Source organism: Scyliorhinus canicula, chromosome 21 (genome assembly GCF_902713615.1).
Source record: "Scyliorhinus canicula chromosome 21, sScyCan1.1, whole genome shotgun sequence".
Lineage (NCBI taxonomy): Eukaryota > Metazoa > Chordata > Chondrichthyes > Carcharhiniformes > Scyliorhinidae > Scyliorhinus > Scyliorhinus canicula.
In genome coordinates this window covers 11,466,118-11,538,206 of record NC_052166.1, presented here as the reverse complement: position 1 = coordinate 11,538,206, position 72,089 = coordinate 11,466,118, and the positions used below count along the sequence as shown (strand labels likewise).

The 72,089-nt window shown below is 44.8% G+C and overlaps 3 protein-coding genes and 1 pseudogene across 3 annotated transcripts; all 4 read right to left on the bottom strand.

Annotated features, from left to right (window-relative positions):
- Positions 1-8,853: 8,853 nt before the first annotated feature.
- LOC119955674 (tubulin alpha chain-like) lies at positions 8,854-13,157 on the bottom strand. Its single transcript, XM_038782114.1, has 5 exons — positions 13,070-13,157; positions 12,253-12,475; positions 11,992-12,140; positions 9,774-10,454; positions 8,854-9,240 (listed from the first exon to the last, which is right to left on the bottom strand). Exons 1-5 carry the CDS (start codon positions 13,070-13,072, stop codon positions 8,944-8,946), a joined length of 1,353 nt encoding a protein of 450 aa, XP_038638042.1. The 5' UTR covers positions 13,073-13,157; the 3' UTR covers positions 8,854-8,943.
- A 7,742-nt stretch (positions 13,158-20,899) lies between these two features.
- On the bottom strand, positions 20,900-25,141 carry LOC119955673 (annotated as a pseudogene).
- An 8,319-nt stretch (positions 25,142-33,460) lies between these two features.
- LOC119955681 (tubulin alpha chain-like) lies at positions 33,461-37,756 on the bottom strand. Its single transcript, XM_038782121.1, has 5 exons — positions 37,669-37,756; positions 36,852-37,074; positions 36,591-36,739; positions 34,380-35,060; positions 33,461-33,847 (listed from the first exon to the last, which is right to left on the bottom strand). The coding sequence occupies exons 1-5, from the start codon at positions 37,669-37,671 to the stop codon at positions 33,551-33,553; spliced, it is 1,353 nt and encodes a 450-aa protein (XP_038638049.1). The 5' UTR covers positions 37,672-37,756; the 3' UTR covers positions 33,461-33,550.
- Positions 37,757-45,300: 7,544 nt separating this feature from the next.
- LOC119955679 (tubulin alpha chain-like) lies at positions 45,301-49,557 on the bottom strand. Its single transcript, XM_038782119.1, has 5 exons — positions 49,484-49,557; positions 48,350-48,572; positions 48,089-48,237; positions 46,221-46,901; positions 45,301-45,687 (listed from the first exon to the last, which is right to left on the bottom strand). Exons 1-5 carry the CDS (start codon positions 49,484-49,486, stop codon positions 45,391-45,393), a joined length of 1,353 nt encoding a protein of 450 aa, XP_038638047.1. The 5' UTR covers positions 49,487-49,557; the 3' UTR covers positions 45,301-45,390.
- Positions 49,558-72,089: the final 22,532 nt, after the last annotated feature.

Sequence of the window (72,089 nt, the reverse complement as noted above, 5' to 3'; positions counted from 1 at the left end):
AGGCGCTGTTGTGCTTTCTTGGTGGTAGCATCGGCGTGGGTGGACCAGGACAGATCTTTGGAGATGTTTGCCCCTAGGAATTTGAAACTGCAAACCACCTCCACCTCGGTCCCGTTAATGCTGACGGGGGTGTGTACAGCACTTTGCTTCCTGAAGTCAATGACCAGCTCTTTAATTTTGCTGGCATTGAGGGAGAGATTGTTGTCCACTAGGTTCTCTATCTCCCTCCTGTATTCTGACTCTGTCGTTATTCGAGATCCGGGGACTATGGTCGTATCGTCAGCAAACTTGTAGATGGAGTTGGAACCAAATTTTGCCGTGCAGTCGTGTGTGTACAGGAAGTAGAGTAGGGGGCTAAGTACGCACCCTTGCGGGGCCCCGGTATTGAGGACTATTGTGGAGGAGGTGTTGTTGTTCATTCTTACTGATAGTGGTCTGCTGGTCAGAAAATCGAGGATCAGTTGCAGAGTGGGGAGCCAAGTCCTAGGTTTGTGAACTTTGATATGAGCTTGGCTGGGATTATGGTCGTGAAGGCGGAGCTGTAGTCAATAAATAGGAGTCTGATGTAGGAGTCCTTGTTGTCGAGATGCTCCAGGGATGAGCGTAGGGCCAGGGAAATGACGTCTGCTGTGGACCAGTTGCGACAGTATGCGAATTGCAGTGGTCAAGGTGTTCTGGGAGTATGGAGGTGATGCGATTCATGATCAACCTCTCGAAGCACTTCATTTTGACTGAAGCCAGGGCCACCGGATGGTAGTCATTGAGGCACGCTGCCTGGTTCCTCTTTGGCAATCCTATGATGGTGTCTTCTTGAAGCAGGTGGGAGTAGGGACAGGTTAAAGATGTCCACGAACACCTCTGCCAGCTGGTCTGTGCAGGTTCTGAGTGCACGACCAGGGATCCCGTCCGGGTCCATGGCCTTCCGAGGGACGCCGATCTGGGTGAGTTATGGACTGCTGGGGAGCTCGACAGTGGATTGTTGGTTACCTACTCGAACCGAGCATAGAAAGCGTTGAGTTCATTGGGGAGGGGTGCGCTGCTGCTGGATATACTGCTCGTCTTTGCTTTGTAGCCCGTTATGTTGCCTAGTTCTTGCCACAATCGCCGAGAGTCTAGCATGGTTTGATATTCTCTCCTGGCATCTAGGATAGCTTTGTGGAGGTCGTAACTGTATAGGTCAGGGTCGTCTGACTTGAATGCCTCACATCGGTCCTTCAGTAGGGAGTCAATCTCGCGATTGAGCTATAATTTCCGGATGGGGTACGTACGTACTGCTTTCTTTGGCACGCAGTCTTCCACACATTTGCTGATGAAGTCTGTGACGGTGGTGGCATATTCATTTAAGTTGGTCGCTGAGTTCTTAAATATGGAAAAGTCTGCTGTCTCTAAGCAGTCACATAAGAGCTCTTCAGTTTCCTTGGACCAGCACTTCACAACCTTCTTTGCTGGATTCTCCCACTCGAGTTTCTGCTTGTATGCCGGGAGAAGGGGCACTGTCTTATGGTCTGATTTCCAAAAGTGCAGTCGGGGGATGGAACGGTAGGCACCCTTGATGTTTGAGTAGCAGTGGCCAAGAGTGTTGTTGCCCTGGTGGGACAGGAGATGTGCTGGTGGAATTTTGGCAGTGCGCTCTTGAGCTTGGCCTTGCTGAGGTCTCCAGCCACGATGAACAAGGCCTCCAGGTATTCTGGTTCGTAGTTGTTTATAACTGTACAGTTCGTCCAGCGCTTTCCTCACTTCTGCCTGGGGAGGGATGTAGACCACTGTGATAATGGCTGAAGTGAACTCACGTGGAAGATAGTGTGGGAGGCACTTCACAGTCAGGTATTGCAGGTCCGGGGAGCAGTAGGTCGTCAGGGTCGCCACATTCAAGCACCAGGAGGATTTGATGAGGAGGCAAAGCCCTCCATTCTTTGCTATGCCTGATGATGCGGTGCGGTCCGCCCGGTGAATTAAGAAGCCTTCAGGTTGTATGGCACAGTCGAGTGAGGCCGGGGTGAGCCATGTCTCTGTGAAACAGAGCACACAGCAATATCTTACTTCCAGCTGAGAGCTAAGTCTGGCGTTAAGTTCATCCAACTTGTTTTCAATTTCTTGGATGCTTGCCAGGAGTATGCTGGGGAGAGGGGACTTGAAACCGCGGTGCTTCAGTCTAAACTGGAGACCGCCACGTTTCCCTCACTTCCTCGGTCGGCGGTTGCGGCTGGGTGATCCTGAGATCCGATGAGAGAAGTCTGATCTTGTGGAAGGTAGGTGGTTGCGTCTGGCGGGGTCCAGGGCACTGATGGCGACCAGGGCGCTGTTTACATTTCCGGGTCGCATCTGGCAGGGCCCCGGGTGCTGTTTGAGGTAGAGGGGTTGCTCGGGGTGCATGTTTGCGATCCGGATGGGTCCCGGCATTCTGCGGGCACGTGAATACCTTGCAGCACATTCGGGTCCACGTGTGGGGTCTCCGTTATTCGGGGCTCCAGGATCGTGGGCAGGAGCTTCCTGAGGCAGGTTGGGCTGATTCCCGTGGTCTGTTCCCTCCCTGGGCCCTCCTGGCATATAAGCAGAAACTCAAGCGGGAGAATCCAGCTAAGAAGGTCATTCAGTGCTGTTCCGAGGAAACAGAAGAGCTCTTACGTGACTGCTTAGAGACAGTGGACTAGTCCATATTTAAGAACTCAGCGACCAACTTAAGTGAGTATGCCACCACCGTCACAGACTTCATCAGCAAAGGTGTGGACGACTGCATGCCAAAGAAAGCAGTAGGTACGTTCCGCAACCGGAAACCGGGGCTCAATCTCGAGATTGACAAAAAAGTGAATTCTGGTATATACGTTGTGTACTGGGGAGAAGGATATCTCCTTTTCTCCTGGGTGGGTGAACCTCCAAGGGTCCATCGTCCCCTTCTGTTCCGTAAAAGACAGAGTTTCTTTGCCATGTTTGAGTTCTTCACTGTTTTGGGGATTGATCTGTCAGTCATTGGAGCCTGCCCCCTTAATGATTAGTAAGTACGTTGCTATGTCGGGGACTTCTGTCATGACCTTTTTAATTAATTTTGTGTCATCCCAGTTGGGAGCGTACACTTTAACTGGAAGTACCTGTGCCCCGCCCAGTGCTCCACTGGCCAAGATGTACCATCCTCCTGGGTTCGTAACCATCTTCGTCACCCTAAACATTGTCCTCCCACTGATAACAGTGCCACCCCCTGGCTCTCGTCCCATAACAGGAATGGTAGGTCTGTCCCACCCAGCCCTTCCTTATCCACAGTCGGTCCTTCTCTCTCGGGTGCATCTCTTGGAGGAAGACTATGTCGGTTTTCATGTTTCTTAGGTGGGTGAGGGCTCTGGATCTTTTCACTGGGCTGTTGAGTCCGCTTACTTTCCATGTCACTATCCTGGTGGGGGGCTTCTGTCCCCCGTTCCTCTGGGATTAACCTTACTTACCTGTTGGATGCACTCCGGGGTTTCCCTTTGTTAGGCCCTCTTCTGTTGCATATACCATCCCCTGAATAACAGACGTGTTCGGCCTGGACAGGAAAAGCTTTATATGGACAACACCTAACACCTGGTGACGAATCCGGGACAACAGATGCACAATAGAGACAGACCCAGAAATGGTCAACAAAACCTTCGAGGCCTTCTACCAAGGGCTGTTCACCTCACACACCCCCAGCAGGGATGAAACGGTTCCTCGATGGACATGCCAGTCATCGGGGAGGACAGGAAACAGGGCTTGGACGCACCACTAGCACTGGGTGAGATCATGGAAAGTATTAACTCCATGAGGCAGACCGACCAGAAGAGTTCCCGGCCAACTTCCGTTAAAAATTTGCGACTGCACTGGCCTTGAAGATCTGACGCCTGCTGAACGTGATAATGGCCCCATCATGGGACAGAACGCAGAGTTGATTATCTCCCTGGACGCAGAAAAGGCCTTCGACAGAGTCAAGTGGAAGTACCTCATAGAGGTCTCGCTCTGTGCAGTAGACCTGCTCCTCTACATTTCAGACCCAGAAAGCAGCATGGAAGGAACCATCATATATACCTTCCCAGTCCCCTCCCCCACCCACTACATGTTTGTCTTTACTTGTGAGTCACGTGATTTCGCTAACTATTTAGCGTTGTTGTTTTTATCTTGTGTAAAATGTCTTCTCAGTTTTTCCCTTTTTTCTTTTTTGTGTACACCTGTAAATATACAATGCTTGAAAACCCAATAAAAACATTTATTAAAAAAATCGAGATAATAGTTCTCATATTTTAACAACCTTTTCATATCGATTATCCTCGTGGTTACACGCCTGATTCTGTAGCGCTTGAACCTGACCCTGACATGCTTGTGCCTGTTTAGTTAGCCACCTTACTATAAGCCATATCCTCCCCCCCCCCCCCCCCCCCCCCCCCCCCCCCCCCATCCCACTATCTCCAGTTCCTGAAGCCACTACAAATCTTGTTCCACGTGCAGTTATTTGTAAAGTAAAACACAAAAGACCCATTCTGCTTGGGACAGAGTGGGTTAACTAATCTGAATATATCTGACAATTCTAAACTTAAGGTTTCTAATTCCCAAATAAAAATGCATCTTCAGCTTTTTTTTATTACTTTATCGGAGTTCCAAAGGCAGAGCTCAGAGTGTGGACAGGGGAAAACCCCTAATTCAGCTCCTTGCCTGCTCCAAAAACCGATTCAAATTGAATTCAATTCATGGTCCCCACAAGAGAGACATACCAGATCCATTAACAAGCAAGGGCCAATTCTCTGCTGGTTTGAAAAGGGAAGAGTTCTCCACCAGACGTAATTTTGTCACCACCGTTCTTTTGATTAAAACAGAAACATGATCGTGAACCTATTTTATTTACCCATCTGTCTTTTACTCTTCGTTCTACAATCTCAGAATTATTCCATCTGCGTTGTGTCAGGGAAGTTTTAACCCTTGACTAATCCAACACCGGGTTGGACATATGCATTTCAACTATCCCAGCTTCCAATGAACCGTATCAAGCTAATATTTTCTTATTCTTGCATACGTGAATTTTTATCCTGATTTACATTCTTCATGCACCAAAAATACCCTGGAATCATCAGTACAACAGAGAACAAAGAAAATTACAGCACAGGAACAGGCACTTCGGCGCTCCCAGCCTGCGCCGATCCAGATCCTTTAACTAAACCTGTTGCCTATTTTCCAAGGTCTACTTCTCTCTGTTCCACACCCATTCATATATCTGTCCAGATGCATCTTAAATGATGCTATCGTACCCGCCTCGACCACCTGCGCTGGCAAAGCATTCCAGCACCCACCACCCTCTGCGTAAAAATCTTTCCACGCACATCTCCCTTAAACTTTTCCCCTGTCACCTTGAAATCGTGACCCCTTTTAATTGACAGCCCCACTCTTGGAAAAAGCTTGTTGCTATCCTCCCTGTCCCTACCTCTCATACTTTTGTGGATCTCAATCAGGTCTCCCCTCAACCTCCGTCTTTCCAATGAAAACAATCCTAATCTACTCAACCTTTCTTCATAACTAGCACCCTCCATACCAGGCAACATCCTGGTGAACCTGCTCTGCACCCTCTCTAAAGCATCCACATCCTTCTGGTAATGTGGCGACCAGAACTGCACGCAGTATTCTAAATGTGGCCTAACCAAAGTCCCATACAACTGTATCATGACCTGCCGACTCTTGTACTCAATACCCCGTCTGATGAAGGCAGGCATGCTGTATGCCTTCTTGACCACTCTATCGACCTGTGTTTCCACCTTCAGGGTATAATGGACCTGAACTCCCAGATCTCTCTGTACACCAATTTTCCCTAGGACTCTTCCATTGACCATCTCGTCCGCTCTTGAATTTGATCTTCAAAAATGCATAAGTAAACATGGATCTTGGGTCCTAACGGTCGAAGTGAAAGATTTGTTAATTACATTTCAGTTTGTTATCGGTTTGACTTAAACTACTCAAACTATGATCTCGAAATCACAATATCAGACGACACACAAATATCACCACACTCACAAAGGAACCTGCTTCAGTGCTTTGACCAAAATTAATTAGGTACACGTCCTTGTAAACTCAAGGTAACTTCTCAGAAGATAAATGTTACAGAGATATATGAACAGCCACAAACCAAACACACACACATTCTCACAGCTCGCAAATATCATAGTTAACTGTTCGCTTTCTCTCATGGCTACAGATTGTCAAAGAGACAGCAATTTCACAATCGCTTAATTCAAATAATGAACAAGATCTTCCATTGGCCTTCCTCGTAAAAAAATATTTATTGTATTCCATTGATGTCAATTTCCAATGATTGATTTTATAGGCATTCGCTAGTCTCAGAGACGTATATTTTTTGGGGACAATTTAGAACAGATCAACTGTCTGCTGAAATGGTTAATTTCTCTCCAAAACCGAAAGGGTTGGACAGTAGACGGAGAACTTGGAACGCAATTGCGTCCCTTCACATAATCTAAAACTTATTTTGTTATTTTCTTTAATTTTACGCAAGTTTTTTTCTTGTTCTTTGAACTGAAATCAATTTCCAATGTTCTCTACTTACACAGTATTTGAAAGATACCTTATTGTTTTTTCTCTCAAATGAATTGGATTCCTGCCCAGTTTATCTTGGAGGCACTGGCCAGGACGGCTTGAATGGCTTAATCTGAAACTCAAATCTGATCTTAAAAATTTGAAACAATCTGAATTTCTTTTAGACAGAACCCCAGTTGTGGCGATTCTAACTTTAATCTTCTATTTACTTTACTCATTTTTCTTGTAGAGCGGGGTGGGGGGGGGGGGGGGGGGGGGGTCATCTTCGGTGTACAGCACGCGGCTCGGTGGATCTGTCATCCCCGGATATTTCTGAATAAAAAAGCTTATTGAGCGTTCCAGCCCTTTTTACTGTGAAGCAGTGTGTCTATTGAAATCCACCTGTCTTCCACATTTGATCAATTGGTTTACAATACTTCAGGGGGAGGAAAAGGGACGTTGTACCTTCCCCTCCTCATTTCTCAATGAACCCGAGGTCTGTATTTTGGATTTAGTTTTATTTGATTTTATTCCTTTTCTTTTTATTTGAGATGTATTTTTAATCTAAATAGTGATTGAAGATCTAAACTTTGTGTGAATTCGGGGCGTCACCCTTGCATGAAACCTCACCATTCAATAAAGTTCAAATTGGATTTAATCATCTTATCGATAAACTTTTGTTCTGGTTTCCAGATGACACACAGGGGACCACTGTTGTACCCACTCGAGCTCTATCGTTTTACTTGTCATGATTTCCTGGGACTAGACCCATCAGGAAATTACTCTCAGAGGTCGGCTTTTGCTGGAGTGTAACTTGTAGTCGACACATCTCTTGGCTTTTTATCGGATCACAAGTCAGTCACTTACATTTTCCACACCTCTAAGCACTTTCAGACAATACCAGATAACGCCTACCTTAGCTACCCACAGCCGTTTGACTGCTGGTCAGACCCTGTTCACAGGTTCGGAATTCGTTAGCCGCCAAATTCTGTCCAGTCCCCGGGATAAGTTTATATTTATAATGAGTAAATTTACTCACCCGGGTCTCTGACGATATCGGTCGACGGAAGAATCCGAATCACTGCACCAAACTGTTAGCGGGAGAGGATCTCAAAGAAATCACCCAGCGCCCAGGGCTGCTGGTCCTCGCATCAAATGGTTTATTTCGCCGGCGGGGACATGGCGTCTGGTAAAGTCTCAGACCATCTCTCCACCGAACAAAGGAAAACATCCATTCTTGTACATTTTTCTAAACAGCTACACAGCCCATTTCAGCTGAACCTTGTCCAATGTTATTGATTATAGATTAGATACATTAGTTATATATCCAATTAAAGTTGACATTATGCAATGTGGGTTGGTACCTTAACCAGCTGCTGACTGAATGAAGAAGTCACTCATACTAACTGTAAAGTTATCCCTCCTGACTGCGTCGGCGACCTTGGGCTGGCGAGAATGAATAATGCTCCTTGTATTTCTCTGTGCATGTCTCCCTTGCCTCCCTAGAATCTCCCATGTCTGTTTCCCATTCAATGGTTTAATATCAATCTTCGTTTTCAAACTGACTATCTCTGCTGTCTGTAATTAAATGCTGTCATTTATACCAGTTTACTACTTGACCCGGCTAATAGTTACTCAGGAATGTGGCTAATTCAGCTAAAGGCCATTTTGTGTCTTTAGAATTGCTAACTCAGCTGACAGTCATTTTGTGCAACTTACTTTAATTGTGTATCTGCCCTTTCTAATATTAGTAATTCTTAGGTTATAAAATCACATGCATTGTTTATACACTATCTATTCATACAAGATGCCTCTTATACAGGCATCGAAGTCAGGGTACCTTTATCCAAAATCTTCTTCCTAAATCTGACTCCAACACCAGCCTCCCAGGATTCAGTATCATATTTGGTCGACATATGCGAACATTTGACTAGTGCGATAGCGCAACTACAAAGTAATTGCAAACGATTGTAAACGTTAAACTTTCCAGCAAGTTCCAAATGCGAATACAATCTCACTGGCCAAAAAAATACAAATCACGAATAACCAGCTTGTTCAGAACTCAGTCGCATTCCTGCTCGTAACCCGAAACCAACAGAGGCCACTAACTCAGGCACAAATCAATGAAACCCTTTATACTTTCGATCCACCTATTCCAGAGGACAGTGTTTCGATAATTGAATTGCTCTGTGACTCTCGGCCTGCGCCCTGTGGAGCTTGTTGCACTTGACCTACTTTCTGTGTCCATTGAAACTGTTGTACCTTCAAATATTTCTCTTCAGATCCCGATTTGCAAGCCCGGCCGGTTACGGAGACAAATAATGAGAGTATTCCAAAGAAAATTTAAATACTTTATTGTCTTAAATAAACTTTATAATACCAATGTGAATTTAAGTTAAACCATTACGATTTCTAAATGAATGGATCTTATTCTTCCTCTTCGCCCTTTCTGTCCAGTGAGGAAGAATCAACTCCCACATCTTCATAATCCTTCTCGAGTGAAGCCATGTCCTCTCGTGCATCCTGGAACTCCCCTTCCTCCAGCCCCTCCCCCACATACCAATGGACAAAGGCCCGCTTGGCGTACATCTTATCGAATTTGAGATTCAGTCGGGTCCAAGCCAAGGAAATTGCGGTGGTGTTGCTCAGCATACAGAGGGCCCGTTGTACCTTTGCCAGATCACCCCCTGGCACCACCGTCGGGGGCTGGTAGTTGATGCCAACCTATTGGAGAGAAGAAAATAGGTTCGATTTTAATTGCTTACCATGCGGTTCAACACCAGATTGCACAACCTCCCATCACTTTTCAGAAAGTTGCATTGAGTATTAATGCTTTTTTCCGTATTTAAACATTGAGGTCTGGCCATTCCCTGGGTTATTCCCCTACATCAAGGCTCCAGTGTAAATGGAGAATCGATGCGCAAATTAGATTACATTCAAAAGCAAATTAACTCCTTAAAAGTCTAATTGCCGAACGGTCTTGAGTGTCAGCAAGATTTTTCCCTCCTCAAGGAAGGACTCCTGCTGGAGCATTCCGGTTTGAATTCAAGGATTAAACTCCGGACAATTGCAAATCCAGCTCCCCTTTGACAGTTTCCCATTGTTGCAGGAATGGGGACGGTCTGTTCGGGAGTTCTGCCTGCGTAGAAAGACACATTTGAACCGAAATGAAGTGAACAGTGTTGATATGTGTTATCGGAGTTTCACATTCTTAGCTTCAGTGTACCAAGTGGACAAGACGCAAACGCCACACTTACCTTGAAGCCAGTGGGACACCAATCAACAAAGGCGATCGAGCGCTTGGTCTTGATGGTGGCGATGGCGGCGTTGACATCCTTTGGCACAACGTCTCCTCGGTACAGCATGCAGCAGGCCATGTACTTGCCTTGGCGGGGGTCACACTTCACCATCTGGTTGGCTGGTTCAAAACATGAATTGGTGAGCTCCGACACCGAGAGTTGCTCGTGATAAGCTTTCTCAGCCGATATAAGAGGGGCAAAGGTCGCCAGAGGGAAGTGAATGCGGGGATAGGGGACCAGGTTGGTTTGAAACTCAGTCAGGTCCACGTTGAGGGCACCATCGAACCGGAGTGAGGCCGTGATGGACGACACTACCTGTCCAATGAGACGGTTGAGGTTTGTGTAAGTCGGTCTCTCAATGTCAAGGTTCCGCCGACAGACATCGTAAATGGCCTCATTGTCCACCATGAAGGCACAGTCAGAGTGCTCGAGGGTGCAGTGGGTGACCAGCACAGAGTTATACGGCTCAACCACCGCGGTGGAAATCTGGGGAGCGGGGTAAACGGAAAATTCCAGCTTGGCTTTCTTGCCGTAGTCGACGGAGAGTCTCTCCATCAGGAGGGAAGTAAAACCCGAGCCAGTGCCACCCCCAAAACTGTGGAAGATGAGGAAACCCTGTAACCCTGTGCAGAGATCAGCCTGTGGGTAAAAACAGAGAAAACATATTAAAGATGAAACAGAGAATGGAATCTCTCCTGAAAAGGACAGAGGAACCTAACATTAGGAAATGTACTCAGAGTCCCTCCCGTGATGGCGCCCTGGGAGCTGCTCAGATTGAGCTGTATGAGCTTGGGGGAATGATCAATGGACATTGCAAAGGAGACAGAGTGGCGCCGTGTTGAAGCAGCTGGGAGAGGATCGATGGAAGAGAGGCTGCGGTAATGTTGGTGGTGACAAATTCATCAGTAGTAATCTCACTGTTGGCATGAATGTAGGAAATGTATAGATTGTATTGCATGTATATATATATATATATATATAGTGCAGTAATGCTATTAAATGTCCGCGTTTGTTATACATATATTTTTGTCGTAATGTATTTTTAATAAAACCTGCTTGGACACCCAGACAGAAAGCGTGTCTGCCAAAGGTGCAAGTAAGAAGGAGTAAAAGAGGAGAACCATTCATTCCAACAATGTTTTCAAAGAGGCGCCTCTTGGAACTTTGTTCTGATTGCACAAGATACCCTGGTGAGTAGACAACGTGACACATTGTGTTCAGTGCACTTCAGCCGGTTATGAATCTCTGAGTATGATAAGAAAGGAAGGAGCGACGTCTCTCTGCTGTTTCGTAGTTTGGTAATCTGCAAGGAGTTTTCAAGCATTGCTTAAAGGTTATATAACGCGAGTCAATATCTGAAATCCAACGGGCTAACTCTGATTTAATTGTCAACAAGTTCAAAGCATTTTCCAAAATTGTCCGAACTTGGCTTTCGACATTTCTAGTGAATAATTAAAGGTGGATTTTGATGGAGTGAGATGCTGGAGACATGTTGAATGGACGATTAGGTAAAGAGAGGTGGAGGCAGAGAGATGTTTACATGAACCTATGGAGAGCTGATGGTTTTACATGTTATCCACCCATTCAGCGCCGTCACTTGGCGACGTTGTCTGAGAAGGGTGATGAGAATTGCGTTGAATTGTTAAAATTAAACGTCTTCTCCTGACGGATCATTACTGTTAATTACTCTAAATTGTCACTTTTCTTTCTATCTTTCATACTTTTTGCCTTTATAATGGTTGAAATCTAGAGGGTTCTAGAAACAACGGGAATCAGAGCACCGCCAATTCAACGAACTGTTACCCCCATAGTTTTGACCCCTTTACGAACATAGAACACAGTGCAAAGGAGGCCACTCGGCCCATCAAGACTGCACTTGAAACCCACACAGACACGGGGAGAACGTACAGACTCCACACAGACAGTGACCCAGCGGGGAATCGAACCTGGGTCCCAGGCGCTCTGAAGCCACAGTGCTATCCACTGTGCTACCGTGCTGCCCAACGGGACCGCGTTTGGCAGGAAACAATCCGCAGAGTTTTGCTGGGGAATCCGAGGAGGAAAAACTTCGCGCACTGGTGAAATTGATGGTGCTGCAATCACTGACACCTCGTTTCTCAGCAAATGTGAACGGATATGAGGCAGAAATTCAGAACATCAAAGTGAGTCAACCTACCACCTTCCGGACACGATCCAGGACCAGGTCCACAATCTCCTTGCCCACCGAGCAATGGCCCCGGGCATAGTTATTCGCCGCATCCTCCTTACCGGTGATGAGCTGCTCCGGGTGAAAGAGCTGTCGGTAGGTGCCGGTCCGGACCTCATCTGGGGACAGGGAACAGAGACTTGAGACCAGGAACACAGAGGCTGAAGGAAATATTGCAATGAGTTTACTGAAGCACTGACTGACCAACCCAGCAACAATCTCCCCTCTTACCAATCACGGTGGGCTCCAGATCTACGAACACGGCCCGGGGAATGTGTTTCCCCGCCCCTGTCTCACTGAAGAAGGTGTTGAAGGAATCGTCACCACCTCCGATGGTCTTGTCACTGGGCATCTGCCCATCCGGCTGGATGCCATGCTCCAGACAATACAGCTCCCAGCAAGCATTCCCGATCTGTACACCAGCCTGGCCAATGTGGAGTGAAAGGCACTCACGCTGAAGAGAGAAGAAAAGGTGGTTAGTTAAGAATAACATTTTACAGATTCAATATGATGATGGATGGAGAACGGGCTGAGGGACAGCAAACATTCCGTCCCTGTCCATCCCCGATTCCGCCAAAACCTAATGGTTTTCTATCCCTGTTCTCTAACGAGGCGATTTAAACAGATCCTGGATCACTGTGAGCCCACTCTGCGACTTCCCCGAGTCACTGCAGCACCAGAAGGATATACACAACCATCCCTGTTCCAATGACCATGAATCATGTAGACCCTGAGCAACTCCCGTTTCCCTGTGGACTTCAGTCCCTGAGGGATTCCCGCTCCATGCGAACGTTTTGTTCCCTGTAAGTTCATGTTCTCCCTGATCTTGTTCCCCTTGCATACCGCCCATCCATATGGATTTGCGGATCTCTCTCTTTCCTTGGGATTTGCGGCTATCCCTGTGCATGCCTTTCTAGATCATTCTGACTCCCCATTGGATCCTACAATGTGTCACAGATCCTCTACTCTCCCTATGGATCCTCTTCCCGAGTGAACATGTGATACAGCGGTACATATCCCATTCGCTCTTGATTTAACGCTAACCTACCATAATTTCCTGTTATATTCACAGCTCCTCTCAATGTGTTGCGTGTCTTCCCGCTCGCGCTATTTATACCGAATTCTGTGAAGCAAACACGAGTTCCGATTGGACAGCGAGAACAATGCGACGTGGTTGCTCGGGGAAACGGTAACATAAAATGGAATGCCGGTTCGCGCCGCTGATTGGTTGGAATCTATGATGTGGAGATGCCGGCGTTGGACTGGGGTGAGCACAGTAAGAAGTCTTACAACACCAGGTTAAAGTCCAACATGTTTGTTTCAAACACGAGCTTTCGGAGCACGGCTCCTTCTTCAGGTGATCACCTGAAGAAGGAGCCGTGCTCCGAAAGCTGTTGTTTGAAACAAACCTGTTGGACTTTAACCTGGTGTTGTAAGACTTCTTACTGGTTGGAATCTGTACAAGGAGGAACCATGTGGTGGTCACAGTCGACCATGAGAGGAGCTTCGGACAGCAAGCGAGACTGGCCTCTTCTGTCAGTCGCCAAAACATCGCACTGAGTCCAGATAATGAAACCCCATCCACCAGAGACTCGACATTTAGTCCCGAACAGTTAAACCCAGTTCAAACCTTCCCGCTGAACAGACGTCGCCTGTCAGACCCGATATATCAGGCCAGCCCAGATCAATCAGACACTTATCTATTTGACTAGCTGTCACCTGAATTCCATTTCTAAAATTAATAAATTAATAACTATCGGAGTGCATTCATCATACACCATCCGATAAACCAGTAAATATCAGAGCCCATCCAACAGACACAATCTATTAAACCGGAACCTATCAGACCCCATCAATTAGGCATCATCAATTATATCAGATTCTGCAATACTCCATCCTTCGGGTATCAGTATGCATTCGATTCCATGTATCACTCACCATCCATTAAATCAGAAATCTATCAGAGCTCTTTGTAACCACAGTGTGTGTGTGTACCCCGTGTATCGGAAGGTGATCACACACGTATTCAGTTCAATCACAATCTATTTATTGGTCACAATGTTAGTATATACTTAAGAAATCACCCGCTCATATACTCTAAGACTATGACTGTCAATTTGAACGACCTTGACTTAACCAATTTTTTTACCAATTTGAATTTACAGTGCAGAAACGGCCCATCGAGTCTGCACGGCTCTTTGAAAGAGCACCCTATCCAAGCCCACGCCTCCACCCTATCCCCATAACCCAGTAACCCCATCCAACACTAAGGGCAATTTTGGACACTAAGGGCAATTTACAATGACCAATCCACCTAACCTGCACATCCTTGGACTGTGGGAGGAAACCGGAGCACCCGGAGGAAACCCACGCACACACGGGGAGAACGTGCAGACTCCGCACAGACAGTGACCCAGCCGGGAATCGAACCTGGGACCCTGGAGCTGTGAAGCAGTTGTGCTAACCACCATGCTACCGTGCTCCCCAGAAGGACGTGGATGCCTTGGAGAGGGTGCAGAGGAGGTTCACCAGGATGTTGCCTGGTATGGAGGGTGCTAGCTATGAAGAAAGGTTGAGTAGATTAGGATTGTTTTTGTTGGAAAGACGGAGGTTGAGGGGGGACCTGATTGAGGTCTACAAAATTATGAGACGTATGGACAGGGTGGATAGCAACAAGCTTGTCCCAAGAGTGGGGGTGTCAGTTACAAGGGGTCACGATTTCAAGGTGAGAGGGGGAAAGTTTAAGGGAGATGTGCGTGGAAAGTTTTTTACGCAGAGGGTGGTGGGTGCTGGAACGCTTTACCAGCGGAGGTGGTAGAGGCAGGCACGATAGCATCATTTAAGAAGCATCTAGACAGGTATATGAATGGGCGGGAACAGAGGGAAGGAGACCTTGGAAAATAGGAGACAGGTTTAGATAAAGGATCTGGATCGGCGCAGGCTGGGAGGGCCGAAGGGCCTGTTCCTGTGCTGTACTTTTCTTTGTTCTTTGTTCTTATCCATTTCCTCACGTGTGCTGCTAGAGGTCGAGTGGGTTGACTGTGTTGGATGGTCGTCTTTCGGTAGTTGTCGCGGGTCCTTAAACGTGGCTGATGTCCGGAGCTGTGCTGCATTTGGTGGTCTAGAGCCGGTCCAAAAGAGACAGAAATCAGTCTTTTAACTGGCTTGAGTTTTCCCTGCCCCTTTTGAGGGCGTTTTCTGGGTCCCTGTCAATGAATTCTCAGGGCGCCATCCTCTGATTGGTCACATCCAGTCAGTGGCTGCCACATCATTTTTGGGGTGGGTACTCAATGGTCAATCCTGGGCGGCTCCAACCAGGAGCTTGGTGCCGTCTCATCTGGAAGGTAATGTGACGGTCCCATTGTTTCTTTAATCGCCTTGAATGGCCATTTGCAGGTGTCAGTTCCTGCATATGTCTGAGTGGTTGTTTGAAGATCCATAAGCTGCAGCTTGTCTGTGTCCCAAAGCTGACCACATTTTCCATCATCCACTACAGTCGGCCATTTTAGATGGCCACATATCCAACCTCTTGATCCTGAACGCACAGCGTGGTGAATCACAGACTCGAACCAATACCTGCCTGGCATCTCCAGTCACCTGTCGGTCAATCAAGGTCCGACTCTAATCAAAATACATGACTCAATATTACCAAATTCATTATTAAATACAGTTCAATTGAAAAGTTAATTCATTATTAACTACAATTCATTTTCAAATTACATTCATTTCCAATGACAGTTCATTACCAAATTTAATTAATCTCATGGTGATTGCTTATATTGAAACTATCATCGGGGAGGACAGGAAACAGGGCTTGGACGCACCACTAGCACTGGGTGAGATCATGGAAAGTATTAACTCCATGGGGCAGACCGACCAGAAGAGTTCCGGCCAACTTCCGTTAAAAATTTGCGACTGCACTGGCCTTGAAAATCTGACGCCTGCTGAACGTGATAATGGCCCCATCATGGGACAGAATGCAGAGTTGATTCTCTCCCTGGACGCAGAAAAGGCCTTCGACAGAGTCAAGTGGAAGTACCTCATAGAGGTCTCGTTCAGACCCAGAAAGCAGCATGGAAGGAACCATTATACCTTCCCAGTCCCCTCCCCCACCCGCTACATGTTTTTCTTTACTTGTGAGTCACGTGATTTCGCTAACTATTTAGCGTTGTTGTTTTTATCTTGTGTAAAATGTTTTCTCAGTTTTTCCCCTTTTCTTTTTTGTGTACACCTGTAAATATACAATGCTTGAAAACCCAATAAAAACATTTATTAAAAAATCGAGATAATAGTTCTCATATTTTAACAACCTTTTCATATCGATTTTCCTCGTGGTTACACGCCTGATTCTGTAGCGCTTGAACCTGACCCTGACATGCTTGTGCCTGTTTAGTTAGCCACCTTACTATAAGCCATATCCTCCCCCTCCCCCCCCCCCCCCACCCCACCCCCCATCCCACTATCTCCAGTTCCTGAAGCCACTACAAATCTTGTTCCACGTGCAGTTATTTGTAAAGTAAAACACAAAAGACCCATTCTGCTTGGGACAGAGTGGGTTAACTAATCTGAATATATCTGACAATTCTAAACTTAAGGTTTCTAATTCCCAAATAAAAATGCATCTTCAGCTTTTTTTAATTACTTTATCGGAGTTCCAAAGTGTGGACAGGAGAAAACCCGTAATTCAGCTCCTTGCCTGCTCCAAAAACCGATTCAAATTGAATTCAATTCATGGTCCCCACAAGAGAGACATACCAGATCCATTAACAAGCAAGGGCCAATTCTCTGCTGGTTTGAAAAGGGAAGAGTTCTCCACCAGACGTCATTTTGTCACCACCGTTCTTTTGTTTAAAACAGAAACATGATCGTGAACCTATTTTATTTACCCATCTGTCTTTTACTCTTCGTTCTACAATCTCAGAATTATTCCTTCTGCGTTGTGTCAGGGAAGTTTTAACCCTTGACTAATCCAACACCGGGTTGGACATATGCATTTCAACTATCCCAACTTCCAATGAAGCGTATCAAGCTAATATTTTCTTATTCTTGCATACGTGAATTTTTATCCTGATTTACATTCTTTGTGCACCAAAAATACCCTGGAATCATCAGTACAACAGAGAACAAAGAAAATTACAGCACAGGAACAGGCACTTTGGCGCTCCCAGTCTGCGCTGATCCAGATCCTTTAACTAAACCTGTTGCCTTTTTTCCAAGGTCTACTTCTCTCTGTTCCACATCCATTCATATATCTGTCCAGATGCATCTTAAATGATGCTATCGTACCCGCCTCTACCACCTGCGCTGGCAAAGCATTCCAGCACCCACCACCCTCTGCGTAAAAATCTTTCCACGCACATCTCCCTTAAACTTTTCCCCTGTCATCTTGAAATCGTGACCTCTTTTAATTGACAGCCCACTCTTGGAAAAAGCTTGTTGCTATCCTCCCTGTCCCTACCTCTCATACTTTTGTAGACCTCAATCTCCTCAACCTCCGTCTTTCCAATGAAAACAATCCTAATCTACTCAACCTTTCTTCATAACTAGCACCCTCCATACCAGGCAACATCCTGGTGAACCTGCTCTGCACCCTCTCTAAAGCATCCACATCCTTCTGGTAATGTGGCGACCAGAACTGCACGCAGTATTCTAAATGTGGCCTAACCAAAGTCCCATACAACTGTATCATGACCTGCCGACTCTTGTACTCAATACCCCGTCTGATGAAGGCAAGCATGCTGTATGCCTTTTTGACCACTCTATCGACCTGTGTTTCCACCTTCAGGGTATAATGGACCTGAACTCCCAGATCTCTCTGTACACCAATTTTCCCTAGGACTCTTCCATTGACCATCTCTTCCGCTCTTGAATTTGATCTTCAAAAATGCATAAGTAAACATGGATCTTGGGTCCTAACGGTCGAAGTGAAAGATTTGTTAATTACATTTCAGTTTGTTATCGGTTTGACTTAAACTACTCAAACTATGATCTCGAAATCACAATATCAGACGACACACAAATATCACCACACTCACAAAGGAACCTGCTTCAGTGCTTTGACCAAAATTAATTAGGTACACGTCCTTGTAAACTCAAGGTAACTTCTCAGAAGATAAATGTTACAGAGATATATGAACAGCCACAAACCAAACACACACACATTCTCACAGCTCGCAAATATCATAGTTAACTGTTCGCTTTCTCTCATGGCTACAGATTGTCAAAGAGACAGCAATTTCACAATCGCTTAATTTAAATACTGAACAAGATCTTCCATTGGCCTTCCTCGTAAAACAATATTTATTGTATTCCATTGATGTCAATTTCCAATGATTGATTTTATAGGCATTCGCTAGTCTCAGAGACGTATATTTTTTGGGGACAATTTAGAACAGATCAACTGTCTGCTGAAATGGTTAATTTCTCTCCAAAACCGAAAGGGTTGGACAGTGGACGGAGAACTTGGAACGCAATTGCGTCCCTTCACATAATCTAAAACTTATTTTGTTATTTTCTTTAATTTTACGCAAGTTTTTTTCTTGTTCTTTGAACTGAAATCAATTTCCAATGTTCTCTACTTACCCAGTATTTGAAAGATACCTTATTGTTTTTTTCTCTCAAATGAATTGGATTCCTGCCCAGTTTATCTTGGAGGCACTGGCCAGGACGGCTTGAATGGCTTAATCTGAAACTCAAATCTGATCTTAAAAATTTGAAACAATCTGAATTTCTTTTAGACAGAACCCCAGTTGTGACGATTCTAACTTTAATCTTCTATTTACTTTACTCATTTTTCTTGTTGAGGAGGGGGGGGGGGGGGGGCATCTTCGGTGTACAGCACGCGGCTCGGTGGATCTGTCATCCCCGGATATTTCTGAATAAAAAAGCTTATTGAGCGTTCCAGCCCTTTTTACTGTGAAGCAGTGTGTCTATTGAAATCCACCTGTCTTCCACATTTGATCAATTGGTTTACAATACTTCAGGGGGAGGAAAAGGGACGTTGTACCTTCCCCTCCTCATTTCTCAATGAACCCGAGGTCTGTATTTTGGATTTAGTTTTATTTGATTTTATTCCTTTTCTTTTTATTTGAGATGTATTTTTAATCTAAATAGTGATTGAAGATCTAAACTTTGTGTGAATTCGGGGCGTCACCCTTGCATGAAACCTCACCATTCAATAAAGTTCAAATTGGATTTAATCATCTTATCGATAAACTTTTGTTCTGGTTTCCAGATGACACACAGGGGACCACTGTTGTACCCACTCGAGCTCTATCGTTTTACTTGTCATGATTTCCTGGGACTAGACCCATCAGGAAATTACTCTCAGAGGTCGGCTTTTGCTGGAGTGTAACTTGTAGTCGACACATCTCTTGGCTTTTTATCGGATCACAAGTCAGTCACTTACATTTTCCACACCTCTAAGCACTTTCAGACAATACCAGATAACGCCTACCTTAGCTACCCACAGCCGTTTGACTGCTGGTCAGACCCTGTTCACAGGTTCGGAATTCGTTAGCCACCAAATTCTGTCCAGTCCCCGGGATAAGTTTATATTTATAATGAGTAAATTTACTCACCCGGGTCTCTGACGATATCGGTCGACGGAAGAATCCGAATCACTGCACCAAACTGTTAGCGGGAGAGGATCTCAAAGAAATCACCCAGCGCCCAGGGCTGCTGGTCCTCGCATCAAATGGTTTATTTCGCCGGCGGGGAGATGGCGTCTGGTAAAGTCTCAGACCATCTCTCCACCGAACAAAGGAAAACATCCATTCTTGTACATTTTTCTAAACAGCTACACAGCCCATTTCAGCTTAACCTTGTCCAATGTTATTGATTATAGATTAGATACATTAGTTATATATCCAATTAAAGTTGACATTATGCAACGTGGGTTGGTACCTTAACCAGCTCCTGACTGAATGAAGAAGTCACTCATACTAACTGTAAAGTTATCCCTCCTGACTGCGTCGGCGACCATGGGCTGGCGAGAATGAACAATGCTCCTTGTATTTCTCTGTGCATGTCTCCCTTGCTTCCCTAGAATCTCCCATGTCTGTTTCCCATTCAATGGTTTAATATCAATCTTCTTTTTCTCACTGGCTATCTCTGCTGTCTGTAATTAAATGCTGTCATTTATACCAGTTTACTACTTGACCCGGCTAATAGTTGCTCAGGAATGTGGCTAATTCAGCTAAAGGCCATTTTGTGTCTTTAGAATTGCTAACTCCGCTGACAGTCATTTTGTGCAACTTACTTTAATTGTGTATCTGCCCTTTCTAATATTAGTAATTCTTAGGTTATAAAATCACATGCATTGTTTATACACTATCTATTCATACAATATGCCTCTTATACAGGCATCGAAGTCAGGGTACCTTTATCCAAAATCTTCTTCCTAAATCTGACTTCAACACCAGCCTCCCAGGATTCAGTATCATATTTGGTCGACATATGCGAACATTTGACTAGTGCGATAGCGCAACTACAAAGTAATTGCAAACGATTGTAAACGTTAAACTTTCCAGCAAGTTCCAAATGCGAATACAATCTCACTGGCCAAAAAAATACAAATCACGAATAACCAGCTTGTTCAGAACTCAGTCGCATTCCTGCTCGTAACCCGAAACCAACAGAGGCCACTAACTCAGGCACAAATCAATGAAACCCTTTATACTTTCGATCCACCTATTCCAGAGGACAGTGTTTCGATAATTGAATTGCTCTGTGACTCTCGGCCTGCGCCCTGTGGAGCTTGTTGCATTTGACCTACTTTCTGTGTCCATTGAAACTGTTGTACCTTCAAATATTTCTCTTCAGATCCCGATTTGCAAGCCCGGCCGGTTACGGAGACAAATAATGAGAGTATTCCAAAGAAAATTTAAATACTTTATTGTCTTAAATAAACTTTATAATACCAATGTGAATTTAAGTTAAACCATTACGATTTCTAAATGAATGGATCTTATTCTTCCTCTTCGCCCTTTCTGTCCAGTGAGGAAGAATCAACTCCCACTTCTTCATAATCCTTCTCGAGTGAAGCCATGTCCTCTCGTGCATCCTGGAACTCCCCTTCCTCCAGCCCCTCCCCCACATACCAATGGACAAAGGCCCGCTTGGCGTACATCTTATCGAATTTGAGATTCAGTCGGGTCCAAGCCAAGGAAATTGCGGTGGTGTTGCTCAGCATACAGAGGGCCCGTTGTACCTTTGCCAGATCACCCCCTGGCACCACCGTCGGGGGCTGGTAGTTGATGCCAACCTATTGGAGAGAAGAAAATAGGTTCGATTTCAATTGCTTACCATGCGGTTCAACACCAGATTGCACAACCTCCCATCACTTTTCAGAAAGTTGCATTGAGTATTAATGCTTTTTTCCATATTTAAACATTGAGGTCTGGCCATTCCCTGGGTTATTCCCGTACATCAAGGCTCCAGTGTAAATGGAGAATCGATGCGCAAATTAGATTACATTCAAAAGCAAATTATCTCCTTAAAAGTCTAATTGCCGAACGGTCTTGAGTGTCAGCAAGATTTTTCCCTCCTCAAGGAAGGACTCCTGCTGGAGCATTCCGGTTTGAATTCAAGGATTAAACTCCGGACAATTGCAAATCCAGCTCCCCTTTGACAGTTTCCCATTGTTGCAGGAATGGGGACGTCTGTTCGGGAGTTCTGCCTGCGTAGAAAGACACATTTGAACCGAACTGAAGTGAACAGTGTCGATATGTGTTATCGGAGTTTCACATTCTTAGCTTCAGTGTACCAAGTGGACAAGACGCAAACGCCACACTTACCTTGAAGCCAGTGGGACACCAATCAACAAAGGCGATCGAGCGCTTGGTCTTGATGGTGGCGATGGCGGCGTTGACATCCTTCGGCACAACGTCTCCTCGGTACAGCATGCAGCAGGCCATGTACTTGCCTTGGCGGGGGTCACACTTCACCATCTGGTTGGCTGGTTCAAAACATGAATTGGTGAGCTCCGACACCGAGAGTTGCTCGTGGTAAGCTTTCTCAGCCGATATAAGAGGGGCAAAGGTCGCCAGAGGGAAGTGAATGCGGGGATAGGGGACCAGGTTGGTTTGAAACTCAGTCAGGTCCACGTTGAGGGCACCATCGAACCGGAGTGAGGCCGTGATGGATGACACTACCTGTCCAATGAGACGGTTGAGGTTTGTGTAAGTCGGTCTCTCAATGTCAAGGTTCCGCCGACAGACATCGTAAATGGCCTCATTGTCCACCATGAAGGCACAGTCAGAGTGCTCGAGGGTGCAGTGGGTGACCAGCACAGAGTTATCCGGCTCAACCACCGCGGTGGAAATCTGGGGAGCGGGGTAAACGGAAAATTCCAGCTTGGCTTTCTTGCCGTAGTCGACGGAGAGTCTCTCCATCAGGAGGGAAGTAAAACCTGAGCCAGTACCACCCCCAAAACTGTAAAGATGAGGAAACCCTGTAACCCTGTGCAGAGATCAGCCTGTGGGTAAAAACAGAGAAAACATATTAAAGATGAAACAGAGAATGGAATCTCTCCTGAAAAGGACAGAGGAACCTAACATTAGGAAATGTACTCAGAGTCCCTCCCGTGATGGCGCCCTGGGAGCTGCTCAGATTGAGCTGTATGAGCTTGGGGGAATGATCAATGGACATTGCAAAGGAGACAGAGTGGCGCCGTGTTGAAGCAGCTGGGAGAGGATCGATGGAAGAGAGGCTGCGGTAATGTTGGTGGTGACAAATTCATCAGTAGTAATCTCACTGTTGGCATGAATGTAGGAAATGTATAGATTGTATTGCATGTATATATATATATATATATATATATATAGTGCAGTAATGCTATTAAATGTCCGCGTTTGTTATACATATATTTTTGTCGTAATGTATTTTTAATAACACCTGCTTGGATACCCAGACAGAAGTGTGTCTGCCAAAGGTGCAAGTAAGAAGGAGTAAAAGAGGAGAACCATTCATTCCAACAATGTTTTCAAAGAGGCGCCTCTTGGAACTTTGTTCTGATTGCACAAGATACCCTGGTGAGTAGACAACGTGACACATTGTGCACTTCAGCCGGTTATGAGTCTCTGAGTATGATAAGAAAGGAAGGGGCGACGTCTCTCTGCTGTTTCGTAGTTTGGTAATCTGCAAGGAGTTTTCAAGCATTGCTTAAAGGTTATATAACGCGAGTCAATATCTGAAATCCAACGGGCTAACTCTGATTTAATTGTCAACAAGTTCAAAGCATTTTCCAAAATTGTCCGAACTTGGCTTTCGACATTTCTAGTGAATAATTAAAGGTGGATTTTGATGGATTTTATGCTGGAGACATGTTGAATGGACGATTAGGTAAAGAGAGGTGGAGACAGAGAGATGTTTACATGAACCTATGGAGAGCTGATGGTTTTACATGTTATCCACCCATTCAGCGCCGTCACTTGGCGACGTTGTCTGAGAAGGGTGATGAGAATTGCGTTGAATTGTTAAAATTAAACGTCTTCTCCTGACGGATCATTACTGTTAATTACTCTAAATTGTCACTTTTCTTTCTATCTTTCATACTTTTTGCCTTTATAATGGTTGAAATCTAGAGGGTTCTAGAAACAACGGGAATCAGAGCACCGCCAATTCAACGAACTGTTACCCCCATAGTTTTGACCCCTTTACGAACATAGAACACACAGTGCAAAGGAGGCCACTCGGCCCATCAAGACTGCACTTGAAACCCACACAGACACGGGGAGAACGTACAGACTCCACACAGACAGTGACCCAGCGGGGAATCGAACCTGGGTCCCAGGCGCTCTGAAGCCACAGTGCTATCCACTGTGCTACCGTGCTGCCCAACGGGACCGCGTTTGGCAGGAAACAATCCGCAGAGTTTTGCTGGGGAATCCGAGGAGGAAATACTTCGCGCACTGGTGAAATTGATGGTGCTGCAATCACTGACACCTCGTTTCTCAGCAAATGTGAGCGGATATGAGGGAGAAATTCAGAACATCAAAGTGAGTCAACCTACCACCTTCCGGACACGATCCAGGACCAGGTCCACAATCTCCTTGCCCACCGAGCAATGGCCCCGGGCATAGTTATTCGCCGCATCCTCCTTACCGGTGATGAGCTGCTCCGGGTGAAAGAGCTGTCGGTAGGTGCCGGTCCGGACCTCATCTGGGGACAGGGAACAGAGACTTGAGACCAGGAACACAGAGGCTGAAGGAAATATTGCAATGAGTTTACTGAAGCACTGACTGACCAACCCAGCAACAATCTCCCCTCTTACCAATCACGGTGGGCTCCAGATCTACGAACACGGCCCGGGGAATGTGTTTCCCCGCCCCTGTCTCACTGAAGAAGGTGTTGAAGGAATCGTCACCACCTCCGATGGTCTTGTCACTGGGCATCTGCCCATCCGGCTGGATGCCATGCTCCAGACAATACAGCTCCCAGCAAGCATTCCCGATCTGTACACCAGCCTGGCCAATGTGGAGTGAAAGGCACTCACGCTGAAGAGAGAAGAGGTGGTTAGTTAAGAATAACATTTTACAGATTCAATATGATGATGGATGGAGAACGGGCTGAGGGACAGCAAACATTCCGTCCCTGTCCATCCCCGATTCCGCCAAAACCTAATGGTTTTCTATCCCTGTTCTCTAACGAGGCGATTTAAACAGATCCTGGATCACTGTGAGCCCACTCTGCGACTTCCCCGAGTCACTGCAGCACCAGAAGAATATACACAACCATCCCTGTTCCAATGACCATGAATCATGTACACCCTGAGCAACTCCCGTTTCCCTGTGGACCTCAGTCCCTGAGGGATTCCCGCTCCATGCGAACGTTTTGTTCCCTGTAAGTTCATGTTCTCCCTGATCTTGTTCCCCTTGCATACCGCCCATCCATATGGATTTGCGGATCTCTCTCTTTCCTTGGGATTTGCGGCTATCCCTGTGCATGCCTTTCTAGATCATTCTGACTCCCCATTGGATCCTACAATGTGTCACAGATCCTCTACTCTCCCTATGGATCCTCTTCCCGAGTGAACATGTGATACAGCGGTACACATCCCATTCGCTCTTGATTTAACGCTAACCTACCATAATTTCCTGTTATATTCACAGCTCCTCTCAATATGTTGCGTGTCTTCCCGCTCGCGCGATTTATACCGAATTCTGTGAAGCAAACACGAGTTCCGATTGGACAGCGAGAACAATGCGACGTGGTTGCTCGGGGAAACGGTAACATAAAATGGAACGCCGGTTCGCGCCGCTGATTGGTTGGAATCTGTACAAGGAGGAACCATGTGGTGGTCACAGTCGACCATGAGAGGAGCTTTGGACAACAAGCGAGACTGGCCTCTTCTGTCAGTCGCCAAAACATCGCATTGAGTCCAGATAATGAAACCCCATCCACGAGAGACTCGACATTTAGTCCCGATCAGTTAAACCCATTTCAAACCTTCCCGCTGAACAGACGTCGCCTGTCAGACCCGATATATCAGGCCAGCCCAGATCAATCAGACACTTATCTATTTGACTCGCTGTCACCTGAATTCCATTTCTAAAATTAATAAATTAATAACTATCGGAGTGCATTCATCAGACACCATCCGATAAACCAGTAAATATCAGAGCCCATCCAACAGACACAATCTATTAAACCGGAACCTATCAGACCCCATCAATTAGGCATCATCAATTATATAAGAATCTGCAATACTCCATCCTTCGGGTATCATCCAATGTATCAGTATGCATTCGATTCCATGTATCACTCACCATCCATTAAATCAGAAATCTATCAGAGCTCTTTGTAACCACAGTGTGTGTGTGTACCCCGTGTATCGGAAGGTGATCACACACGTATTCAGTTCAATCACAATCTATTTATTGGTCACAATGTTAGTATATACTTAAGAAATCACCCGCTCATATACTCTAAGACTTTGACTGTCAATTTGAACGACCTTGACTTAACCAATTTTTTTACCAATTTGAATTTACAGTGCAGAAACGGCCCATCGAGTCTGCACGGCTCTTTGAAAGAGCACCCTATCCAAGCCCACGCCTCCACCCTATCCCCATAACCCAGTAACCCCATCCAACACTAAGGGCAATTTTGGACACTAAGGGCAATTTACAATGGCCAATCCACCTAACCTGCACATCCTTGGACTGTGGGAGGAAACCGGAGCACCCGGAGGAAACCCACGCACACACGGGGAGAACGTGCAGACTCCGCACAGACAGTGACCCAGCCGGGAATCGAACCTGGGACCCTGGAGCTGTGAAGCAGTTGTGCTAACCACCATGCTACCGTGCTGCCCAAATGGCCGGCTCGGTGCAGAGAATACAACAAAATATAGATAGATTGGAGAGTTGGGCAGAGAAATGGCAGATCGAGTTCAATCCAGGCAAATGCGAGGTGATGCATTTTGGAAGATCAAATTCAAGATCTATATGGTCAATGGAAGGGTCTTGGGGAAAATTGATGTGCAGAGAGATCTGGGAGTTCAGGTCCATTGTACCCTGAAGTTGGCAACGCAGGTCGATAGGGTGGTCAAGAAGGCATACAGCATGCTTGCCTTCATCGGACGGGGTATTAACTACAAGAGTTGGCAGGTCATGTTACAGTTGTATAGGACTTTTGTTCGGCCACATTTGGAATACTGCGTACAGTTCTGGTCGCCACATTAACATAGAACATAGAACAGTACAGCACAGAACAGGCCCTTTGGCCCTCGATGTTGTGCCGAGCAATGATCACCCTACTCAAACCCACATATCCACCCTATACCCGTAACCCAACAACCCCCCCCTCCTTAACCTTACTTTTTAGGACACTACGGGCAATTTATCATGGCCAATCCACCTAACCCGCACATCTTTGGACTGTGGGAGGAAACCGGAGCACGCGGAGGGAACCCACGCACACACGGGGAGGACGTGCAGACTCCGCACAGACAGTGACCCAGCCGGGAATCGAACCTGGGACCCTGGACCTGTGAAGCATTTATGCTAACCACCATGCTACCATGCTCCCCAGAAGGATGTGGATGCCTTGGAGAGGGTGCAGAGGAGGTTCACCAGGATGTTGCCTGGTATGGAGGGTGCTAGCTATGAAGAAAGGTTGAGTAGATTAGGATTGTTTTCGTTGGAAAGACGGAGGTTGAGGGGGGACCTGATTGAGGTCTACAAAATTCTGAGACGTATGGACAGGGTGGATAGCAACAAGCTTGTCCCAAGAGTGGGGGTGTCAGTTACAAGGGGTCACGATTTCAAGGTGAGAGGGGGAAAGTTTAAGGGAGATGTGCGTGGAAAGTTTTTTACGCAGAGGGTGGTGGGTGCTGGAACGCTTTACCAGCGGAGGTGGTAGAGGCAGGCACGATAGCATCATTTAAGAAGCATCTAGACAGGTATATGAATGGGCGGGAACAGAGGGAAGTAGACCTTGGAAAATAGGAGACAGGTTTAGATAAAGGATCTGGATCGGCGCAGGCTGGGAGGGCCGAAGGGCCTGTTCCTGTGCTGTAATTTTCTTTGTTCTTTGTTCTTATCCATTTCCTCACGTGTGCTGCTAGAGGTCGAGTGGGTTGACTGTGTTGGATGGTCGTCTTTCGGTAGTTGTCGCGGGTCCTTAAACGTGGCTGATGTCCGGAGCTGTGCTGCATTTGGTGGTCTAGAGCCGGTCCAAAAGAGACAGAAATCAGTCTTTTAACTGGCTTGAGTTTTCCCTGCCCCTTTTGAGGGCGTTTTCTGGTTCCCTGTCAATGAATTCCCAGGGCGCCATCCTCTGATTGTTCACATCCAGTCAGTGGCTGCCACATCACTTTTGGGGTGGGTACTCAATGGTCAATCCTGGGCGGCTCCGACCAGGAGCTTGGTGCCGTCTCATCTGGAAGATAATGTGACGGTCCCATTGTTTCTTTAATCGCCTTGAATGGCCATTTGCAGGTGTCAGTTCCTGCATATGTCTGAGTGGTTGTTTGAAGATCCATAAGCTGCAGCTTGTCTGTGTCCCAAAGCTGACCACATTTTCCATCATCCACTACAGTCGGCCATTTTAGATGGCCACATATCCAACCTCTTGATCCTGAACGCACAGCGTGGTGAATCACAGACTCGAACCAATACCTGCCTGGCATCTCCAGTCACCTGTCGGTCAATCAAGGTCCGACTCTAATCAAAATACATGACTCAATATTACCAAATTCATTATTAAATACAGTTCAATTGAAAAGTTAATTCATTATTAACTACAATTCATTTTCAAATTACATTCATTTCCAATGACAGTTCATTACCAAATTTAATTAATCTCATGGTGATTGCTTATATTGAAACTATCATCGGGGAGGACAGGAAACAGGGCTTGGACGCACCACTAGCACTGGGTGAGATCATGGAAAGTATTAACTCCATGGGGCAGACCGACCAGAAGAGTTCCCGGCCAACTTCCGTTATAAATTTGTGACTGCACTGGCCTTGAAGATCTGACGCCTGCTGAACGTGATAATGGCCCCATCATGGGACAGAACGCAGAGTTGATTATCTCCCTGGACGCAGAAAAGGCCTTCGAGAGAGTCAAGTGGAAGTACCTCATAGAGGTCTCGCTCTATGCAGTAGACCTGCTCCTCTACATTTCAGACCCAGAAAGCAGCATGGAAGGAACCATTATATATACCTTCCCAGTCCCCTCCCCCACCCACTACATGTTTTTCTTTACTTGTGAGTCACGTGATTTCGCTAACTATTTAGCGTTGTTGTTTTTATCTTGTGTAAAATGTCTTCTCAGTTTTTCCCTTTTTTCTTTTTTGTGTACACCTGTAAATATACAATGCTTGAAAACCCAATAAAAACATTTATAAAAAAATCGAGATAATAGTTCTCATATTTTAACAACCTTTTCATATCGATTTTCCTCGTGGTTACACGCCTGATTCTGTAGCGCTTGAACCTGACCCTGACGTGCTTTTGCCTGTTTAGTTAGCCACCTTACTATAAGCCATATCCTCCCCCCCCCCCCCCTTCCCACTATCTCCAGTTCCTGAAGCCACTACAAATCTTGTTCCACGTGGAGTTATTTGTAAAGTAAAACACAAATGACCCATTCTGCTTGGGACAGAGTGGGTTAACTAATCTGAATATATCTGACAATTCTAAACTTAAGGTTTCTAATTCCCAAATAAAAATGCATCTTCAGCTTTTTTTTATTACTTTATCGGAGTTCCAAAGGCAGAGCTCAGAGTGTGGACAGGGGAATACCCCTAATTCAGCTCCTTGCCTGCTCCAAAAACCGATTCAAATTGAATTCAATTCATGGTCCCCACAAGAGAGACATACCAGATCCATTAACAAGCAAGGGCCAATTCTCTGCTGGTTTGAAAAGGGAAGAGTTCTCCAACAGACGTCATTTTGTCACCACCGTTCTTTTGTTTAAAACAGAAACATGATCGTGAACCTATTTTATTTACCCATCTGTCTTTTACTCTTCGTTCTGCAATCTCAGAATTATTCCTTCTGCGTTGTGTCAGGGAAGTTTTAACCCTTGACTAATCCAACACCGGGTTGGACATTTGCATTTCAACTATCCCAACTTCCAATGAACCGTATCAAGCTAATATTTTCTTATTCTTGCATACGTGAATTTTTATCCTGATTTACATTCTTTGTGCACCAAAAATACCCTGGAATCATCAGTACAACAGAGAACAAAGAAAATTACAGCACAGGAACAGGCCCTTCGGCGCTCCCAGTCTGCGCTGATCCAGATCCTTTAACTAAACCTGTTGCCTTTTTTCCAAGGTCTACTTCTCTCTGTTCCACATCCATTCATATATCTGTCCAGATGCATCTTAAATGATGCTATCGTACCCGCCTCTACCACCTGCGCTGGCAAAGCATTCCAGCACCCACCACCCTCTGCGTAAAAATCTTTCCACGCACATCTCCCTTAAACTTTTCCCCTGTCACCTTGAAATCGTGACCTCTTTTAATTGACAGCCCCACTCTTGGAAAAAGCTTGTTGCTATCCTCCCTGTCCCTACCTCTCATACTTTTGTAGACCTCAATCTCCTCAACCTCCGTCTTTCCAATGAAAACAATCCTAATCTACTCAACCTTTCTTCATAGCTAGCACCCTCCATACCAGGCAACATCCTGGTGAACCTGCTCTGCACCCTCTCTAAAGCATCCACATCCTTCTGGTAATGTGGCGACCAGAACTGCACGCAGTATTCTAAATGTGGCCTAACCAAAGTCCCATACAACTGTATCATGACCTGCCGACTCTTGTACTCAATACCCCGTCTGATGAAGGCAAGCATGCTGTATGCCTTCTTGACCACTCTATCGACCTGTGTTTCCACCTTCAGGGTATAATGGACCTGAACTCCCAGATCTCTCTGTACACCAATTTTCCCTAGGACTCTTCCATTGACCATCTCGTCCGCTCTTGAATTTGATCTTCAAAAATGCATAAGTAAACATGGATCTTGGGTCCTAACGGTCGAAGTGAAAGATTTGTTAATTACATTTCAGTTTGTTATCGGTTTGACTTAAACTACTCAAACTATGATCTCGAAATCACAATATCAGACGACACACAAATATCACCACACTCACAAAGGAACCTGCTTCAGTGCTTTGACCAAAATTAATTAGGTACACGTCCTTGTAAACTCAAGGTAACTTCTCAGAAGATAAATGTTACAGAGATATATGAACAGCCACAAACCAAACACACACATTCTCACAGCTCGCAAATATCATAGTTAACTGTTCGCTTTCTCTCATGGCTACAGATTGTCAAAGAGACAGCAATTTCACAATCGCTTAATTCAAATAATGAACAAGATCTTCCATTGGCCTTCCTCGTAAAAAAATATTTATTGTATTCCATTGATGTCAATTTCCAATGATTGATTTTATAGGCATTCGCTAGTCTCAGAGACGTATATTTTTTGGGGACAATTTAGAACAGATCAACTGTCTGCTGAAATGTTTAATTTCTCTCCAAAACCGAAAGGGTTGGACAGTGGACGGAGAACTTGGAACGCAATTGCGTCCCTTCACATAATCTAAAACTTATTTTGTTATTTTCTTTAATTTTACGCAAGTTTTTTTCTTGTTCTTTGAACTGAAATCAATTTCCAATGTTCTCTACTTACCCAGTATTTGAAAGAAACCTTATCGTTTTTTTTTCTCAAATGAATTGGATTCCTGCCCAGTTTATCTTGGAGGCACTGGCCAGGACGGCTTGAATGGCTTAATCTGAAACTCAAATCTGATCTTAAAAATTTGAAACAGTCTGAATTTCTTTTAGACAGAACCCCAGTTGTGACGATTCTAACTTTAATCTTATATTTACTTTACTCATTTTTCTTGTAGAGCGGGGGAGGGGGGGTGGGGTCATCTTCGGTGTACAGCACGCGGCTCGGTGGATCTGTCATCCCCGGATATTTCTGAATAAAAAAGCTTATTGAGCGTTCCAGCCCTTTTTACTGTGCAGCAGTGTGTCTTCCAAATTTGATCAATTGGTTTACAATACTTCAGGGGGAGGAAAAGGGACGTTGTACCTTCCCCTCCTCATTTCTCAATGAACCCGAGGTCTGTATTTTGGATTTAGTTTTATTTGATTTTATTCCTTTTCTTTTTATTTGAGATGTATTTTTAATCTAAATAGTGATTGAAGATCTAAACTTTGTGTGAATTCGGGGCGTCACCCTTGCATGAAACCTCACCATTCAATAAAGTTCAAATTGGATTTAATCATCTTATCGATAAACTTTTGTTCTGGTTTCCAGATGACACACAGGGGACCACTGTTGTACCCACTCGAGCTCTATCGTTTTACTTGTCATGATTTCCTGGGACTAGACCCATCAGGAAATTACTCTCAGAGGTCGGCTTTTGCTGGAGTGTAACTTGTAGTCGACACATCTCTTGGCTTTTTATCGGATCACAAGTCAGTCACTTACATTTTCCACACCTCTAAGCACTTTCAGACAATACCAGATAACGCCTACCTTAGCTACCCACAGCCGTTTGACTGCTGGTCAGACCCTGTTCACAGGTTCGGAATTCGTTAGCCGCCAAATTCTGTCCAGTCCCCGGGATAAGTTTATATTTATAATGAGTAAATTTACTCACCCGGGTCTCTGACGATATCGGTCGACGGAAGAATCCGAATCACTGCACCAAACTGTTAGCGGGAGAGGATCTCAAAGAAATCACCCAGCGCCCAGGGCTGCTGGTCCTCGCATCAAATGGTTTATTTCGCCGGCGGGGAGATGGCGTCTGGTAAAGTCTCAGACCATCTCTCCACCGAACAAAGGAAAACATCCATTCTTGTACATTTTTCTAAACAGCTACACAGCCCATTTCAGCTTAACCTTGTCCAATGTTATTGATTATAGATTAGATACATTAGTTATATATCCAATTAAAGTTGACATTATGCAACGTGGGTTGGTACCTTAACCAGCTCCTGACTGAATGAAGAAGTCACTCATACTAACTGTAAAGTTATCCCTCCTGACTGCGTCGGCGACCATGGGCTGGCGAGAATGAACAATGCTCCTTGTATTTCTCTGTGCATGTCTCCCTTGCTTCCCTAGAATCTCCCATGTCTGTTTCCCATTCAATGGTTTAATATCAATCTTCTTTGTCTCACTGGCTATCTCTGCTGTCTGTAATTAAATGCTGTCATTTATACCAGTTTACTACTTGACCCGGCTAATAGTTGCTCAGGAATGTGGCTAATTCAGCTAAAGGCCATTTTGTGTCTTTAGAATTGCTAACTCAGCTGACAGTCATTTTGTGCAACTTACTTTAATTGTGTATCTGCCCTTTCTAATATTAGTAATTCTTAGGTTATAAAATCACATGCATTGTTTATACACTATCTATTCATACAAGATGCCTCTTATACAGGCATCGAAGTCAGGGTACCTTTATCCAAAATCTTCTTCCTAAATCTGACTTCAACACCAGCCTCCCAGGATTCAGTATCATATTTGGTCGACATATGCGAACATTTGACTAGTGCGATAGCGCAACTACAAAGTAATTGCAAACGATTGTAAACGTTAAACTTTCCAGCAAGTTCCAAATGCGAATACAATCTCACCGGCCAAAAAAATACAAATCACGAATAACCAGCTTGTTCAGAACTCAGTCGCATTCCTGCTCGTAACCCGAAACCAACAGAGGCCACTAACTCAGGCACAAATCAATGAAACCCCTTATACTTTCGATCCACCTATTCCAGAGGACAGTGTTTCGATAATTGAATTGCTCTGTGACTCTCGGCCTGCGCCCTGTGGAGCTTGTTGCATTTGACCTACTTTCTGTGTCCATTGAAACTGTTGTACCTTCAAATATTTCTCTTCAGATCCCGATTTGCAAGCCCGGCCGGTTACGGAGACAAATAATGAGAGTATTCCAAAGAAAATTTAAATACTTTATTGTCTTAAATAAACTTTATAATACCAATGTGAATTTAAGTTAAACCATTACGATTTCTAAATGAATGGATCTTATTCTTCCTCTTCGCCCTTTCTGTCCAGTGAGGAAGAATCAACTCCCACTTCTTCATAATCCTTCTCGAGTGAAGCCATGTCCTCTCGTGCATCCTGGAACTCCCCTTCCTCCAGCCCCTCCCCCACATACCAATGGACAAAGGCCCGCTTGGCGTACATCTTATCGAATTTGAGATTCAGTCGGGTCCAAGCCAAGGAAATTGCGGTGGTGTTGCTCAGCATACAGAGGGCCCGTTGTACCTTTGCCAGATCACCCCCTGGCACCACCGTCGGGGGCTGGTAGTTGATGCCAACCTATTGGAGAGAAGAAAATAGGTTCGATTTCAATTGCTTACCATGCGGTTCAACACCAGATTGCACAACCTCCCATCACTTTTCAGAAAGTTGCATTGAGTATTAATGCTTTTTTCCGTATTTAAACATTGAGGTCTGGCCATTCCCTGGGTTATTCCCGTACATCAAGGCTCCAGTGTAAATGGAGAATCGATGCGCAAATTAGATTACATGCAAAAGCAAATTATCTCCTTAAAAGTCTAATTGCCGAACGGTCTTGAGTGTCAGCAAGATTTTTCCCTCCTCAAGGAAGGACTCCTGCTGGAGCATTCCGGTTTGAATTCAAGGATTAAACTCCGGACAATTGCAAATCCAGCTCCCCTTTGACAGTTTCCCATTGTTGCAGGAATGGGGACGTCTGTTCGGGAGTTCTGCCTGCGTAGAAAGACACATTTGAACCGAACTGAAGTGAACAGTGTTGATATGTGTTATCGGAGTTTCACATTCTTAGCTTCAGTGTACCAAGTGGACAAGACGCAAACGCCACACTTACCTTGAAGCCAGTGGGACACCAATCAACAAAGGCGATCGAGCGCTTGGTCTTGATGGTGGCGATGGCGGCGTTGACATCCTTCGGCACAACGTCTCCCCGGTACAGCATGCAGCAGGCCATGTACTTGCCTTGGCGGGGGTCACACTTCACCATCTGGTTGGCTGGTTCAAAACATGAATTGGTGAGCTCCGACACCGAGAGTTGCTCGTGGTAAGCTTTCTCAGCCGATATAAGAGGGGCAAAGGTCGCCAGAGGGAAGTGAATGCGGGGATAGGGGACCAGGTTGGTTTGAAACTCAGTCAGGTCCACGTTGAGGGCACCATCGAACCGGAGTGAGGCCGTGATGGATGACACTACCTGTCCAATGAGACGGTTGAGGTTTGTGTAAGTCGGTCTCTCAATGTCAAGGTTCCGCCGACAGACATCGTAAATGGCCTCATTGTCCACCATGAAGGCACAGTCAGAGTGCTCGAGGGTGCAGTGGGTGACCAGCACAGAGTTATACGGCTCAACCACCGCGGTGGAAATCTGGGGAGCGGGGTAAACGGAAAATTCCAGCTTGGCTTTCTTGCCGTAGTCGACGGAGAGTCTCTCCATCAGGAGGGAAGTAAAACCTGAGCCAGTACCACCCCCAAAACTGTGGAAGATGAGGAAACCCTGTAACCCTGTGCAGAGATCAGCCTGTGGGTAAAAACAGAGAAAACATATTAAAGATGAAACAGAGAATGGAATCTCTCCTGAAAAGGACAGAGGAACCTAACATTAGGAAATGTACTCAGAGTCCCTCCCGTGATGGCGCCCTGGGAGCTGCTCAGATTGAGCTGTATGAGCTTGGGGGAATGATCAATGGACATTGCAAAGGAGACAGAGTGGCGCCGTGTTGAAGCAGCTGGGAGAGGATCGATGGAAGAGAGGCTGCGGTAATGTTGGTGGTGACAAATTCATCAGTAGTAATCTCACTGTTGGCATGAATGTAGGAATTGTATAGATTGTATTGCATGTATATATATATATACATATATAGTGCAGTAATGCTATTAAATGTCCGCGTTTGTTATACATATATTTTTGTCGTAATGTATTTTTAATAAAACCTGCTTGGATACCCAGACAGAAGTGTGTCTGCCAAAGGTGCAAGTAAGAAGGAGTAAAAGAGGAGAACCATTCATTCCAACAATGTTTTCAAAGAGGCGCCTCTTGGAACTTTGTTCTGATTGCACAAGATACCCTGGTGAGTAGACAACGTGACACATTGTGCACTTCAGCCGGTTATGAGTCTCTGAGTATGATAAGAAAGGAAGGAGCGACGTCTCTCTGCTGTTTCGTAGTTTGGTAATCTGCAAGGAGTTTTTTGAAGCATTGCTTTAAGGTTATATAACGCGAGTCAATATCTGAAATCCAACGGGCTAACTCTGATTTAATTGTCAACAAGTTCAAAGCATTTTCCAAAATTGTCCGAACTTGGCTTTCGACATTTCTAGTGAATAATTAAAGGTGGATTTTGATGGAGTGAGATGCTGGAGACATGTTGAATGGACGATTAGGTAAAGAGAGGTGGAGACAGAGAGATGTTTACATGAACCTATGGAGAGCTGATGGTTTTACATGTTATCCACCCATTCAGCGCCGTCACTTGGCGACGTTGTCTGAGAAGGGTGATGAGAATTGCGTTGAATTGTTAAAATTAAACGTCTTCTCCTGACGGATCATTACTGTTAATTACTCTAAATTGTCTTTCTTTCAATCTTTCATACTTTTTGCCTTTATAATGGTTGAAATCTAGAGGGTTCTAGAAACAACGGGAATCAGAGCACCGCCAATTCAACGAACTGTTACCCCCATAGTTTTGACCCCTTTACGAACATAGAACACACAGTGCAAAGGAGGCCACTCGGCCCATCAAGACTGCACCTGAAACCCACACAGACACGGGGAGAACGTACAGACTCCACACAGACAGTGACCCAGCGGGGAATCGAACCTGGGTCCCAGGCGCTCTGAAGCCACAGTGCTATCCACTGTGCTACCGTGCTGCCCAACGGGACCGCGTTTGGCAGGAAACAATCCGCAGAGTTTTGCTGGGGAATCCGAGGAGGAAAAACTTCGCGCACTGGTGAAATTGATGGTGCTGCAATCACTGACACCTCGTTTCTCAGCAAATGTGAGCGGATATGAGGCAGAAATTCAGAACATCAAAGTGAGTCAACCTACCACCTTCCGGACACGATCCAGGACCAGGTCCACAATCTCCTTGCCCACCGAGCAATGGCCCCGGGCATAGTTATTCGCCGCATCCTCCTTACCGGTGATGAGCTGCTCCGGGTGAAAGAGCTGTCGGTAGGTGCCGGTCCGGACCTCATCTGGGGACAGGGAACAGAGACTTGAGACCAGGAACACAGAGGCTGAAGGAAATATTGCAATGAGTTTACTGAAGCACTGACTGACCAACCCAGCAACAATCTCCCCTCTTACCAATCACGGTGGGCTCCAGATCTACGAACACGGCCCGGGGAATGTGTTTCCCCGCCCCTGTCTCACTGAAGAAGGTGTTGAAGGAATCGTCACCTCCTCCGATGGTCTTGTCACTGGGCATCTGCCCATCCGGCTGGATGCCATGCTCCAGACAATACAGCTCCCAGCAAGCATTCCCGATCTGTACACCAGCCTGGCCAATGTGGAGTGAAAGGCACTCACGCTGAAGAGAGAAGAAAAGGTGGTTAGTTAAGAATAACATTTTACAGATTCAATATGATGATGGATGGAGAACGGGCTGAGGGACAGCAAACATTCCGTCCCTGTCCATCCCCGATTCCGCCAAAACCTAATGGTTTTCTATCCCTGTTCTCTAACGAGGCGATTTAAACAGATCCTGGATCACTGTGAGCCCACTCTGCGATTTCCCCGAGTCACTGCAGCACCAGAAGAATATACACAACCATCCCTGTTCCAATGACCATGAATCATGTACACCCTGAGCAACTCCCGTTTCCCTGTGGACCTCAGTCCCTGAGGGATTCCCGCTCCATGCGAACGTTTTGTTCCCTGTAAGTTCATGTTCTCCCTGATCTTGTTCCCCTTGCATACCGCCCATCCATATGGATTTGCGGATCTCTCTCTTTCCTTGGGATTTGCGGCTATCCCTGTGCATGCCTTTCTAGATCATTCTGACTCCCCATTGGATCCTACAATGTGTCACAGATCCTCTACTCTCCCTATGGATCCTCTTCCCGAGTGAACATGTGATACAGCGGTACACATCCCATTCGCTCTTGATTTAACGCTAACCTACCATAATTTCCTGTTATATTCACAGCTCCTCTCAATGTGTTGCGTGTCTTCCCGCTCGCGCTATTTATACCGAATTCTGTGAAGCAAACACGAGTTCCGATTGGACAGCGAGAACAATGCGACGTGGTTGCTCGTGGAAACGGTAACATAAAATGGAACGCCGGTTCGCGCCGCTGATTGGTTGGAATCTGTACAAGGAGGAACCATGTGGTGGTCACAGTCGACCATGAGAGGAGCTTTGGACAACAAGCGAGACGGGCCTCTTCTGTCAGTCGCCAAAACATCGCACTGAGTCCAGATAATGAAATCCCATCCACCAGAGACTCGACATTTAGTCCCGATCAGTTAAACCCAGTTCAAACCTTCCCGCTGAACAGACGTCGCCTGTCAGACCCGATATATCAGGCCAGCCCAGATCAATCAGAGACTTATCTATTTGACTCGCTGTCACCTGAATTCCATTTCTAAAATTAATAAATTAATAACTATCGGAGTGCATTCGTCATACACCATCCGATAAACCAGTAAATATCAGAGCCCATCCAACAGACACAATCTATTAAACCGGAACCTATCACACCCCATCAATTAGGCATCATCAATTATATCAGAATCTGCAATACTCCATCCTTCGGGTATCATCCAATGTATCAGTATGCATTCGATTCCATGTATCACTCACCATCCATTAAATCAGAAATCTATCAGAGCTCTTTGTAACCACAGTGTGAGTGTGTACCCCGTGTATTCAGTTCAATCACAATCTATTTATTGGTCACAATTTTAGTATATACTTAAGAAATCACCCGCTCATATACTCTAAGACTATGACTGTCAATTTGAACGACCTTGACTTAACCAATTTTTTTACCAATTCGAATTTCCAGTGCAGAAACGGCCCATCGAGTCTGCACGGCTCTTTGAAAGAGCACCCTATCCAAGCCCACGCCTCCACCCTATCCCCATAACCCAGTAACCCCATCCAACACTTAGGGCAATTTTGGACACTAAGGGCAATTTACAATGGCCAATCCACCTAACCTGCACATCCTTGGACTGTGGGAGGAAACCGGAGCACCCGGAGGAAACCCACGCACACACGGGGAGAACGTGCAGACTCCGCACAGACAGTGACCCAGCCGGGAATCGAACCTGGGACCCTGGAGCTGTGAAGCAGTTGTGCTAACCACCATGCTACCGTGCTCCCCAGAAGGATGTGGATGCCTTGGAGAGGGTGCAGAGGAGGTTCACCAGGATGTTGCCTGCTATGGAGGGTGCTAGCTATGAAGAAAGGTTGAGTAGATTAGGACTGTTTTCGTTGGAAAGACGGAGGTTGAGGAGGGGCCTGATTGAGGTCTACAAAATTATGAGACGTATGGACAGGGTGGATAGCAACAAGCTTGTCCCAAGAGTGGGGGTGTCAGTTACAAGGGGTCACGATTTCAAGGTGAGATGGGGAAAGTTTAAGGGAGATGTGCGTGGAAAGTTTTTTACGCAGAGGGTGGTGGGTGCTGGAACGCTTTACCAGCGGAGGTGGTAGAGGCAGGCACGATAGCATCATTTAAGAAGCATCTAGACAGGTATATGAATGGGCGGGAACAGAGGGAAGTAGACCTTGGAAAATAGGAGACAGGTTTAGATAAAGGATCTGGATCGGCGCAGGCTGGGAGGGCCGAAGGGCCTGTTCCTGTGCTGTAATTTTCTTTGTTCTTTGTTCTTATCCATTTCCTCACGTGTGCTGCTAGAGGTCGAGTGGGTTGACTGTGTTGGATGGTCGTCTTTCGGTAGTTGTCGCGGGTTCTTAAACGTGGCTGATATCCGGAGCTGTGCTGCATTTGGTGGTCCAGAGCTGGTCCAAAAGAGACAGAAATCAGTCTTTTAACTGGCTTGAGTTTTCCCTGCCCCTTTTGAGGGCGTTTTCTGGTTCCCTGTCAATGAATTCCTCAGGGCGCCATCCTCTGATTGTTCACATCCAGTCAGTGGCTGCCACATCACTTTTGGGGTGGGTACTCAATGGTCAATCCTGGGCGGCTCCGACCAGGAGCTTGGTGCCGTCTCATCTGGAAGATAATGTGACGGTCCCATTGTTTCTTTAATCGCCTTGAATGGCCATTTGCAGGTGTCAGTTCCTGCATATGTCTGAGTGGTTGTTTGAAGATCCATAAGCTGCAGCTTGTCTGTGTCCCAAAGCTGACCACATTTTCCATCATCCACTACAGTCGGCCATTTTAGATGGCCACATATCCAACCTCTTGATCCTGAACGCACAGCGTGGTGAATCACAGACTCGAACCAATACCTGCCTGGCATCTCCAGTCACCTGTCGGTCAATCAAGGTCCGACTCTAATCAAAATACATGACTCAATATTACCAAATTCATTATTAAATACAGTTCAATTGAAAAGTTAATTCATTATTAACTACAATTCATTTTCAAATTACATTCATTTCCAATGACAGTTCATTACCAAATTTAATTAATCTCATGGTGATTGCTTATATTGAAACTATCATCGGGGAGGACAGGAAACAGGGCTTGGACGCACCACTAGCACTGGGTGAGATCATGGAAAGTATTAACTCCATGGGGCAGACCGACCAGAAGAGTTCCCGGCCAACTTCCGTTAAAAATTTGCGACTGCACTGGCCTTGAAGATCTGACGCCTGCTGAACGTGATAATGGCACCATCATGGGACAGAACGCAGAGTTGATTATCTCCCTGGACGCAGAAAAGGCCTTCGACAGAGTCAAGTGGAAGTACCTCATAGAGGTTTCGCTCTATGCAGTAGACCTGCTCCTCTACATTTCAGACCCAGAAAGCAGCATGGAAGGAACCATTATATATACCTTCCCAGTCCCCTCCCCCACCCACTACATGTTTTTCTTTACTTGTGAGTCACGTGATTTCGCTAACTATTTAGCGTTGTTGTTTTTATCTTGTGTAAAATGTCTTCTCAGTTTTTCCCTTTTTTCTTTTTTGTGTACACCTGTAAATATACAATGCTTGAAAACCCAAGAAAAACATTTATTAAAAAATCGAGATAATAGTTCTCATATTTTAACAACCTTTTCATATTGATTTTCCTCGTGGTTACACGCCTGATTCTGTAGCGCTTGAACCTGACCCTGACGTGCTTTTGCCTGTTTAGTTAGCCACCTTACTATAAGCCATATCCTCCCCCCCCCCCCCCCTCCCCATCCCACTATCTCCAGTTCCCGAAGCCACTACAAATCTTGTTCCACGTGCAGTTATTTGTAAAGTAAAACACAAAAGACCCATTCTGCTTGGGACAGAGTGGGTTAACTAATCTGAATATATCTGACAATTCTAAACTTAAGGTTTCTAATTCCCAAATAAAAATGCATCTTCAGCTTTTTTTTATTACTTTATCGGAGTTCCAAAGGCAGAGCTCAGAGTGTGGACAGGGGTAAACCCCTAATTCAGATCCTTGCCTGCTCCAAAAACCGATTCAAATTGAATTCAATTCATGGTCCCCACAAGAGAGACATACCAGATCCATTAACAAGCAAGGGCCAATTCTCTGCTGGTTTGAAAAGGGAAGAGTTCTCCACCAGACGTCATTTTGTCACCACCGTTCTTTTGTTTAAAACAGAAACATGATCGTGAACCTATTTTATTTACCCATCTGTCTTTTACTCTTCGTTCTACAATCTCAGAATTATTCCTTCTGCGTTGTGTCAGGGAAGTTTTAACCCTTGACTAATCCAACACCGGGTTGGACATATGCATTTCAACTATCCCAACTTCCAATGAACCGTATCAAGCTAATATTTTCTTATTCTTGCATACGTGAATTTTTATCCTGATTTACATTCTTTGTGGACCAAAACTACCCTGGAATCATCAGTACAACAGAGAACAAAGAAAATTACAGCACAGGAACAGGCCCTTCGGCGCTCCCAGTCTGCGCTGATCCAGATCCTTTAACTAAACCTGTTGCCTTTTTTCCAAGGTCTACTTCTCTCTGTTCCACATCCATTCATATATCTGTCCAGATGCACCTTAAATGATGCTATCGTACCCGCCTCTACCACCTGCGCTGGCAAAGCATTCCAGCACCCACCACCCTCTGCGTAAAAATCTTTCCACGCACATCTCCCTTAAACTTTTCCCCTGTCATCTTGAAATCGTGACCTCTTTTAATTGACAGCCCCACTCTTGGAAAAAGCTTGTTGCTATCCTCCCTGTCCCTACCTCTCATACTTTTGTAGACCTCAATCTCCTCAACCTCCGTCTTTCCAATGAAAACAATCCTAATCTACTCAACCTTTCTTCATAACTAGCACCCTCCATACCAGGCAACATCGTGGTGAACCTGCTCTGCACTCACTCTAAAGCATCCACATCCTTCTGGTAATGTGGCGACCAGAACTGCACGCAGTATTCTAAATGTGGCCTAACCAAAGTCCCATACAACTGTATCATGACCTGCCGACTCTTGTACTCAATACCCCGTCTGATGAAGGCAAGCATGCTGTATGCCTTCTTGACCATTCTATCGACCTGTGTTTCCACCTTCAGGGTATAATGGACCCGAACTCCCAGATCTCTCTGTACACCAATTTTCCCTAGGACTCTTCCATTGACCATCTCGTCCACTCTTGAATTTGATCTTCAAAAATGCATAAGTAAACATGGATCTTGGGTCCTAACGGTCGAAGTGAAAGATTTGTTAATTACATTTCAGTTTGTTATCGGTTTGACTTAAACTACTCAAACTATGATCTCGAAATCACAATATCAGACGACACACAAATATCACCACACTCACAAAGGAACCTGCTTCAGTGCTTTGACCAAAATTAATTAGGTACACGTCCTTGTAAACTCAAGGTAACTTCTCAGAAGATAAATGTGACAGAGATATATGAACAGCCACAAACCAAACACACACACATTCTCACAGCTCGCAAATATCATAGTTAACTGTTCGCTTTCTCTCATGGCTACAGATTGTCAAAGAGACAGCAATTTCACAATCGCTTAATTCAAATACTGAACAAGATCTTCCATTGGCCTTCCTCGTAAAAAAATATTTATTGTATTCCATTGATGTCAATTTCCAATGATTGATTTTATAGGCATTCGCTAGTCTCAGAGACGTATATTTTTTGGGGACAATTTAGAACAGATCAACTGTCTGCTGAAATGGTTAATTTCTCTCCAAAACCGAAAGGGTTGGACAGTGGACGGAAAACTTGGAACGCAATTGCGTCCCTTCACATAATCTAAAACTTATTTTGTTATTTTCTTTAATTTTACGCAAGTTTTTTTCTTGTTCTTTGAACTGAAATCAATTTCCAATGTTCTCTACTTACCCAGTATTTGAAAGAAACCTTATTGGTTTTTTTTCTCAAATGAATTGGATTCCTGCCCAGTTTATCTTGGAGGCACTGGCCAGGACGGCTTGAATGGCTTAATCTGAAACTCAAATCTGATCTTAAAAATTTGAAACAATCTGAATTTCTTTTAGACAGAACCCCAGTTGTGACGATTCTAACTTTAATCTTCTATTTACTTTACTCATCATTCTTGTTGAGGGGGGGGGGGGGGGGGTCATCTTCGGTGTACAGCACGCGGCTCGGTGGATCTGTCATCCCCGATATTTCTGAATAAAAAAGCTTATTGAGCGTTCCAGCCCTTTTTACTGTGCAGCAGTGTGTCTATTGAAATCCACCTGTCTTCCACATTTGATCAATTGGTTTACAATACTTCAGGGTGAGGAAAAGGGACGTTGTACCTTCCCCTCCTCATTTCTCAATGAACCCGAGGTCTGTATTTTGGATTTAGTTTTATTTGATTTTATTCCTTTTCTTTTTATTTGAGATGTATTTTTAATCTAAATAGTGATTGAAGATCTAAACTTTGTGTGAATTCGGGGCGTCACCCTTGCATGAAACCTCACCATTCAATAAAGTTCAAATTGGATTTAATCATCTTATCGATACACTTTTGTTCTGGTTTCCAGATGACACACAGGGGACCACTGTTGTACCCACTCGAGCTCTATCGTTTTACTTGTCATGATTTCCTGGGACTAGACCCATCAGGAAATTACTCTCAGAGGTCGGCTTTTGCTGGAGTGTAACTTGTAGTCGACACATCTCTTGGCTTTTTATCGGATCACAAGTCAGTCACTTACATTTTCCACACCTCTAAGCACTTTCAGACAATACCAGATAACGCCTACCTTAGCTACCCACAGCCGTTTGACTGCTGGTCAGACCCTGTTCACAGGTTCGGAATTCGTTAGCCGCCAAATTCTGTCCAGTCCCCGGGATAAGTTTATATTTATAATGAGTAAATTTACTCACCCGGGTCTCTGACGATATCGGTCGACGGAAGAATCCGAATCACTGCACCAAACTGTTAGCGGGAGAGGATCTCAAAGAAATCACCCAGCGCCCAGGGCTGCTGGTCCTCGCATCAAATGGTTTATTTCGCCGGCGGGGACATGGCGTCTGGTAAAGTCTCAGACCATCTCTCCACCGAACAAAGGAAAACATCCATTCTTGTACATTTTTCTAAACAGCTACACAGCCCATTTCAGCTGAACCTTGTCCAATGTTATTGATTATAGATTAGATACATTAGTTATATATCCAATTAAAGTTGACATTATGCAACGTGGGTTGGTACCTTAACCAGCTCCTGACTGAATGAAGAAGTCACTCATACTAACTGTAAAGTTATCCCTCCTGACTGCGTCGGCGACCATGGGCTGGCGAGAATGAACAATGCTCCTTGTATTTCTCTGTGCATGCCTCCCTTGCCTCCCTAGAATCTCCCATGTCTGTTTCCCATTCAATGGTTTAATATCAATCTTCTTTTTCTCACTGGCTATCTCTGCTGTCTGTAATTAAATGCTGTCATTTATACCAGTTTACTTGACCCGGCTAATAGTTGCTCAGGAATGTGGCTAATTCAGCTAAAGGCCATTTTGTGTCTTTAGAATTGTTAACTCAGCTGACAGTCATTTTGTGCAACTTACTTTAATTGTGTATCTGCCCTTTCTAATATTAGTAATTCTTAGGTTGTAAAATCACATGCATTGTTTATACACTATCTATTCATACAAGATGCCTCTTATACAGGCATCGAAGTCAGGGTACCTTTATCCAAAATCTTCTTCCTAAATCTGACTTCAACACCAGCCTCCCAGGATTCAGTATCATATTTGGTCGACATATGCGAACATTTGACTAGTGCGATAGCGCAACTACAAAGTAATTGCAAACGATTGTAAACGTTAAACTTTCCAGCAAGTTCCAAATGCGAATACAATCTCACCGGCCAAAAAAATACAAATCACGAATAACCAGCTTGTTCAGAACTCAGTCGCATTCCTGCTCGTAACCCGAAACCAACAGAGGCCACTAACTCAGGCACAAATCAATGAAACCCCTTATACTTTCGATCCACCTATTCCAGAGGACAGTGTTTCGATAATTGAATTGCTCTGTGACTCTCGGCCTGCGCCCTGTGGAGCTTGTTGCATTTGACCTACTTTCTGTGTCCATTGAAACTGTTGTACCTTCAAATATTTCTCTTCAGATCCCGATTTGCAAGCCCGGCCGGTTACGGAGACAAATAATGAGAGTATTCCAAAGAAAATTTAAATACTTTATTGTCTTAAATAAACTTTATAATACCAATGTGAATTTAAGTTAAACCATTACGATTTCTAAATGAATGGATCTTATTCTTCCTCTTCGCCCTTTCTGTCCAGTGAGGAAGAATCAACTCCCACTTCTTCATAATCCTTCTCGAGTGAAGCCATGTCCTCTCGTGCATCCTGGAACTCCCCTTCCTCCAGCCCCTCCCCCACATACCAATGGACAAAGGCCCGCTTGGCGTACATCTTATCGAATTTGAGATTCAGTCGGGTCCAAGCCAAGGAAATTGCGGTGGTGTTGCTCAGCATACAGAGGGCCCGTTGTACCTTTGCCAGATCACCCCCTGGCACCACCGTCGGGGGCTGGTAGTTGATGCCAACCTATTGGAGAGAAGAAAATAGGTTCGATTTTAATTGCTTACCATGCGGTTCAACACCAGATTGCACAACCTCCCATCACTTTTCAGAAAGTTGCATTGAGTATTAATGCTTTTTTCCGTATTTAAACATTGAGGTCTGGCCATTCCCTGGGTTATTCCCGTAGATCAAGGCTCCAGTGTAAATGGAGAATCGATGCGCAAATTAGATTACATTCAAAAGCAAATTAACTCCTTAAAAGTCTAATTGCCGAACGGTCTTGAATGTCAGCAAAATTTTTCCCTCCTCAAGGAAGGACTCCTGCTGGAGCATTCCGGTTTGAATTCAAGGATTAAACTCCGGACAATTGCAAATCCAGCTCCCCTTTGACAGTTTCCCATTGTTGCAGGAATGGGGACGGTCTGTTCGGGAGTTCTGCCTGGGTAGAAAGACACATTTGAACCGAAATGAAGTGAACAGTGTTGATATGTGTTATCGGAGTTTCACATTCTTAGCTTCAGTGTACCAAGTGGACAAGACGCAAACGCCACACTTACCTTGAAGCCAGTGGGACACCAATCAACAAAGGCGATCGAGCGCTTGGTCTTGATGGTGGCGATGGCGGCGTTGACATCCTTCGGCACAACGTCTCCTCGGTACAGCATGCAGCAGGCCATGTACTTGCCTTGGCGGGGGTCACACTTCACCATCTGGTTGGCTGGTTCAAAACATGAATTGGTGAGCTCCGACACCGAGAGTTGCTCGTGGTAAGCTTTCTCAGCCGATATAAGAGGGGCAAAGGTCGCCAGAGGGAAGTGAATGCGGGGATAGGGGACCAGGTTGGTTTGAAACTCAGTCAGGTCCACGTTGAGGGCACCATCGAACCGGAGTGAGGCCGTGATGGACGACACTACCTGTCCAATGAGACGGTTGAGGTTTGTGTAAGTCGGTCTCTCAATGTCAAGGTTCCGCCGACAGACATCGTAAATGGCCTCATTGTCCACCATGAAGGCACAGTCAGAGTGCTCGAGGGTGCAGTGGGTGACCAGCACAGAGTTATACGGCTCAACCACCGCGGTGGAAATCTGGGGAGCGGGGTAAACGGAAAATTCCAGCTTGGCTTTCTTGCCGTAGTCGACGGAGAGTCTCTCCATCAGGAGGGAAGTAAAACCTGAGCCAGTGCCACCCCCAAAACTGTGGAAGATGAGGAAACCCTGTAACCCTGTGCAGAGATCAGCCTGTGGGTAAAAACAGAGAAAACATATTAAAGATGAAACAGAGAATGGAATATCTCCTGAAAAGGACAGAGGAACCTAACATTAGGAAATGTCCTCAGAGTCCCTCCCGTGATGGCGCCCTGGGAGCTGCTCAGATTGAGCTGTAGGATAAATGCAAATTACTGCGGATGCTGGAATCTGAAACGAAAGGGAAAATGCTGGAAATTTTCCTTTCAGATGTATTGGGGCAGCACGGTAGCATTGTGGATAGCACAATTGCTTCACAGCTCCAGGGTCCAGGTTCGATTCCGGCTTGGTCTGTGCGGAGTTTGCACATCCTCCCAGTGTCTGCGTGGGTTACCTCCGGGTGCTCCAGTTTCCTTCCGCAGTCCAGAGATGTGCGGGTTAGGTGGATTGGCCATGATAAATTGCCCTTTGTGTCCAAAATTGCCCTTAGTGTCCAAAATTGCCCTTAGTGTTGGGTGGGGTTACTAGGTTATGGGGATAGGTGTTGACCTTGGGTAGGGTGCTCTTTCCAAGAGCCGGTGCAGACTCGATGGGCCGAATGGCCTCCTTCTGCATTGTAAATTCTATGATCAATTCTAATTCTATGGTATTACCTTTACAATGGTAGATACACTTTCTCCGTTCATTATTTAAACTGCTTTCCGTCATTTCGTTTATTTAGTATAATCTGATGGTAGTTACGATTGGTGCTATTGCAAACAAGTGAACTTTATCAATATTCATTCAAATTTGCCAATGTTGGCACAGTGGGATGAGGGGGAGGGACATCCTAGGCCGCAAATTCAGATTTCAAAGCAGTTTGATCCTTAACATAATTTCAAAATAGGATGGATACATACTCTGTTTTTCCACAAATTGCATTCGTAGGTTTGAATGAATATGGACTCGAGGTTGATTCGTGGTTCCGACAGATATATTGACGGTTGGAAATTAACTCACCATCAGGAGGGTTCTAGAAAGAACAGGAATCACAGCATCGACAATTCAATGATCCGTTGCCCCCATGGCTTTGCCGCCTTTATGGGACCGTGGTTGGCAGGAACCAATCCTAAATGTTTTGCTGGGGAATCCGAGGAGGCTACGCGCTCTAAACTAATGAAGTTCATGGTGATGGAGTCACTGACATCTCCTTTCTCAGCGAATGTGAGACAGGAATACAGAACGCCAAAGTGAGAACTTACCACCTTCCGGACACGATCCAGGACCAGGTCCACAATCTCCTTGCCCACCGAGCAATGGCCCCGGGCGTAGTTATTCGCCGCATCCTCCTTACCGGTGATGAGCTGCTCCGGGTGAAAGAGCTGTCGGTAGGTGCCGGTCCGGACCTCATCTGGGGACAGGGAACAGAGACTTGAGACCAGGAACACAGAGGCTGAAGGAAATATTGCAATGAGTTTACTGAAGCACTGACTGACCAACCCAGCAACAATCTCCCCTCTTACCAATCACGGTGGGCTCCAGATCGACGAACACGGCCCGGGGAATGTGTTTCCCCGCCCCTGTCTCACTGAAGAAGGTGTTGAATGAATCGTCACCTCCTCCGATGGTCTTGTCACTGGGCATCTGCCCATCCGGCTGGATGCCATGCTCCAGACAATACAGCTCCCAGCAAGCATTCCCGATCTGTACACCAGCCTGGCCAATGTGGAGTGAAAGGCACTCACGCTGAAGAGAGAAGAGGTGATTAGTTAAGAATAATATTTTACCGTTTCAATATGATGATGGATAGAGAACTGGCTGAGGGACAGCAAACATTCCGTCCCTGTCCATCTCCGATTCCGCCAAAACCTAGTGGATCCTCCATTCTATCCCTGTCCTCTAACGAGGAGATTCCACCAGATCCTGGGCAGCACGGTAGCATGGTGGTTAGCATAAATGCTTCACAGCTCCAGGGTCCCAGTTTCGGTTCCCGGCTGGGTCACTGTCTGTGCGGAGTCTGCACGTCCTCCCCGTGTGTGCGTGGGTTTCCTCCGGGTACTCGGGTTTCCTCCCACAGTCCAAAGATGTGCGGGTTAGGTGGATTGGCCATGCTAAATTGCCCGTAGTGTCCTAAAAAGTAAGGTTGGGGGGGGGGGGGTTGTTGGGTTGCGGGTATAGGGTGGATGCGTGGGTTTGAGTGGGGTGATCGTTGCTCGGCACAACATCGAGGGCCGAAGGGCCTGTTCTGTGCTGTACTGTTCTATGTCTATCCTGGATCACTGTGAGCCCACTCTGCGACTTCCTCTTACAATGACCGCCACTCATGTACACCATGAGCAGCTGTCGTTTCCCTGTGGACCTCAGTCCCTGACGGATTCCCGCTCCGTGTGAACCTTCTGTTCCCTGTAAATTCATGTTCTCCCTGATGTCTTCTTGTTCCCTTTGCATGCCGCCTATCCATATGGATTTTGTGGATCTCTCTCTTTCCTTGGAGATTTGCGGCTATCCCTGTGCATGCCTTTCTAGATCATTCTGGCTCCCAATTGGATTCTACAATGTGTCACAGATCCTCTACTCTCCCTATGGATCCTCTTCCCGAGTGAACATGTGATACAGCGGTACACATCCCATTCGCTCTTGATTTAACGCTAACCTACCATGATTTCCTGTTATGTTCACAGCTCCTCTCAATGTGTTACGTGTCTTCCCGCTCGCGCTATTTATACCGAATTCTGTGAAGCAAACACGAGTTCCGATTGGACAGCGAGAACAATGCGACGCGGTTGCTCCGGGAAACGGTAACATAAAATGGAACGCCGGTTCGCTCCGCTGATTGGTTGGACCATGGCGATCATGGGAGGTGCGTTGGACAACACTTGGGACTCGTCTATTCTATCAGTCTCTACGACATCTCATTGAGTCCTGATACTAATATCCCATCGATAAGAGCCTCAACAATTAGTCCGATTGAATCAAAGCCAGTTCAAATGTCCTGCTGAACAGATGTCGCCTGTAAGTCTCCGATATATTCGAACAGACTCAATCAGACCATTACCTATTTGCCTCGCTGACATCTGAGTTCCATTTTAAAAATTAATATATCAATATTTATCGGAGGGCATTCAGTGGACACCATCCGGTACATCAATAAATATCAGAGCCCACCCAACAGACACAATCCATTAAGCCAGAACCTATCAGATTCCATCAATCAGGCACCATCCATTATATCAGAATCTATCAGAGCTGTATGTCAGGCACCATCAAATGAATCACAATCTGTCAGACCCATCCAAAAGGCAACACACATTAAATCAGGATCTATCACGGCCCATTCAGCAAGCCCAATCCTTTGAATCAGAGCTACCCTTCAGACACAATCTTTTGCATCAGAATCAATCATAGAATCATAGAGGGCTGTAGCTCAGAAAGAACCTTTCAGTCGACCTAACTATTCTGGTCCCATGTTCCAGCACTTGATCCATAGTTACATGAGTCATAGAGGCATATTTAGCATGAAAAAAGACCTGTCGGTCCAACTTCCCCAGGCCGCCCAGTTTTTAACCACTAAGCTAGTCCCCATTGCCCACCTTTGACCCATATTCTTCTTCTTTCTCTGTGTGAAAGAATTCCCTCTCTGGACCCTTTTGTATCTGCCCCTCTCGCCTTAAACATATGTGTCCTGTTTTAGACTCCTCTACCTTTGAGAAAATATATTGACTATGTACCTTATTTATGATAGTCATTATTTAATAGACGTCTCTAAGATGACCCCAAGCCTCCTACACTCAGCAAAGAAATCACAATCTAGCCAGCCTCTCCTTATAACTCAAACCAGCGAGTCCTGGTAGCATCCTAGTCAATCTTTTCTGCACTCTTCAGTTAAATAATGTCCTTTCTATAAAAGAGTGACCAGAACTGTACATCGTATTCCAAGTGTGACGTTATTCATGTCTTGTGCGAGTTCAGCAAGACGTCCCGACTCCTAAATTCAGTGTTCTGACCAATGAATCCGAACATGACGAATGCCTTCTTCACCACCCTGTCCACCTGTGACTCCACCCTCAAGGAACTCTGAAACCGTACTCCTCGAGCTCTTTGCTCTATAACTTTCCCCAGCACCCTACCATTAACTGAGTAGGGCCTGCCCCAATTCGATCTATCAAAATGCATTACCTCACAAAATCGATCTGCCATTCATGGGCCCACTGGGCCAATTGCTCAAAATCCAGTTGCAATCCCAGATGACCTGCTTCACTTTCCACTATGCCACCAATCTTAGCGTCAAGTGCATCCGTACTAATCATGCCTCCTAAATTCTCATTCAAATCAGTAATCCAAATAACAAATAGCAGTGTGGAATGCAGTGCCTGTGCTGGTGGTAGAGAGGGGTTGTCTCGCCTCCTTTACAAAGTCTCTGGGTGAGCAGTTGGCACACCATTACATTGAAGGGCATGGGCCAATACTAGTAAATGGGATTAGTTAGGTAGGTCAGGTGTTTTTCCCGTGTCGATGCAGACTCGATGGGTGAGGCGCCGATTTTGCTGCATGATTGGACTATCCCTAAATGTTGCACTGTAGCACAGTGGTTAGCACTGTTACTTCACAGCTCCAGGGGTTGGAGGAAGGGGAGTTCCAGGATGCACGAGAGGACATTGCCTCACTCGAAAAGGATTATGAAGAAGTGGGCGTCGATTCTTCCTCACTGGACTGAAAGAGTGAAGAGGAAGAATAAGATTCATTAATTTACAAATTCCAATGGTTTAACTTTAATTAATATTGGTATTATCAAGTTTATTTAAGACAATAAAGTATTTAAAATTATTTTGGAATACTTTCATTTGTTGTCTCCGCAAGTGACAAGGGTTGAAAGTCGGGATCGAAAGGGAAATATTTGAAGGTACTTGAGTGTCAATGGACACAGAAAATAGGTCAAGTCCAACAAGCTCCACAGGGCGCAGGCTGGGAGTCACAGAGAAATTCAATTATCAAAACAGTGTCCTCTGAAATAGGTGCAACGAAGGTATAATGGGTTTAATTGATGTGTCCCTGATTTAGTGACATCTGATTGGTTGGGGTTACGAAATGAAATGAAATGAAAATCTCTTATTGTCACAAGTAGGCTTCAAATGAAGTTACTAGGAAAAGCCCCTCGTCACCACATTCCGGCGCCTGTTCGGGGAGGCTGGTACAGGAATTGAACCGTGCTGTTGGCCTGCACTGGTCTGCTTTCAAAGCCAGCGATTTAGTACTGTGCTAACCCAGCCCGAGGAGGAATAAGATTGGGGTTTGAAAAACCTGGTTATTATTGATTTGTTAATTATTGGTTAGTGAGATTGTATTCACGTTTGGAACTTGTAGGAAAGTTTAGTGTTTACAATTTTTTGCAATTACTTTGTAGTTTTGTTATCACACGAGTCAAATGATTGCAATATGTCGACCAATATGATACTGAATCCTGGGAGCAAGAGCATGACACTCAATATAATAATAATAATCTTAATTGTCACAAGTCGGCTTACACTGCAATGAAGTTACTGTGAAAAGCCCCTGGTCACCATATTCCGGCGCCTTCTCGGGTACACAGAGGGAGAATTCAGAATGTCCCAATTCAACTGACAAGCACATCTTTCGGGACGTGGGGGAGGTAACCAGAGCACCCGCAGGAAACTCACGCAGACACAGGCAGTACGTGCAGATTCCACGCAGACAGTGAACCAAGTGGTGAATCATAAGAACATAAGAACATAAGAACTAGGAGCAGGAGTAGGCCATCTGGCCCCTCGAGCCTGCTCCGCCATTCAATTAGATCATGGCTGATCTTTTGTGGACTCAGCTCCACTTTCCGGCCCGAACACCATAACCCTTAATCCCTTTATTCTTCAAAAAACTATCTATCTTTACCTTAAAAACATGTAATGAAGGAGCCTCAACTGCTTCACTGGGCAAGGAATTCCATAGATTCACAACCCTTTGGGTGAAGAAGTTCCTCCTAAACTCAGTCCTAAATCTACTTCCCCTTATTTTGAGGCTATGCCCCCTAGTTCTGCTGTCACCCGCCAGTGGAAACAACCTGCCCGCATCTATCCTATCTATTCCCTTCATAATTTTAAATGTTTCTATAAGATCCCCCCTCATCCTTCCATATTCCAACGAGTACAGTCCCAGTCTACTCAACATCTCCTCATAATCCAACCCCTTCAGCTCTGGGATTAACCTAGTGAATCTCCTCTGCACACCCTCCAGCGCCAGTACGTCCTTTCTCAAGTAAGGAGACCAAAACTGAACACAATACTCCAGGTGTGGCCGCACTAACACCTTATACAATTGCAACATAACCTCCCTAGTCTTAAACTCCATCCCTCTAGCAATGAAGGACAAAATTCCATTTGCCTTCTTAATCACCTGTTGCACTTGTAAACCAACCTTCTGTGACTCATGCACTAGCACACCCAAGTCTCTCTGAACAGCGGCATGCTTTAATATTTTATCGTTTAAATAATAATCCCGTTTGCTGTTATTCCTACCAAAATGGATAACCTCACATTTGTCAACATTGTATTCCATCTGCCAGACCCGAGCCCATTCACTTAACCTATCCAAATCCCTCTGCAGACTTCCAGTATCCTCTGCACTTTTCGCTTTACCACTCATATTAGTGTCATCTGCAAACTTGGACACATTGCCCTTGGTCCCCAACTCCAAATCATCAATGTAAATTGTGAACAATTGTGGGCCCAACACGGATCCCTGAGGGACACCACTAGCTACTGATTGCCAACCAGAGAAACACCCATTTATCCCAACTCTTTGCTTTCTATTAATTAACCAATCCTCTATCCATGCTACTACTTTACCCTTAATGCCATGCATCTTTATCTTATGCAGCAACCTTTTGTGTGGCACCTTGTCAAAGGCTTTCTGGAAATCCAGATATACCACATCCATCGGCTCCCCATTATCTACTGCACTGGTAATGTCCTCAAAAAATTCCACTAAATTAGTTAGGCATGACCTGCCTTTAACGAACCCATGCTGCGTCTGCCCAATGGGACAATTTCTATCCAGATGCCTCGCAATTTCTTCCTTGATGATAGATTCCAGCATCTTCCCTATTACCGAAGTTAAACTCACTGGCCTATAATTTCCTGCTTTCTGCTTACCTCCTTTTTTAAAATCGAACCTCGGATTCTGACGCTGTGATGCCACTGTGCTGCCGTGCTGCCTAAAATACATGAGGCTGAGCCTTGCACTGGAGGAGGTGGGGTTGGCCCCGCTCATTGCTTCACTCCAGTGTCCCCAACGCACTTCTGTCTCTTGTCCGCTTACCCATTTCCATCTGGTCTCATCCAATAGCGTTCGGGTCCTATCCAGTAGTTGTCCGCACATTGCCCCACAGTTTTCCCCTTCCTTACTGTCCGTATTCATCTGGGTTCTCTGGTAGTGCCTTCTCCGGAGCCCTGGGGTATCCCACTGTCTTTTTGCGGAGGAAGTGTTTTATTTGTAGGTTCCTCAGTTCTTGTCCTGTTGGCAGACCTAATTCCTCCGTCGGTGTCTAGCATGGCTGGTGGTTTCCGCTGATGACGAACATGGGGGACAATGCTGTCAGACCAAAATGTTGCCTGATGTACATAGAACATAGAACATAGAACATTACAGGCAGTACCGGCCCTTCGGCCCTCGATGTTGCGCCGACCAGTGAAACCATCTGAAGCCTATCTGACCTACACTGTTCCATTTTCATCCATTTGTCTATCCAGCGACCACTTAAATGCCCTTAAAGTTGGCGAGTCTACTACTGTTGCAGGCAGGGCGTTCCACACCCCTACTACTCTCTGAGTAAAGAAACTGCCTCTGACATCTGTCCTATATCTACTACCCCTCAATTTAAAGCTATGTCCCCTCGTGTTGGTCATCACCATCCGAGGAAAGAGACTCTCACTGTCCACCCTATCTAACCCTCTGACTATCTTATATGTCTCTATTAAGTCACCTCTCAGCCTTCTCCTCTCTAACGAAAACAACCTCAAGTACCTGAGCCTTTCCTCGTAAGACCTTCCCTCTATACCAGGCAACATCCTAGTAAATATCCTCTGAACCCTTTCCAAAGCTTCCACATCCTTCCTATAATGTGGTGACCAGAACTGTACGCAGTACTCCAGGAGGGGCCGCACCAGAGTTATGTACAGCTGCAGCATGAACTTGTGGCTCTGAAACTCAATCCCCCTACTGATAAAGGCTAGCACACCATATGCATTTTTAACAGCCCGATTAACCTGGGTGGCAACTTTCAGGGATTTATGTACCTGGGAAAGCCGAGATCTCTCTGTTCATCTACACTACCAAGAATCTTGCCATTAGCCCAGTACTCTGCATTCCTGTTACTCCTTCCAAAGTGAACCACCTCACACTTTTCCGCATTAAACTCCATCTGCCACCTCTCAGCCCAGCTCTGCAGCTTATCTACGTCCCTCTGTATCCTATAACATCCTTCAGCACTATCCACAACTCCACCGACATTCGTGTCATCTGCAAATTTACTAACCCATCCTTCTACACCCTCTTCCAGGTCATTTATAAAATGACAAACAGCAGTGGCCCCAAAATAGATCCTTGCGGTACACCACTAGTAACTGAACTCCAGGATGAATTGGGCTGGATGTTTATTTCGTTGGGAGGGGGAGGGGTGGCAGTGCTGGCATGGCAATGGTCTGGAGAGTCGTCCCCCTGCAGGAAACAAACTATGCCTATTTATGCCTCTCTCTTACCTTTTATATATTGGGGGAAAAAACCCTATCTTCTTTTATGTTACTTGCGAGCTTGCACGCATATTTCTCCTTCTCCCCCCGTAGAACTTTTTTCGTTGTTCTTTGCTCGCTTTGAAAGGCTTCCGAATCCTGTGGCTGCCCACTAATTCTAGCCACTATCTATGATTTTTCTTTTGCTTTTATGCTGTCCTTGACTTCCCTCGTTAGCCATGGATGCCTTGTCCTCGCCTTTTGCATGTTTCCCCCTCCTTGGGATGAATTTCTTTTGCGCCTCATGAATAACCCCCCAAAACATCTGCCATTGCTGTTCCACTGTCTTCTCAGTCCCCCTGCATATTGAAGTCCCAGTCCCCCTGCATATTGAAATATACAAGATTATTGTAATATTGCCTTTTCTACATTCATTTTCTATATCTGATTTATTTTCTGCCCCACATCCTGACTACTGCTCGGGGGCCTCGCATCAGGGTCTTTTTTCTTTGCGATTTCTCAATTCTACCCACGAGATTCTATGCCTTCTGATCCTACATCGCTCCTGGCTATCAATTTAAATTCATTCCTTATTAACAATGCAATGACGCTGCCTTTGCCCATCTGCCTGTCCTTTCGATCGGTCACATTTAGATCCCGACCCTGATCCCCTTGCAGCCTTGTCCATGTGATGCCCGCAACATCGTACCGGCCATTTACCTTGTTATGTTTACTGTGCGCATTTAGGTACAACACCCTCAGTCCTGCATTGACCACCTCCCTTCTCACACTTGTCACCTTTTTTCCTGTGCCTCAGTGTGATATTGTTATTTTTGTTTTGTTCTATTTCCCTATTTCCCCTTCAGAGCTAACGCTCTGGTTGTAAACCCCACCGCCCCCATCCCCCCCACAATACTAGAGACAATCCTCCGGAGTGACCCTAGCAAATATCCCAGCCACGATATTGGTGCCCCTCCAGTTTAAATGCAACCCGTCCTTTTTGTCCATGTCCCACCTGTCCCGGAATACCAATGGTCCAGAAATCTGAAAGACTAAAGGGGTGATGCTTTAAAACAGAGATGAGGAGGAATTTCTTCAGCCAGATTGTGGTGAATCTGTGGAACTCATTGCTGCAGAAGGCTGTGGAGGTCATATCACTGTTAGTCTTTAAGACAGAGATAGATAGGTTCTTGATTAATAAGGGGATCAGGGGTTATGGGGAGAAGGTGCCCCACAAAAGGTTGATGCATGAGATAAAGATGCATGGCATTAAGGGTAAAGTAGTAGCATGGATTGAGGATTGGTTAATTTATAGAAAGCAAAGAGTAGGGATTAATGGGTGTTTCTCTGTTTGGCAATCAGTAGCTAGTGGCGTTTCTCACGGATCAATGTTACGCCCACAATTGTTCACAATTTACGTAGATGATTTGGAGTTGGGGACCAAGTGCAATGTGTCCAAGTTTGCAGACGACACTAACGTGAGTGGTAAAGTGCAAAGGATACCGGAAGTAGAGGGATTTGGATAGGTGAAATGAATGGGCTAGGGTCTGGCAGATGAAATACAATGTTGACAATTGTAAGGTTATACATATTGGTAAGAATAATAGCAAAAGGGATTATTATTTCAATGATAAAATATTAAAACATGCTGCTGTGCAGAGAGGCCCGGGTGTGCTAGTGCATGAGTCGCAAAAAGTTGGTTTACAGATGCAACAGGTGATTAAGAAGGCAAATGGAGTTTTGTCCTTCATTGCTAGAGGGCTGGAGTTTAAGACTCGGGAGGTTATGCAGCTGAAGGGGTTGGATTACGAGGAGAGGTTGAGTAGACTGGGACTGTACTCATTGGAATTTTTAAGGATGAGGGGGATCTTATAGAAATATACAAAATTATGAAGGGAATAGATAGGATAGATGTGAGCAGGTTGTTTCCACTGGCGGGCAAAAGCAAAACTGGGGGGCATAGCCTCAAAATAAGGGGAAGGAGATTTAGGACTGACCTTAGGAGGAACTTCTTCACCCAAAGGGATGTGAATCTGTGGAATTCCTTGCCCAGTGAAGCAGTTGAGGCTCCTTCATTAAATGTTTGTAAGATAAAGATAGATCGTTTTTTGAAGAATAAAGGGATTAAGGATTATGGTGTTTGGACCGGAAATTGGAGCTGAGTCCACAAAAGATCAGCCATGGCAGAACAGGCTTGAGGGTCCAGTTGGCCTACTCCTGCTCCTAGTTATTATGTTCTTATGTTCTAAGGCAGGAGAATGGGGATGAGAACAATATCCGCCATGATTGAATGGTGGCGCAGACGATGGGCCAAGTGGCGTAATTCTGCTCCTATGTCCTTATGATCTTTCGGTTTTCTGTAATCCAAGTCATCCTTCCTCACTGTTTACATCCCCAGCAATTTTCATATCATCCGCAAAGTTACTGATCAACTTCCTTACATTCAATTTAATATCAGTTATATAACTATTGTGCCTTACCGGGCCCCATCGGACACAGGCGTCCAGTCAGAGAAACACCCCTCTACCATCACCTTATGCTCTCTGCCACTCAGCAAATTCTGGATGCAATTTGGTAAATTTCCTTCGAAGCCATGGGCTCTTAAATTCACTATCAGCCCCCTATGTGGGACTGTCTCAAAAGCTTTCATGAAGTCCAAGTAGGCTACGTCAAATGTAATTTCATCTACACAACTGGGCACTTCTTCAAAAAATTGAATCAAGTCGTTGTGGCATTCCCTCCGCCTAACAAAATCCTCGGAGTGTTCATGATTAATCCCTCCCTCTATAAATGTAGACTGATTCTGTCTCTCAGAATTGCTTCTAACAATTTCCCCACCAGTGTGGTCAGACAATGTCTGACAAACAGTTCTTAGTATATGCCGTCCTGACGTTTTGAATAATGGCTATCCTCGAGCCATCCGGCACCACTCCTGTGGCCAGAATGGAATTGAAAATTATTGTCAGTGCCCCGATTATTTGCTCCCTGCTTCACAAACAGCCCAAGATACATTTCACCTCCACTGGAAATTGAGTAACTTTTGAGGGTGTCAGACCAGCAAAAACCTCCTATTTCCTGTGTAATTATTTACTTTTGTCACAGTCCTTCTCTAAGAATTATATACCCACATTGTCCCTATCACTACTGAACACCGACACAAGGTATTCATTTCCCACTTCGGTCCTTAATGGGCCGCACGCTTTCTGTACTTAGCCTTTTTCCCTTAATACACCTGGAAATCAATTTAGGATTTTCCTGTATTTTAACGCTAGTATCTTTTCATATCCTCATTTTAAATCTAATTTTCTTTTTTTTTGTTCATACTTGCACATTATATACTCCTTTTAGGCTTCTGGTATTTTAAGCCCTCGCTAGTTGTCATAAACCCCTCCCTTTCCGCTTATCCAATGCTGGATATGTCTCTATAACTAGGTTCACTGGCTTTTTTGGTCCCATCATTTGTCTTTATCGAACATGTTTTCCCTCTACTCTCTATTACCATCTTGAATGCGTCCCACTGGTCTGTCAAATATTTAACTAGAAGTGTCTGCTCCCATTTCACTTTGGACGAGTCATATCAGATCGTGTTACATTCGTCCTTCCCCCAGTTTAGCACTTTGATTTCAGCCCCACCTTTGTCGTTTTCCATAATAATCTTGAATCTAACGGATTTTTGATCTGTGCCTGAAAGATGCTCCTACACTGGCAACTAAGCAGCTTGCCCGGCTTTGTAACCTAAAATTAAGTTCAAGACCCTCTCCTGCAGGAAAGAGGGAGAATAGACGCATGTGAATACTGACACTAGCGGGGTATCACTCGGGAGGAAGTGCAACACAGGTGCACAGACTTGCTCTCGGAACGATGGGGCTCCGCTATGAAGGAAGATTGGGAAACGTGGGGCTGTATTCCCTAGATATTCGAATAACCTAATCTTAGTCCCACGGCACCTTCCCAGGCAATCAGAGAAAGTGTTATATCTGCCCCTTTACCTCCTCTCTGCTCATCATCCAATTCCCTAACACTCTTCGTGTGAGTTAGGGACGAAGTGAGTTTTTTTCGTTGCTCGTGGTTGCTAACATTTAGTAATTTCTAACCCATAGGACCGTGGAAGCACAGCCATTGAGTCTGCTCAAAGCAGAGATTGACATATTTCCAAATCCCAATAAAGTAAAGCAATGGGGAAAAGTTATTGAAGTTTATCGTGAGCCACGATCATATTGAATAACGGACCAGGCTCCCTCAGTTGAATGGACTTCTTTTAGTGTCCCAATAGTGTATTGCTATTGATCAAGTTGTCTGATCTCATACTGGGTGGATTCAATTACGTTCCTCAATCTGGTGGTATTTGAGTGCAGAATAACTTGATCAGATAGCATTAATTATCCCACTATTGTGCACTCATTCGGATGGGTAGGGCCTGCTGAAGGACTGTTTGGGAGGGACATGGTTGGGATTTATTGCCCAGGCCCATGTGTTCAAAGTCTCCACGGTGCCCAGATTCTGGAAGGCTGCAGGAGGTTGTGGGAAAGAACCAGCGTAGCAAGTATCACCAAGATAAAGGAGGGGGGGGGGGAGAGCTAAAGTGGGAGAGAGAGATAAGGGAAGACAGACCAATGGAGAAAACGGGAGGAAGAGGAACAGTGAGGAAGAAGAAATGGGATTATGCAAATAGGCTCTTGGTTGCCCCTGAAATGATTTTTTTTTTTTTTTTAATAAATTTAGAATACCCAATTATTTTTTCCAATTAAGGGCCAATTTAGCATGGCCAATCAACCTACTCTGCACATTTTTAGGTTGTGGGGGCGAAACCCACGCAGACACGGGGAGAATGTGCAAACTCCACACGGACAGTGACCCAGAGCCGGGATCGAACCTGGGACCTCAGCGCCGTGAGGCGGTTGTGCTAACCACTAGGCCACCGTGCTGCCCGGTTGCCCCTGAAATGATGACACCCTTTCACGGTGCACCTTCTCACTACAACTATTGTTACACCGAGGTTTCCAGCCGCTTTCAATTTCTAGTTCCATTTAGACAAACTCGTTACACGTTTGTTAAATAAATTTAGTTTATTAGTTATGATTTGTAACATAAAAGATACATTAAGTTTAAAATAGAAACATAGAAAATAGGAGTAGGCCATTGGGCCCATCGAGCCGGCAACACCTTTCAATATGATCATGGCTGATCATGCAAATTCAGTATCCCACTCACGCTTTCTCTCCATATTAGCCGCAAGGACCACGTTCAACTCCCTCGTGAAAATTTCCAATGAATGGTTCCAGCAGCTCTCTGCAGTAGAGATTAAGTTCTCCCTCATCTCAGTCCTGAATAGCTTAGCCCCTATTCTTAGGCTGTGACCCCTAGTTATGGATCCTCAACATTGGAAACATTCTTCCCGCATTTGGCCTGTTCCGTCCCATTAGGACTTTATGTTTCCATGAGATCTCTCATTCTTCTAAATTCCAAAGAGTCAACGCCCAGTCGACCCAGTCTTTCTTCATATATCAGTCCTGCCATCCCAGGAATTAGTCTGGTGAACCTTCGCTGAACACCCTCAATAGCAAGAATGTCCTTCTTCAAACTTGGAGACCAAAACTGCACACACTACTCAAGGTGTGGTCTCACCAATGCCATGTATAACTGCAAGGTCTTACAGCACCAGGTTAAAGTCCAACAGGTTTGTTTCAAATCACTAGCTTTCGGAGCACTGTTCCTTCCTCAGGTGAATGAAGAGGTAGTTTCCAGAAACATTTATATAGACAAAGTCAAAGATGCAAGACGATTCTTTGAATGCAAGCATTAGCAGGTAAATAAATATTTACAGAGCCAGAGAGAGGGGTAACCCCAGGTTAAAGAGGTATGAATTATCTCAAGCCAGGGCAGTTGGAATGATTTTGCAAGCCCAGGCCAGATGGTGGGGGATGAATGTAATCCGACGTGAATCCAAGGATCCGGTTGAGGCCGTACTCATGTGGGCGGAACTTGGCTATAGGTTTCTGCTCAGCAATTCTGCGTTGTCACGCGTCCTGAAGGCCGCCTTGGAGAATGCTCACCCGAAGATCAGAGGCTCAATGCCCTCGACTGCTGAAGTGTTCCCCGACTGGAAGGGAACATTCTTGCCTGGAGATTGTAGCACGATGTCCGTTCATCCGTTGTCGCAGCGTCTGCATGGCCTCGTCAATGTACCAAGCTTCAGGACATCCTTTCCTGCAGCATATGAGGAAGACAATGCTGGCCGAGTTACACGTGTAATGCGTACCTGGTGGGTGGTGTTCTCACATGTAATTGTGGTATCCACGTCGATGATCTGGCACGTCTTCCAGAGATTGCCATGGCAGGATTGTGTGGTGTCACATTCGCTGTTCTGAAGGTTGGGTTGTTTGCTGCAAACAATGGTTTGTTTGAGGTTGCGCAGTTGTTTGAAGGCAAGTAGTGGGGGTGTGGGGATGACGTTGGCAAGATGTTCATCTTCATTGATGATGTGTTGAAGGCTGTGAACAAGATATCGTAGTTTCTCCGCTCCGGGGAAGTACTGGACGACGAGGGGTCCTCTGTCTGTATTTGTCTTCTGAGGAAGTTGGTGCGTTTTCTTTGCTGTGACTGTTGAAACTGTTGGAACTGTTGATCGATGAGTCAAGCGCCACATCCCGTTCGTATGAGGGAATCATTCAGTGTCTGTAGATGTCTGTGATGTTCCTCCTCGTTGCACAGATCCTGTGTATACGGAGGTCTTGTCCATAGGGGATGGCTTCTTTAATGTGATTAGGGTGAAAGCTGGGTAAGTGGAGCATCGTGAGGTTATCTGTGGGCTTGCGGGAAAGTGAAGTGATGAGGTGACCGTTCTTGATGGAGGTGAGTGTATCCAAGAATGCAACCGATTTTGGAGAGTAGTCAATGGTGATACAGATGGTGGGATGGAACTTATTGATATGGGTCTGAAGAATCACTGAAATGACTACACGATGACATCAATAAGTTCCATCCCACCATCAGACTCACCATGGACTACTCTCCAAAATCGGTTGCATTCTTGGATACACTCACCTCCATAAAGGACGGTCACCTCAGCACTTGCAGAGGCAAGGTTTGATCAGGCATCACAGCATGGATTTGTCAAGGGAAGGTGATGCCTTACACTGTTGATAGAATTTGTTATAGATCACCCATTTCTGAAAGGTACTCTCACATGACAAACTGCATGACCCTCATCTTTGAGTAGATGAGGGTCGTGAAGTTTGTCATGTGGGAGTACCTTTCAGAAATGGGTGATTATAAATGGGTGTGTATATAAGTATCTGTAGTGAGAGTACCTTTAAGAAATGGGTGTTTATTACTGCAGTGATGTCAGAGTGGATGGAGCTGGGCTGTCTGTCAGCTTTTCGTTACTTTCGTTTTAGGCTGTTTGCTGCAGCGTGTGTTTTAGTTTCGTTTTCAGAGCTGGGTAGCTGCAGTCACAGACAGAAGGTGAATTAGAATCTCTCTCTCTCTGCAATCTAAAAACTGTAAATTGATCCTTCGGTGATTTAAACCTAATAACTGCTCTCAGTAGTGACTTTAACCTGATGCAATTCTGTTAAAAGTGTTTTTTTTTTAACGTCTTATTGGTATTAAAATGACAGTTTAAGGACCTTAGTGTTGTATTCTTTGGAGGTTGTCTTTGAATTGATGTTTGCGAAGATGTTCACTTTATGTTTTAAAAAGGTTAACATGAGTTCATAGAATAAACATTGTTTTGCTTTAAAAAGTGCTTTTCCATTTCTGCTGTACCACACCTGTAGAGTGGACCGTTTGCTCCCCATACAACAATCTATTAAAAGTTGTGGACGAGGTGAACTCCACGTTACACTTTGGGGTTCTCTAAACCCTGGCCGATAACAAATTGGGGGCTCATCCTGGATTTAAAGTCTATCTATTGGATTGGCTTAGTGAACTTAAAGACAGCGTGGGGTGAGCATATTGCGGTTGCTCTTTAGGTGTGGTATTCGAGTTTAAGTGTGGAGTGTATTGTGGACAATGGCACTTACAGAGGCTCTGAAGTTTTTGGGGGTGAAGACGGCCACACGCAGTACCTTACGGACAGAGGCTTAAAACAGACTGTTAAATTTGGCAAAAACATTGCAGTTACCGTTATCTGACAAAAAGCGAAAATATGAGGTAATTGTGGCGGAGGATCAGCATTTAAAATTGCCTAACATACAGTTTGACTCATTGGAAATGGCAAACCTTCAGTTACAAATTAAACAAACGGAATATGAGAAAGAATTAAAGCAGCTTGAATACAAAAGAGAGGAAAAAGTAAGAGAGGGAGCGGAAAAAGAAAAAGAAAGAGAGAGCACGGAAAAAGAAAAGAGAAAGAGAGAGAGAGGAAAAAGAAAAAGAGAGATAAGAAAGGAGAAAATAAAGAATAGCTCTAGCAGAACTAAAAGAAAGAGAAAGGGAGATACAGATCAGTGGAAAAGATAAAGAGAGAGAGTTCGAACTTCTGAAAATGACCATGAAACATGACAGTCGGTTAAAATTTGCTGACGTAAAGGGAAACGTACAATTGGATGGTAGTGACGAGGATAGTGAGATAGAGTGTCAAAGTTGAAAGCGTGGTGGGGACCTATTGAAATATGTCCAAGTATTGTCATGGTTTGATCAGGAGGAGGTGGAAGCCTTTGCCATTTCATTTGAGAAGGTGGCGAAACAAATGAAATGGTCACAGGACATATGGGTATTGCTGATTCAAATAAAGCTCATAGGTGGGGCTAGTGAAGTGGTTGCATCACTACCGGTAGAGGTGTCTGGGACGTAGAAGTAGGTGACAAAATCCATCTTAGATTCCTATGAACTAGTGCCTGAAGCCTACAGACAAAGGTTTAGAAATTTAAGGAAAGAATTTGGTCAAGTATACATGGAGTTTGAAAGGATCAAACAGAGTAATTTTGATAGGTGGATAAGGGTTTTGAAAATAGCCCAAACGTATGAAGCTCTCAGAGAAATTATACTTTTGAAGGAGTTTAAAAATTGAATTACTGAGGTAGTGAAAACTCATGTGGAAGAGCAGAGGGTTAAAACTGCGAGGTTAGCAGCAGAAATTGCAGATGATTATGAATTAGTTCATAAATCAAAGCTTGGTTTCCGACATCAGTTTCAGCCTGTGGGGGATAGAAACTGGGGACATGAGAAATACTCAAGTGGTAGGTGGATTGGCCATGCTAAATTGCCCGTAGTGTCCTAATAAAAGTAAGGTTAAGGGGGGGGGGTTGTTGGGTTACGGGTATAGGGTGGATATGTGGGTTTGAGTAGGGTGATCATGGCTCGGCACAACATTGAGGGCCGAAGGGCCTGTTCTGTGCTGTACTGTTCTATGTGCTATGGTAATGGTGAAGGTGATCTAATGCAGATAATAAGGAGAGTGTACCTCAGACTAAAACGGAATTCAGGAGTGTGTAAAAGAAATGAAGAATTTCAAATGTTTTCACTGTAATAAACTAGGCCATGTAAAGTCACAGTGTTGGTGATTGAAGAAAAGCACTGGGAAGGCTGATGTGGTAAAACAGGATAAGACAGTGGGGTTTCTTAATGTGGTAAAGGAAAGCCCAAGTGAAGCGAAAGAGGTGCAAAAGATTGTACAGCCTGATCAAGAGGTGATTGATCAGAAGGTGCCAGATTGCTTTAAGGAATTTACTTGTGTGGGTAAAGTTTACTCATGTGTATCAGGAGGAGCAGGTAAAGAAGTCACAATTTTAAGAGATACGGGAGCTAGTCAATCTTTAATGATAAGAGATGAGGAGTTACTTAGTTTGGAAAGAATATTGCCAGAAAAGGTGATAATATGTGGAATTTAATGTGAGAGGAGTAGTGTTCCATTATGTAAGGTAAGGTTAGAAAGTCCAGTGAAGAGTGGTGAAGTGGTAGTAGGAGTAATAGAGAAACTATCTTGTCCAGGAATACAGTTTATCTTGGGTAATGATATAGCTGGATCGCAGGTGGGAGTGATGCCTCCCGTGGTTGATAAGCCAGTGCAAAATCAGACAACTGAAATGTTGAAGGACGAGTATCCTGGGCTTTTTCCGGATTGTGTAATAACAAGGTCGCAAAGCCACAGGTTAAGACAAGAGGAGAAATCAAAGAGTGAAGATGAAGTTGAAGTGCAATTATCAGAAACGATTTTTGATCAGATGGTTGAAAAAGAACAAGAACAAGGAGGATGAAGCGGATATTATTAGTTCAGGAAAATTGGCGGAGTTACAACAGAAAGATATAGAACGGATATAAAACGGATGTATCAGAAAGAATACACGGAAGAGGAATCTGCGTGTATACTAGAGTGTCATTACAATAAAAGTGATGTCTTGATGAGAAACTGGAGACTGTTACATATGCAGGCGGTTGAAAAGCGGGCAGAAGTTCATCAAGTAGCATTGCCGGAGGGTATAGAAAGGTAGTGTTACGAGTTGCACATGAGGTACCAGTGGATGGTCATTTGGATATAAGGGAAATTCAAGCTACATTCCAGAAACATTTCTATTGGCCTGGACTACAGAAATATGTAGTAAAATGTTGTCAATCAAGTGACACATGTCAAGTGATAGGGAAACATCAAGCAATGATAAAACCAGCGCCCTTAATACCCTTTCCAGCATTTGAGGAACCTTTTACAAGGGTCCTAATTGATTGCGAAGGACCGCTTCCTAAAACAAAAAGTGGGAATCAATATCTTTTCACTATAATGGATGTGTCTACTATGTTTCCAAAGGCCATTCCAGTACGTAATATTACAGCTAAAAAGTTTGTGGAGGAGTTACTTAAATTCTTTACTCGATATGGACTACCCACATGGTCAAATTTGTAGAGATATATTGGGAAGTACTAAAATGGCTATACATGATGTAGATGTGGGAAATGCTGTTCCAATCAAACTACATCCATACAGACTACATCCCTTTAAAATTGGCACAGGTTAACAAAGAGATTGAGAGTATGCTTAAAAATGGCATTATTGAAGTGGGTTGCAGCCAATGGAGCTCACCCATAGTGATGGTACCTAACGCAGACGGTACCCAACAGTTGTGTGTGGACTATGTAAAGGATAATGGTTACAAGAACGGACTCTTATCCGATCCCATGTTTGGAGGATTGCATTGAGAAAGTCGGACAATCAGCCTTTATTTCCAAAATAGATTTACTTAAAGGTACCTTTATCTGAAAGGGCAAAGGAGATTTCAGCTTTTGTAACGCCATTTGGCAAGAAAAACACCCCAGCCACATTTCAACAGTTAACTAACAAAGTTGTTTCAAGATTACCCAATTGTGCGGTTTACATCAACGATCTGGTAATTTTCAGCCAGACATGGAAAGAACATTTATGTCATCTGATGGAGTTACCCGATCGACTTCAGGAGGCTAGTTTGGTGATAAACATAGCCAAAAGTGAATTTGGAAAAGCCCAAGTCACTTTCCTGGAGGAGTTTCCGATACCCTCAAGATGATGGGAAATAATGTGATTTCTTGGCATGAGTGAGTTTGATCGAACATTTGTGACAAGGTTTTGTAGCATAATTGCTCCACTGATAGACGTGCTGAAGAAACGTCGAAAATTTCAGTGGACAGCGGACTTTCAACAGGCCTGTGATTGTCTGAAAGCTGTGATAACCAGTGTTGGTAAATTACAAGGGACCCTATGATCAGACTGAATAAAAGTATCTGATTTTAAAGACAAATGCCGAGGCATCGAGAAATGGATGGATCATGCGAAGACATTCTTGGCCAAATGTGTGCATTTCTTAAAGGACAGTGAAAAGGTGAAAAATGAAACCATCTTGAAGTTGATGGTTTATTTTTTTCTTGGGGGAGGTGTCATGTGAGAGTACCTTTAAGAAACGAGTGTTTATAAATGGGTGTGTATGTAAGTATCTGTAGTGAGAGTACCTTTAAGAAATGGGTGTTTATTTTTGGAGTGATGTCAGAGAGTGGGTGGAGCTGGGCTGCCTGTCAGCTTTTTTAAATTTCGTTTTAGGCTGTTTGCTGCAGAGTGTGTTTTAGTTTCGTTTGCAGAGCTGGATAGCTTCAGGTGCAGCCAGATGGCGAATTAGAGTCTCTCAGTGATCTAAACACTCGATCCTTTAGTGATTTAAAACTAATAACTGCTCTCAGTAGTGACTTTAACCTGATGTACTTCTGTTAAAAGTGTTTCTCTTTACGTCTTTTGGATGTTAAAAGGACAGCTTAAGGATAAATTAGTGTTGTATTCTTTGGGGTTTGTATTTGAATTAATGGTTGCTAAGATGTTCACTGTATGTTTTTAAAAAGTTAACTTGAGTTCACAGAATAAACATTGTTTTGCTTTAAAAAATACTTTTCCATTTCTGCTGTACCCTATTAAAAGTTGTGGGTCAGGTGAACTCCATGATACACTTTGGGATTCTCCTAACCCTGGCCCATAACAAGTTGGTGTAGTTGTTATGAATTTCCGTAAAGCCTTTGGCAAGGTCTTACACGGGAGTCTTATAGAGAAGGCAAGCGCACAGAGGATACAGGGAAAATTAATAAGGTGGATTCAAAATTGGATAAGTTGCCAGAGGCATAGCGTGAAGACGGAAATCCGCTTTCGTCACTGAAAGCAACTCTGCAGTGGAATACAACAGGGATCTATGCTGGGTCCACTATTATTCGATATTTATATTAATGACATAAGAACATAAGAACATAAGAACTAGGAGCAGGAGTAGGCCATCTGGCCCCTCGAGCCTGCTCTGCCATTCAATTAGATCATGGCTGATCTTTTGTGGACTCAGCTCCACTTTCCAGCCCGAACACCATAACCCTTAATCCCTTTATTCTTCAAAAAACTATCTATCTTTACCTTAAAAACATGTAATGAAGAAGCCTCAACTGCTTCACTGGGCAAGGAATTCCATAGATTCACAACCCTTTGGGTGAAGAAGTTCCTCCTAAACTCAGTCCTAAATCTACTTCCCCTTATTTTGAGGCTATGCCCCCTAGTTCTGCTTTCACCCGCCAGTGGAAACAACCTGCCCGCATCTATTCCCTTCATAATTTTAAATGTTTCTATAAGATCCCCCCTCATCCTTCTAAATTCCAACGAGTACAGTCCCAGTCTACTCAACCTCTCCTCATAATCCAACCCCTTCAGCTCTGGGATTAACCTAGTGAGCTCCTCTGCACACCCTCCAGCGCCAGTACGTCCTTTCTCAAGTAAGGAGACAAAAACTGAACACAATACTCCAGGTGTGGCCGCACTAACACCTTATACAATTGCAACATAACCTCCCTAGTCTTAAACTCCATCCCTCTAGCAATGAAGGACAAAATTCCATTTGCCTTCTTAATCACCTGTTGCACTTGTAAACCAACCTTCTGTGACTCACGCACTAGCACACCCAAGTCTCTCTGAACAGCGGCATGCTTTAATATTTTATCGTTTAAATAATAATCCCGTTTGCTGTTATTCCTACCAAAATGGATAACCTCACATTTGTCAACATTGTATTCCATCTGCCAGACCCGAGCCCATTCACTTAACCTATCCAAATCCCTCTGCAGACTTCCAGTATCCTCTGCACTTTTCGCTTTACCACTCATCTTAGTGTCATCTGCAAACTTGGACACATTGCCCTTGGTCCCCAACTCCAAATCATCAATGTAAATTGTGAACAATTGTGGGCCCAACACGGATCCCTGAGGGACACCACTAGCTACTGATTGCCAACCAGAGAAACACCCATTTATCCCAACTCTTTGCTTTCTATTAATTAACCAATCCTCTATCCATGCTACTACTTTACCCTTAATGCCATGCATCTTTATCTTATGCAGCAACCTTTTGTGTGGCACCTTGTCAAAGGCTTTCTGGAAATCCAGATATACCACATAGATGACTATTGTAGCCACCTGGGGTGGCTACGTCCCGATTTCAAAATGGACACTTGCAAAGAGTAAAGGGAAAATTGGACAGCGCTAAGGAAACAAGCAGGTGCAAGGTTTGTCTGTGGATTGGAACTTGCAGCTCCCAGGCAGAACTGAAACTACAAGCCATTAGCATAGTAATGAGCTATCTCCGGGGACAAAAGAGAAACATTTAAGCAATCGGTACCAGGGCAGACATCCCGGCGCCAGTGGAGACTAAAACAAAGGCAGGCCAACAGTCACCCAGGACCCGCCCAGTGATCAAGCAATGGCCCCTTTATTGGAGAGAATCAATACAAATGATTGGGACATGGTCCAATTAATTGGGGCCAAGTTCAGGGCCCGCCCAAAAGAGCGTGAAGCCGCTTTGGGGTATAAAGAGGAATCCCCAAAGACAGAATCGGTCTCTTCTTCTTCACCTTCACCTTGGCCTTGGCTCTCAGCAGCGAGAAACCCGCCAAGCACCAGCCAAGTAAGTCTAAGGTCAACGCACGCTACGAGATAGGCGCTCCTAGCTACTATTCTATGCCAGTTTGAAGCCAGCAGCCTCAGAATCGGACAACTGCCATTGTTCCTCTGACTGAGTGGGCACCCAAAGCTAAGTATAGGCTTTTAGTAGTAGTTTTAGTTTAGTGAGTAGAGTTTATGCATGAGAAATAATTCACTATGTGTGTAAATAAATGTGCATTGATTTCAAAATTACTAACTAGTGTATCGAGTCTTTGATCAGTATTCGGTTTTGAACCTTATGGCGGTATCAAAAAGATACCTGGCAACTCTTGAGCAAGCGTAATTAAAACAGAGCAAATTAAGGAGAGCATAACGAGCAACATGTTACCATAGATTATGGAATAGACTGGAATCAGTTCACCCCACCCAAGGTGTAGAGAAAGATAGTGACTCAGAATAATAATGAGATAAGGGGTGGAAGAGTACGTTCTCACCCTGTGAAAACTGGAACTGTATTGTAGTTACGCACTAGTTGAAATGACCATTATTTTAGTTTACTTAACACATTATCTATGTATGAGAACTCAATATGATTTTATAGTGAATTTCGGATCATAAGCTCATCCTGTGACCCAGTCTTCCAAAACAAATAAAACTGGCAAGAATGAAAGAACATGTGGCTTCAGACAGTGATGTGAGATGTGAAGGTTCAACAATTACTAATGCAGACTATCAATCCAAACAGTAAACGTGCCCTCACTGCACGAGATAGATTTCTTGCTCAGCTTGTTTCCTTTTATTGGGCCAGATAGCTCCAAAGAGATCACTAATTTGGCAAAATGCATTAAAAGTGAGGTTGCAAAAACTCAAATAACCCGAGCCTAACAACCTTTGGAATTGGGCTCCGGAGTGGTTGGGATCCTTAGGAAGCCTCAATGGTGGAAGGCTGGTCATACCCTTTGTACTTATTTTTGCTACATTTATCTGCAAAAGGATGTCAAGAGGCTCTTACTATTAACACTTTAGTGCTTACTTTTATTTTTACTAACTCCAAATGCTTCTAACACTGTTTTAAGAAGGACCCATCACTGCGTTGAAGGTTGTTCCGAACCAAAGGGACAACTGAATGCACCCAAGTATCCTGGGAGTGGAATATAAGGGATGGGTTAATTCTGTTCACTGTCAGGATACTTGGCAGATGACCAGGATATTTACTGGAACATAAAACGCCAGACTTTCAAACTCAGGCGTTCTCGTGCTTGTTTGATACTTCGCTTATCCATCTATTTGAGACAACTTGCTGACTTTCCCAGCTGCATATCTCTTAGACTTACTTACTCCATTATATATATTATACATTATATATTACATATTATATATTGCACATTATACATTATATACATATATATATATATATCAAGCCCTTTTGCCCGTTAGTTGGATTCACCTCTAGTAGAATGACGTTTTTCAGTCACATGGTAATGACCCATATCTTTCACAACTTATATAACAGATTGACGACACTCAGAGCGAACTCCAGCTATGACCCATCTACAAAACATTTATCATCCATCTCACCATCTAACAGATCCACATCTGGTAGAATCCCAAATATCTGTACATATCTGTAAGACTCCAGTATCTTCACCGTTTTCGTTACAATGTTGCTGACAGTGCTAGATTTACATGGGGCTTTATCTTAGGAAAGCAGATGTGTTTACCAGTCTGGCTTTTGCGAACACTGATTTGTTGAGTATCTAGTATCTAGTCATCGACTGATATCTAGGAAGTGAGCGTTGAAATTGCGGACACTTTGCCCATAGTTTTCCCATCAAGTTTTCGGATTATTGCACACTTGCGACTCTTTACAAAAAAGGGGCGTGAGTTTCCAGCAACGAAAGGCTGCTCAGGATAACCTCCAGAATGGGGATGGGTTTAAAAATGAGAAGTAGGAACAAGATTAACTGTCACTTCATCAGACGTGTGTGAATTAAGTAGAGCCACCTAATATTTGTGAAGCACAAATCTTGTTTTCCTCATTGGCTAGAGTTTGGATGCGGTAACAAACAGCAAAGATCACGTTTGAGACAATGCTACATAATGTGCCATTAAACAAAGATCACGGATTACAAGAGGCAATTATTATTAATAGCCATATGAA

Excerpts from the sequence above, each read along its gene's own strand:
- LOC119955674 (XM_038782114.1), bottom strand. Across the intron at positions 12,141-12,252 it reads TCTGGAGCCCACCGTGATTG|ATGAGGTCCGGACCGGCACC; the intron begins GTAAGAGGGGAG and ends CCCTGTCCCCAG. Across the intron at positions 10,455-11,991 it reads TGGATCGTGTCCGGAAGGTG|GCTGATCTCTGCACAGGGTT; the intron begins GTAGGTTGACTC and ends TTTTACCCACAG.
- LOC119955681 (XM_038782121.1), bottom strand. Across the intron at positions 36,740-36,851 it reads TCTGGAGCCCACCGTGATTG|ATGAGGTCCGGACCGGCACC; the intron begins GTAAGAGGGGAG and ends CCCTGTCCCCAG. Across the intron at positions 33,848-34,379 it reads GGTGTCCCACTGGCTTCAAG|GTTGGCATCAACTACCAGCC; the intron begins GTAAGTGTGGCG and ends TCTCTCCAATAG.
- LOC119955679 (XM_038782119.1), bottom strand. Across the intron at positions 48,238-48,349 it reads TCTGGAGCCCACCGTGATTG|ATGAGGTCCGGACCGGCACC; the intron begins GTAAGAGGGGAG and ends CCCTGTCCCCAG. Across the intron at positions 46,902-48,088 it reads TGGATCGTGTCCGGAAGGTG|GCTGATCTCTGCACAGGGTT; the intron begins GTAAGTTCTCAC and ends TTTTACCCACAG.